The 58,302-nt window shown below is 43.0% G+C and overlaps 1 protein-coding gene across 1 annotated transcript; it reads left to right on the top strand.

Moving 5' to 3' along the window:
* Positions 1 to 1,289: 1,289 nt before the first annotated feature.
* Positions 1,290 to 49,195, top strand: RFX7 (regulatory factor X7). Its single transcript, XM_084213835.1, has 9 exons — positions 1,290 to 1,547; positions 23,217 to 23,250; positions 30,283 to 30,365; positions 31,148 to 31,270; positions 37,265 to 37,381; positions 39,153 to 39,237; positions 39,908 to 40,115; positions 40,689 to 40,984; positions 41,866 to 49,195. Exons 1-9 carry the CDS (start codon positions 1,399 to 1,401, stop codon positions 45,175 to 45,177), a joined length of 4,407 nt encoding a protein of 1,468 aa, XP_084069961.1. The 5' UTR covers positions 1,290 to 1,398; the 3' UTR covers positions 45,178 to 49,195.
* The last annotated feature ends 9,107 nt before the right edge of the window (positions 49,196 to 58,302 follow it).

Here is a 58,302-nt window from a genome sequence, read left to right on the forward strand (position 1 = left end):
GACAAAATGCTCATCTCCTAAATTTAGCAATGGTGTGTCTCCATGTGTATATTTATATTATTAGTCACCTTTAAGCCCACATTTTCTGTGATCAGCACAAGCTAGGGAGGCATTGCATCCTTGTGTCAGAGAGGGTACCTGCATGTCCATGCCCCTGCCAAGTGGGCTGAGCGTGCCAGTTGCGAATTCCAGTGGGATCAGACCAGAACTGGAGTGGCTGGGAAAAGAGGGGCAACGGGGGGCAGTTGAGCAGGTTTTGTTACCATAACCCTAGAGGGAAGAGAAACAATAACCATGGAATATCCAGAGTTGGAAGGGACCCACATGGGTCATCGAGTCCAGCTCCTAATAATGACTTTACTAATGGTCACCTTGTATCATCGTCCTTGAATTCAGGTGTTTACCTCTCCACTATCCCAGGCTGTGCAGTTCCTCTGGCTTTTTTCACTAAAAGCCACAATCCCAAGGAGCAGAAATACGGCTTGTGCCTGTAGCTCAGAGAAAGTAATTGCGGTGCCTGCAAAATTTAAATTTTGGGAAAACGTTTTCACAGAAAGGTTGAGGGTAAAGGCCGGTGGGACTAATGGCAGCCCGGCCCCACTTACGTCTGGGGGACACACACAGGAAGCCTGAGGGCGAGCAGCGGCCCGGCCTAGCGCCGCTCGTGCCGGTGTCTGGCTTCCTCAGCGCCATGTGAGCACGGCGGCACTTGTTATTTTGTTACGAGCCGCGGCGGAGGGCGGGCCGGGCGCGGGGGCTGCGGGGCGCACCCGGCCGCGGTGCCGCAGCTGATGTAATGCTGCTGCCGCCGCAGCGCCTTCACGTGTCTGCGGCGCGCCCGGCCAGCGGGGCAGCAGCGTGTGCCGCACGGTGTGTGCGCCGTGACACACGGGGACACACACGCACGCACACACACACGTGTTATTTGCGCCGCCGGGCCGCTCCGGGCGCACCCCAACCCCTTCCCACCGCGGCCGGGGTCCCGGGGCTGACGGAGGGGCCTCCCCCCCGCTCGGGCTGCGCTCGCCGCCCCCGGCCCCAGTCGTGGCCCCGGCCCCGGCCCCCTCCCCGGCGGCGGCGGCGCGGGGCGGCCCGTGTGTCGGGCACGCCGAGCCTGCGCACTCGGCGGCCGATTGGGCACGGCGGCCGCGGGGCGAGGAGCGGCGCGGGGCGGGCCGGGCCGGGCCAGGTGCTGCTGCGGGGCGGGGGAGCGCGGAGCGACCCTGCGCGGGGGCGGCGGGGGCCGGGCGCCATGCGCCGAGCCGCGGGCCGGGCTCGCCATCCTGCGGCGTAGCGGCGGGACGGGTTCCGCCCGTGATGTCCCCCGGGCAGCGGGGGAAGGCGACTCACTCGAGCGCTGCGGCAGAGGCCTAGTGCGGCCAGCGCCGCTCGCGTCCCATGGCCGAGGAGCAGCAGCCGGAGGGGGGGCAGCCGCCGCGGCGGCTCGCCGGCACCCCCGCGCCCGGCGGGGCCCTGCCGGCCCTGGTGCCGGGGCTGCAGGGCGGCGAGGCCAGCGCGCTGCAGCACAAGATCCGCAGCTCCATCTGGTAAGGGCCGGGCCCCGGGCCGGGGGAGCGGGGGAAGGGCCGGGGGGCTACGCGGGCGCGGGGCGGGGGGGGGGGGGGCGCGGCCCCTTTGTGCGGGCAGCGCGGAGCACACGCGTGTTCGCGGGCGGGGGTCGCGGCCGGGCCGTGCCCGCGGCCGACGCCGCACGGGCAGGACCAGCCCCGTGTGCGGGCGGGCGGCGGCGCTGCCCGGCTGCGGTGGTCGGTGGGCTCGGGTCACCTGCCGCAGGCGCCGCAGCCCGGCGCATCTTGCGCGGCCCGCGGCGCTCCCGGCCGTGTTTGTAGCGCGCACATGAGCGCCCAGCACGGCGCTGGTGCAGCGGGGGATGCGGAGCTGGGCAGGAAGGGTGCGATTGTCCAGCCTCCCGTAAACCTCTGCTCTTCTGAGATCCTAGTCAGGCAGTTCAAATGCAGTTTTGGCTGGAGCTCACGATGGTTTTCAAGTTTCTGCATAGGAATCCAGGTTATTTTTTGTTGATTTTTTTCCCCCGAACATTTAATTTCTTAGTAAACCAGCATTTTATTTAAGAATTTTATTTTATGTGTATTGGGGGAACGAGGTGAACCGAGTTTAGGTTGGTGCAAATAGAGCACTTTGTTGTTGTTCTTTTTTTTTTGGTTTTTTTTTTTTTTTTAGTATCTGCAAGAGGCTGTCACCTGCAGCATTTGTATTTTATGTACATTTTTAAAAGCTGCTTTTGGCTGAGGGCACTGGTAAAGAGTACTGAAAGTTGGGAGTTGTAAATACAGGTTACTCATGTAATGTTTTCCTTTATATACACACACACCATGTGTATTTTATACATAAACTCATCCCAATAAAAACATACTGATCAAGCTTGCATATTACGTCATATTACAGTTAGATTGTGTGGTTTGAATGGATGTCGCTAGAAAATAAAGAGCATCCAAATATAATTTTTTGCCTTCAGATTTTTTTATTGTATGGCATACTGAAATAGCTTTTATCATTGGGATGTTTGTTGTTTTGTTTTTATTTATTTAAACAGTAAATAATAGCTCATTCTCCTTAATCCACACTTGCTACCTTTTGTTTTGGTCTTCTCTGTAATGTGACCTAAAGAAGGAATATGATTTGCAGAATTTTCTGTCTTTTTGGATCATAAAATCTTCACACCCTCCTAATTTATTATAGTATTTAGTGATGGTCTTTTCATGTTTCTTTCTCTTTGCATGAACGTGCTCTTTGGAAATGAGCCTCGGAGAGCATGTTTACATTGCATTCAGATTAGGAGGTATCATGTCCAAGTTGAAGACAAAATGGCTACTAAGTAAAACCTCTGCTTTTATTGTGGCTTTTCTTTTTCAAGGAAAAAGAGCACATATGTTAGCTTCTGAAATGAAAACTGCTTGTTTGATTCAGGTGAACTTGGTGAATAGCCCAAGCCCATGTTTGGTACAAAGGAATGAAGCGTTTTTCCCGGGGTCAGTGGCTTGCCTGGTGCCAAGTGCCTGTGACTGGCAGAGGTTTCCCAGCACCTTGCAGCCCTGTCTCCTGGTACTTCACAGGCGTTCCTCACCTTCAGGGTGTTCCTCCTGGCTACCTGCTTCTGCACGGGCTTCAACTTCCCTGCTGCTCTCAGGCAGCATCCATTCCCTGCAGGTTGTGCTGTTGAAATGCAGTATTTGAAGATAAAGTTATTTTTTACAAGAAAACCTTTTCTTTTGGTGCTTTCAACTCTTACATTTCTCTATTGTGATCAAGCAGTCTTCCTTTGAGGTCGGAGTTTAATGTGAATTTGCATCTTCCTGGACATGTGGTGGTTGTTTGGGCGCAGCAGGGATGAGGAGCACTACCAGGGGCGTTGTGCACGCTGCGCCCCAATAAACAGTGGAAAGTCTCCTCCTGAACTGGCAGCAAACTGGGGCTGGTGATGGATAAACAACAGGGGAGGTTGTGGAAGGCCAGGGTGAAAATGGCAGTGCACTGCTGTTAACAGAATGAGGTGTAATGTACGGAGCAGAGCTTCTTCCTCTTTTCTCCTTCCCTCCTCTTCCTCCCCTCTTCCCGTGCTGTGCAGTTGCATGTGCTGGCAGGTTGGTGCATTCAGTTCCCCCTTTGCTTCCCAGCAGATTTAGCACATCCAGCTCAGTACTCTTCTCTGTTGTGGTCCCCTCACCTCCTTTTTTCCTACACGTGTTTGTACACAGTGGATGGAGGTTTTTAGTTGATTGTGTTTGTTACAGGTTTTGCTTGGTTGGTTTTTTAAAAGGTTTCAGTCTTCAGATTGTATTGTCAGTGAAAATAGTATAGCAAAATATAGCAGCTACGTAAATACTGGACTTGAGGATCACAAACAAGTCTGTGCTTGTCCCTCCACTTCACTGACAAATATAAATATAGAGACTGATGCGGGCCACGAGTGGGACAATGAGCTATTAATTATCTCAACTCGTACTTATTTTACACTGTTTATTAAATTAAAATGTAGTTTGACAAAAACATGTTAAGTAATTGTGTACATGTGGAGTCCCTTAAATTGAAACAATAGTTTAAGCCCTGTTGGTTACATTTTTAGGCATGGTCAGTATAGGTACTGAAGACTTAAAAATACGCTTTTTTGGTGTCCAGTCTGTTGGTGTTTGGGTTTTTTTTTTTTGGTTGGGATGTTTTTTGGCATATAAGGTGACCACTAGTTTGAGCTGAGGAGGGGAAGATAAAAGAGTGCCTTAGCTGTGCTTAAAAACAAATCAGGAAGTATTTATTTGCATTACAACATCATATACAGGTATTTAACTGCTCTTTGGTTACAGTAATTGAAGCTCATCACTGTCTATCTGTATTTGTGTCTTGGCTGCCCCACTGGAGCACATGCAGCAGAGTGGTGTCTGGTTTTGTTCCGTGTGTGAGTTGCTGAGGCGGTTGGATGTGTTCTTACGGTGTGGGTGAAGCGGGCAGAAATAATACTGCATGTCTTTTCCCATTGACGGATTAGAAGTCTAGACAGAGAGAACACGTCTTTGGGAGCCCAGCCTGGCTGATTAGTGTCAGCATGGGCGGGTTTGTAAATTGCCCTGGTCTTCACTGGACACTGGGCCTTAATCTGCCTGTTTTTATTTCTCTTTAGATTGGTTAAAGCTTTCATATTTATTAATAGCTTTTTGTCCAGACGTTGGAGCCCGAGGCGGGAAAACCTCCCTAGTCAGCTGTCTGAGCATATAGACTAATGGGGTTTCACTTATTTCTTTGGGTGAGGGTACTGTATTACCAAATGTGTGTTATTTGTATATGATGTTTCTGTACCCAAACATATGGTGGTGAAGACAGAGTCTACTCAGTATTGCATTGACTTGCCAAGGAATATCTTACAGCTGAAGACAGCCAGTGAAGTAGGGATGTAAAAGCAGCGTGGCACGAGGATTGAGATGCTGAGACGGCCAAGGGAGGATGGTGTCAACTGAGGGTCTGTCATTGCTGGCATAAAAGAAAAAGACCAACAGTTTTAGGCAATTTAATCCCTCTGCTCACTGTAATAATCCAAAATCCGGTAGCTGTGAACATTGAAGGAGCAGACAGGTTTGTTTTCTACTTCACTTTTGCAAATAACTGGTGATGATTCTGCAATGAGCACTTGTTTACCGTTGTAAATAGTAATCTGGTGCTTGCATCTGTGCATGGGTTGGCCCCAGCTTCTTTCACCTTGCCTGCATCTCAGCTCTTTTTGTCCTAAAGGCATCTGTTAGGATTTGAATATGGCAATTCTGCTTGAGAGATTAATTTCTCTCCTTCTCCGCCCTAGTGTCTCATGTGTAAAACAAGCTGAGGACCAGGCAGTGTGGAGTGGCAAAAACAAAGCACTGCATTTGCAGCCATTTCAGGCTGGATGTGGATTTCAGACCCATAATTTTTGTCCTCCAATTGCTCTTCTAGCTACAAGTTGTGCTGGAAAACCACATGAGTGAGTCTGGGTGGTGCTGAAATTGTGTCCTAATGCCCAGTTTGTCTCATGTTGAAGAAGGAGTAGGAGGTGAATTGTGCCCTTGTTACTTTTGGACTCTTGTTATTGTGCTAGAAAACCAGATAAGAATCCATTGGTGTTACAATCAGCTAATCTTTGGAAGGCTCCTTTCTTTTTTATGACTTACAACATTCCTGCTCCCTCCTGCAGTTGCATCCATCACTCCTCATTAGGCATTGTCAGCAAGCGTGGATCGTCACTTAGCTGTTGGCAGAGCAAATGTTCTGCAACTTGGGAAATGCCATTGAGGTTTTTCATAATAGGAATTGCTACTTATTTGTATAGTTAGGTCAGCAGAAAAAATGATTGACTTGATATTTTTAATAAAAATTAATATTGATTGACTTGATATTTTTATTAAAATGCCTGGCAATGAAGAGAGAAGCTTGAGGGGCATGTGTTTCAGGCTTTTAGCAAATGCAGATGGATATACCTTTTTGGTAGTTTTCTTTTGCAGTTGAAATTTCTGTATGTATTTTTTTAAAACAAGTATTTCTTGAGTCAGGTTGGATTAATGTGTAAATCCATCTGCATTTTCTCTCTTTCTTGTAGCTTGGGAGAAGGAGACAGGAAGTAAGAGAAAAAAACTCTAACATAACCTTCAGTATTTTGTTAAGTAGCCTGTCAAAACTGGGAGAACTCCAGATTTCCTCTGATTACAGAATACTTGTGGTTATTCTGTGACCCCAGCCCAAAATGCAGCAGCCATCATTCCCTCCTTCATCCTGGTTAATTCATTGTTGGAGGTGGGAAACACAGGTTATAATTCTTCAGTTGCAGATTTCTGTGAGGAAAATCAAATAATTGTCTTTGACAGGTGTACAGGCTGCACTTATTTCACTTGATCTATGCAACATCAGAAGTGTGTTTACCTGCTTTGAAAAAGTACCTTGAGCCCCTTAGCTGAGAGATTATGAGGGTGTAAAACTGCAAAAATTTCTTGTCACTGACTCAGTTTTCTGTGGCTTCTTGGTTCAAGTGATTCCAAGTGGTGGTAAGGTTTGCCTGTCCTGAATGTGTTTCCTGATATGGTGTATAAGCAGTCAAATACATAGGAAAAAATTGAACCTTGGACCATATTTTAGAGTAGTTCATGGTGATTTCAGGGAAGGTCACTCCTCCTAGGGGCAAAGCATTTAGCAGCTTGTCATTCTCCTTCACACTCTGCTTCCCCAAATGGATAGGAACAGAAAGTGGAATTTGTTTCATTTCACTCCACCTGGTTCTGTACAAGTTCCCATGTAGTTATTGTGGAGGAAAAAAAAGCATTTCTGAGGTGAGGGCTAACTCCTAGGAAAGATGTTTCCATAAAACAGTCCATCCCATCACTTCATGTGCCGAATTTTCTGACTGCAAACAAATTTTAAACCAGGGTGTAACCATCTGTGGTGCAAAACTCTTGAATTGGGCAAAATAAATCCTACATCATTTGTCCCTTTCTCAGCTTCTCCTGGAGATGGCCTCCATGATTTGTTTGGAGACCTTCCACTCCTCTGCACAAGGGCCAGGTACACCCTTTATCTGTTACTACACATTCCTGTGTGCAGGACTCTCCTTTTGTGGGGAAGCCCCCCAGAAGGATTCCTTCTCACCAAGGCAGGGTTCAGGAGCTTTGGCTGTCCCTTCTGCAGTGCGTCCCTGTGCTGTTGGGGAAGCCTCAGTGCCAGGAGCAGGCAGGGCAGCAGTGCCAGCGGCGTGGGAGGAGGAGCAGCTTCCCAAAACGGGGCACGGCCACCACTGTGGTGGAGTTTCTAGGTCAGCAGGTGTGGAGGCCAATTTGGTCTGCAGGCGTTTTTACAAGGTTAGAAAATAAACCTGAGTAAAATGAATGGTGACCTTTATGTAACCTTTGGAGAGCGGAGCTGAGGTTTTATTGAATATTGTGGCTCTGAGTTGGAGGGAATAGCTTTGCAGAAAAAAGGTCTTTATAAACCTGCTTTTAGGAAGAGTGGATTTTTCACTCTTGTTTGTGGGTTTTGTTTGTCTTTGTTTCTTGAAACAATAGAATCTAAAAAAACTATATGGGGAGAAAAGCACTATTCAAGTAATAAAAGATTTGGATAAGTTTTACTGTTGTTCACTTGGAATTCATTGGAGTGCATGCAATTGTTGACTTCACAGCATTAAACATACGCAATTCTTTGTTTCACAAACATTTTAATTTCCACTGCAGGAGTTTCTTCACTGGAGCAAGTCAGATGGTGTGACATTGTGGTTCAGTGCAGCAGTTCTAATGAGTCCTTAATAAGCACAGAATTGCAGGGTTGTCACCCCAGGCCTCTGTAGCTGGGTTGCTTGGAGAGTTCTGCATTATTTACATGTGTCTGTATGCCACTGGCAGGTAGGAATCCAAATCTCTACCTGAAAAGAGCACTAGGAAACTTCCCCTAAAAGTTTCTGAATACAATATAAATTAATCAGAAGAAAACTGTGTAATTGGGGGAGGTGACAGTACTGCTCAGGTTGGGGTGATCAGACTTATCTTGAAGCACTGTTATGTCTTTTAATTAATTGGAGCTTGGGCTGGTTTTGTTAGTCTTTTTCTCTGTATGTGTGTAGTTTTGAGAGCAGGGGTTGAGCTTAATGTTTTTATACAGATCCCATAAGTTATGTATGTTGCCTTCTCTTGTTACTCTACTCAGCTGCTTGCCAAACAGAAGTATTTGGAGAAGGGCCAGAGCTGCAAAATTCAGATCAGGATCCAAATTTGGATTTTTGGTTCAAGCCTTTCTAATATCTAATATTACAAAACCTTATATATAAATAAGGAGCTCTTTACTTTTAAGCTGTGGCAATGAGGACAGGGAGGTAGCTTCCCCTCCCTCTGGAGCAGTCCAGGTAGAATGCTGGACTGTGTGTTACAAAGCTGTCAGCAGGTGATTCAAAAGGTAAATTGAATAGGTGAAAAAGCAGTGATTGCACTGTCACCCAGCAAGAGCCTGAGCAAAAGGCCAGCACAAATTGGTGCTTTCAAGCCAGTGAGAAGAATCCCCTAAATCTAAAAATTCTGGAAGTGGTGGGATATTTCGGGGTGTTTCATTTGTCTTTGGCAATTTTGAGGGTTTGTTTTGTTTTGTTCTAAATGGAGTTAGCCAGTATCTCAATTTTAATGCTTTCTTGATTTAATGGAAAAAGGATTATCTCTCACCAAGTAGGATGCTTGTTATCAGCTGCTGTGCCATCAACAGGCTTTCAGTAAGCTGCCCAGTGTTTTGTGTTTAGTCATTAAGACAGTGAAAAAAAAACATTCAAAACTTCCCAAATATTTTCCTTGTGGCTGCTTTTTAATTGCCTGTGGTTGCTGTGGTGACACTGTACCTGTCAAAGGGTGAGGAGGCCGGGTGTTGCTGCAGGAGTGGGGATGGGGGTGGCTCAGGCTGGGGACCTGCAGCCGGTGAGTGGCGTTGTCCTCATGGCTGTGTGAGCAGCTGTAAGCCACAGCCACCCTGGCCGGGCAGCACCTGGCTGCTCCAGGGCAGGATGTGTGTCCATGGCTCTCTGGGGGTGCACCTGTGTTCCTCCACTGCCGTAAGTCCCACTCAGCTTTTCCCTGGAGCTGGCTGGGAGTGCTATCTCTTGCCCATTGTCAGGTACTTCAAGTTTGGGAAGAAAATCTTGTTCCTGGGGAGAACTTGTTTATAAAATGAGGCATATTTGTATCTCCCTCGAGAGGAAATTTGTGGTTAAATGTCGAGATCCATGATGGATGGCTGTCCTTTCTGATGGATGGCCTCACAGGCATGCAGGCAATCTGTATTTTTCAGTCAGAAATTCCTAAGTGCCATTATAAGGTTGTTGGAACACCTGTGGGTGAAAAAGATTGCACTGGACAGTAGAAATTGCAGTTTGTGGCTTTGCAAATAAAGGAGTGGATTATACTGTTTTTAAAGTGGTCAGCGATACAAACTGTTGGAACTTTTTCTCAATATGAACGAGGTTGCCTTGTAAGTATCAACGCAAGCATCCTTTAGACAAACAAAAATTAGTGTGTAAGAAAAGTGTGCTGGACAATAGGATGGGCAGTTTGTTCTCTTGTGTTTGCCTTGGACTCCTTCTTGCCCTTGTTCGGAAATCGCTTGAAAATACCTGCAGTAGTCTTTGTGACTTCAGTGGAAATATTCCTGGGTGCCTTCTGCCTTCCTCTTAAGAACCACTGCTACATTAAAATACAGACTGGAAAGGCAGTTACTTAGTACCTCAAGTGGTAACTCTTTGAAGGCCTCTAAATTGAAGAGCTTTAACATTTATTTAATATTTTTTGTGGATGGAATTTTAGTCTTGTTTTTTAATCTGCTCTGAAAAAAATGTGACAACTCCTTCTTTCAGAACCATGTTTTATTGCTAGTTCAGTGGAGAAAAGTACTTGAGAGGCTTGGGTGCTTGTTGGATCAGGAGGAGAATTCTGCAGGGGGATTCTGGATGCTGTGTGAATGAGGTGTCTGGAGGCAATCTGAAATTGAGACTCGAGGTGTCTGCTTCAGTGCTGGACATCCTCTGGCAGCAGCAGTTTGTTGTGTGTGCTGGGGGTGTGTGGGCAGCAGTTTCTTGGGAAGAGCACCCAGGGGCCCTGCCCAGGAGAGCTGTGCTCGTGGGTGCTTGGCATCATCTGCTCCGAGCTGGGTTCACATGCTTTGTGCAAGGTCCTGATTGCTCTCTGCTCCTCGTGCTGCATCTGTGGAACTTGGGAGCTGTGTGAGGCCAGCCAGCCCTTGGTGAAAGCTGCAGCTCCTTCTGCTGTGATGGGACTGTCTGAAGAAAAGGCTAAAAATAATTTTGAACTATTTTTGCAGGAGTCAGCCTGTGCCACAGAAACTTTTTATCCAAGCTCTGACAAAGGGTGACAAAATTCCTTTCATTAAGGGTGTATAAAAGGTTGGTCAGTTTTCTTTATGGTTTGATTTTCTTTCTGTTTTAAGCCTTTTGGCATGATAAATGATGAGAGCCTACAGTTGCTATTAGTGGCCATATAAACTAAATTAATTAGTTGATATTTAAAAGACAGTCAAGTTACTCAGTGGCAGTAATTGGAAGGTACACACCTGGAACCACATTTTGCTGAAGAGCTAAGCCTGCTTTTGGCTCTAGGAGCCTGGTCTACAGCATTACCTTCATTATGCTTGATTCCAGTGGTATAGTTCAATCACGGACTCCTAAAAAGTTGTGAAATTAAATGGCAGCTGAATGCCTCTTCCATTCAACAAGTGAGTGAAATGGGAATGGTAGGTATAGTTTTAAAATGCAAGAAATATCCCTGGAAAAGGATATTTTGAGCATAATCTGTTAGTTGTTGGGAGATAGCTTGTTGAATCAAATAAAATATTTGGAAATACTGGTGGTTTGTGTGTGTTTAATTACCTGGACAGAAGTTTGTCTAAATGCAGTTTATAGTGAATCTTCAGTTAAAAATTAATCTTGAGCATCATTTTATCATGGAAAAAAAAGCTAAAATGCTGACCCTTAAGGTGTGGTAACCTGTATAATTAAGTCTGTGATCCATGAAGATATCCAGACACCTCTGCCTTATTGGTTACTTCTGAGTAGAAGCCAGCTGTCTGATTACCCTGTAGATCCATGCCTGAATATACTTGAAGTAGTCAGTTTTTGGTTAATAGCAGCTAAAAAATCATAATAGTCTTGAGCTCTAAGGCTAAGAATAAGCACAAAACAAAATACTTTTGTTTACTACCAGTGAGTTTAGGCAGTCCCCACTTAGCTTTTGTGGAACATGTCTGCATGGACTGCATCTTTCTTGCTAGCAGCTTCCTTCTCTTGGAGGGGGTAGGAATGTGGGTTCATATTCACTATGAATTTGTACAATCAATTTGATGAAACTTGTAACTTAATTGAAAAACACAGTTTAGCTCATGTGTAGCGTGGTTCTGTGTGTGGAAGCCCCTCTGTGAACATTTAGTCACCCATGTATGCCCTGGGATGCTGTTGCTGAGTAGCTCCAGCTGTTCAGGGTGACAATAATTGCAATGGGTAAGTGTTTGCAGTGCAGGACTAATAATTGTTGTTTGTCACTTCACAGTGATTCTTGTCACTTTAGTAAAGTTCTTAGTTACTGCTGAGTACTTTAAATAGTAGTAGTGTAGGCTTTGAGGCCCAGTGTAGGATCTGGAGATAGCTTTGAGTGTGTTGTATTCTCCTGGAATCTGTCAAACCCAGAAAGGTGAGTTGCAGTTTTGGCTTGATTAGTTCAGCTCCTGAGCAAAGGAGTGGCAAAGCAGCATATAGTTCACTGTGAAAATTGAAATCAAACTGTGTTACTAATCAGGAAAGGACATTTTCATTCTCGTAATGTGAACATCTGCTCTCCCGCTGCAATGTTTACGCATGGTGTGATTCACAGGAATGAAAATCCAGACTGATCAATTCTGCAGTGCTCTTAAACAATGTCTGCTTCTGGAAGGACCCCTCAGACAAGCAGTTGTGGGTACCACTAGCATGAAGCTTTTGCAGAAGCATAATTCAGTGGATTCTTAGATGCTGAAAATGTGTGGTAGCCTACAGGTGAATGTCAACAGCTCTGTTACCCTGGAGAGTACTTGTGTAGAACTGTTTACATACATCTGAAATATAATTCTGTGCTGTTATGATTTTTGGAAAGTCAGAAATGTAGTGCAGCTTTTCTGAAATCTGATATAGATTTAATCAAGCACAGCCTTTTCTGATTTTGACTCTTACTAAGTAAGTTGTGGTGTAACTGTGCAGCTCCCTGGGATGGTTAGAATATACATGCTATGAGTAATGAATCCATGCAGGTGTTCTGTAAATTTTCTGAATGGGGTGCTAAACTCAGTGGCATGTGTGGCTGTGGCTTCAGTACTTGGTACTAGGACAGGTTACATGCCCTCTGCTGCATTTTCAAAAGAAAACCATGATAATATGAAAACTTCTGAAATAGGTGTCAAAATACCTGTGGATGATGCTGTGCCTGCAAAGCAGGTGTTTTATGTGAGAAGAAAACAGCTAAGTTGTTGGGTTTTCAGATCCTGTCCCCCTCGTTGCCTGTAGAAGTAGGATGGCAAGGCAACATACTGGCTGCACACATTGTTCCCTGTTCTGAGGACAGAGAACTGAACCCTAAAGTTGTATTAAAGGGGTATTAAATGCTGGTCAGATGCTTGCTGTTCATCAGTTCCATTCATGAGCAGGTTTTAGATTAAGTGTTCTGCTAGACTCACTTGTTCAGCCATCGCCCCTGCAGAGGCAGCCTGGCAGGGAAGGAGGCAGTGTGTGGGGTGGAGTGCTTGGTGTTGGTCTGCCCCACACTGCAGCTTCTGCAGTGCTGCCCTGGAGCTCTGTGCTCTGCTGTGGAGCTGGGCTGGCCTGGTGGGGGCAGCCCCAGAGCTGTAAACAATATCCAGGTGGGAGCAGCCAGTCCTGCCCTGCAAGGCCATGTAAGGTACCTGTTGGACACAGTTAATTTTCCACCTAGGAGTGAGTGCAGTTGTGTTTAAACTTCTTTTCATAAAATCCTTAAGAATTGGGGTAGCATGTGTTTGTAACTCCTCTGAAGATCCTAGTTTAGGGTTTAAAACCATTTTAAAAGGTGCCACATAGATTATTTTTTCTACCCCCTGAAGCAGAGTATGGAAAGCTGATGAGTTTCACTGCTTTAGCATTCAGTGAACTGACCTTTGAGATATGCAAGAGTCTTCTGGCTGCTTGCAGTTCTTTATTTGCAGAGACCAGAGAGCTTCTGTGTCTAGAGTGGGTGGAAGCTGATGAGCAGAGGCGAGTGAGAAGTGCCTCGGTGCAGGTGCAAGGCTGAAGGATGGATGCCTGAAGGAACCTGTGGAAGCTGAACAAGGGGAAGTCCTCTGAGATGGGCGGTTGTATGGTCACCATCAGGCAGCAGTGCCATCTTCATCCTGCATGTGTTCAGCTTTAAATTTTCACCTGATGGTAAAGTCAAGGACAGGTGAGAGTTCTGGGATGTGCCGGTGAGCAACATGGCACAAGTTGGAGAGAAGTTGCCTTTCCTATGGCAGTGAAGCCATGCCCATCTAGCAGGAAAGAAGTGAGTGACCCTTTTAGTAGGCAGATGCTTGGAGAGTGCCTGTAGATACTCAGGGCATTACTCAGCACAGGGAAACCTAAGAGGTTGCAAGAATTGCATTCCATGGGAGTCAGCAATCGGGTACAGGTTCCTCAAGTGGAAAAAAGGGTGTGGAGGAGCTGGGTAGTGGGCAGCCATGAGAGAAAAGGGAGCAAGGAGAAGGAGGAGTGCACGTGTGCAGAAATCAGGGCAGAAGCAGGGCTAATAGGGTGTTGCAAGCAGCCTTGGGAGGAGAGGGCTGGATAAAAGCTGAATTTGTTTGCAAAAAGGCTGATACCTACGGGGGGAGCTGTTCAATGTGGAAGGGGAGAGAAGGATGTCTGTGGCATGGAGAAGGGACAAAGAGTGTGCCAGGGAAACCCTGCAGGTTAAGCCGGGCCTCCTCAGTGCAGTGTCTGTGCAAGGCCTCGGGCAGCCCCTGGATTGCTCCTCTGCTTCCCAGTGGGAGCCAGGCCCAGGGGGCATCGAGATGTCAGCGCCTTGGGAAGGCATTTCCAGGCTGGCAGTGGGACACCTGCAGCTGTTGGCCCTGCAGGTTTTGGGGAGGGAATGGCTTTGTGCACTGTCTGCGTGCTGGCTTTCGTGTGGGGCTCTGCAGGGCAGGGGGGTCTCATCTGCTCCCTCAGGATAAAGCCACAGAAGAGCTTGGATGGGACTGGGTTGTGGCACTACAAGCCAGATGACAGCCCCTGGGTATCAAATGAATAGGGGAATAAAGAGGTACAACCAGTAGCGGCAAATTTATTCTGTTAAGAGAACATAACTAGGATAGGTGTAGGTCTTGAAAATGTTGAAGGAAATAATGTGAAATAAAGAAGAAGAAACCCAGTTTTTTTGAGCAGGCTTAAATCTGCCATCGGGGCACCTGTGCCAGCACTGGGAAACACGTGTGGTGGGAAAGCCTTGCTGCAGAGCTGCTGACACTGGGAGCTGTTCTGCTGCATTCAGCTGAGCTCTGAGCTGTGTGCAGTAAACACAGCACTGTGCAGATTTGTGCATTTCTGGGTGTGTGTTACATGTAAGCAGAGTGTAGAACTCTTCCTGTTTTCTCACATGGATATTATTTTGCTTTGCCATCAGCTGTCTATAGCCACCATTTCCCAAGGGAAAGGCAGCAGAGGACCAGGTGTGTGACCTGTGCCAGGCTGTGAGGCACAGCAAGGTGCTGCCTTCCTCCTCCTCCTCAGCTAGTTGGCTCTGCAGGCATGGAAGAGAAACGATTTTGTGCATGTGTTTTATAGATGCACTGAATTTCCTGTTTGGTTTTTAAGTTCTGCTGAGGAGTGTCACCCCCTTAGTTTTGCTAGGCATCCTTTCTTAGAGCCATGTGGGACAAAGGCTGGTGTAAAATCCCAGTGCCTCATAGTTGTCTTTCCAGTGCCTCCAGTTCAGACCCTTAAGTAATAATGTTGTGATGGGGCTTCTGATGACCTCGGCTGAAAATAGCACAGCAGACCTCTCAGCTATCTATAGCGTGGATTGTGAAGCAACCAAAGGTTGATTAATTAGTTTCAAAACCCAGCAGTTTTCATTGTGGAATATGTGAGTTGTTGCAATGGATGATTTGCTCTGTAGCCACAACCTGTGTGTCTGGTGACTGTTTCCATCTCTATGCTTTCAGTGGGATATTCCTGAGATTAAATTTCTACTGAAATAATCTTTTTTAGTTATGTTTTTTTGAGATTGTAGATCATGAGTAATAAATACAGGATGCATCTCCTCTGAAGTCAAGTTATCTTCCCACATCCTGTACAGAGGGCACTGCATCCTTGGAACAGAACCTCCTGCCTGAATGTAACAATATGCACTGATTTTAATTCAGAGCAGTGCTGAAAGAACCAGGGTGAGAGCTGTGTAAAAGCATTTTCTTTGTCTCTTCTCAGAGTTCATTACAGTAACTTAAGGCATTATAATGAATTTAAATAAATGTAAAAAAAAAAACCCCAACACCAGAAACTTAAATGACTGTCCTTTTGGAATAGAGCACCTGGCAGCGTGTGGTTGTTGCAAGTTCTTCCCAGTTATTTTAAGAATAGTGGAACAGGCCTTTAGCATTGAATACAACCAGATTTCTTCAGAGAGCTGAAAGAGATGTTTATAGACCTACGTTTCAGACATAGGTACTCTGATGTCTGCTGCCTAATTATTTCTTGGCAGTTCATTACAATGGGCTGCATTTGAGACTTGGGCATTTCATTAGCGGCCTCATCTTCCTTCTTTGTTCAGCAGTTTGTATAGTTGGCATTATTTATACTCATAAAATGATCATAGTGTCAGAAATGGTGAAGGGACTAAATTTTTATTCTCTATGAACTATTTTAACTGCATTTATTTTAGTAACAAGTGTTGAAGTCACATGTTTGACACACTTTAACCTTCATTAACTTCAAGGTGTGCTGAACCACTGTTTTTCAGCACTGTGATATAGCATTGCTCCTTCTTATGTCTGATGGAAAACTGGTTTAGCTTATTCTCTCTGGTGAGTGGAAGGAGTGGATTAGGTTACAGGGAGGATGAAGTAGTTGCAGCTCACCCTTCTTGTTGCACAGTTTTATTGGCTTGCTGAGCGTTTGCCTCCTGATTTTGCTGAGAAGGGTGGTTTGCCTGGGATTGAGGAGGAATCTGCTTTCAGACCGAAAGAGACAATATTTACCAGTTGGTGAATTCTCTCTTTGTTTACTTTTTGAGCCCTGAGAGTTGGACACTTTTCTGCATTTCCTCTATTTTTATACTTCAGGGAAATGGTGATACTTCATGTGCTTTTAGGATGCAATTGTGGTCCCTGTGGCTTTTATATGGAATAAAAATATATCTGCATTTGAATCCTGAAAGACCTAATTTGTCTTGCATTAAATGTTTTGCCACTGTTTGCCTGTGTTTGTGGGAGGCTCGAGTGCCTGGTGTCAGGGGCACGACACTGGATTCTCCCGGGGGAGGGAGCAGTGCAGGCAGGGACAGAGCCCCTAGGTGGCATCAGAAGCCACCTGATTTTTGCCTGCTGCATGCCCGGGGGTGGGAGGTGAGGATGGGAGGGGGTTCCTGGCTCTGGGGTGCAGGGCTATGCTTGGGGGGTGCTTTCCTTTCCCGGTGCCCTGTGCTAGAGCTCTTACGGCTTTAGCTGAGCAGTATGGATAGTCGTCATTTTGCTAATTCAAACAAGTTTCAACCTTGTGCAGCTTTGCTTTCTAAATATTTAATTGAAATGCTTTTACAGCCATTTTACTTCTTTATCACAGTGAGCCAAGCCAGACAATGTAACATGGCATATGTTAAGATGTTGAGTAGCAGCACACATAGGCGGCTGTTTCATAATTTTCTCCTTAGATGATCCTTGGCTCCAGTTTAACATTTCTTTGTGCTTCTGAGTGGAAGGTTATATAAAGATATATTTAGAGCTGTTAGTCTAAGAAAGAGAAGCATTAATTCAGTAAGATTAAGAATTAAGGGCTGATTGCTGCAGGCACTGCTGGGACACAGTGCTTGTCGTGGTAAGGATGTGATAATAGTACCTTTCTGATAGTACCACTTACTGTAATGGGCTTGGTAATCCTTTTATTGAGTGGTTCCTCACAGCACACAGAGTAAATAGAGGTATTTTTTTTTAAATGTCACCTGATGTCATCAGAGTAGTGGAATTCAGACTGAATCTTTCCAAAAGGGTATATGGTCAGTTTAATTATGACCCTCCCTATTTTAACAAGGTTTTCAGAAAGACGACTTTGCCAAAGCTGTCGCTGTTGGTACGTTGTAGTGGACTCTGACTTGTTTTCCTTGGGAGCTGAAGTGGGTTTTTGCAAGAGGGAAAGGGGCAGCAGGACACAGCACAGGAGGAGGAGTTCCTGGGTGCTGTCAACACCCAAGTGCCTCCTGTGCCTGGGAGACACGTGCCTGGCAGTGCTGCTCGTGTGCTCCTGCTGCCGACAGGAGCAGCCCTTGCAGAGTACCCCTGTGCCCTTTGCTGGGCAGTTGGACAAACAGCCTGTGGGGATGGTATGGGGGAACGGCTGGTGCGGTGGGAAGTGGAGGCTTTTCAGATCGCAGTAGTTTTTGAAAGGATGTGTGGCCAAGACACTCCTCCTTTGACAGACAGTTCAAAGTGTTGTCTTGGGTATTCTTCTCTTATGGAAGGCTTGTTTTCAGGTGTGAGTAAAATACCAGGGCAGCAGTGTCACCAAGCTCTGCCAGGCTTGTGTGCACTGCACATGAGCCACTCAGAACTGTGTCCCGTGGCCTGAACAGTCCCTGTGGGTTTTTGGTTTTCCCGTTTTTCCAAAGGATGTTTACTTTATAACTTTGTAAACATTTTCTCTCTCAGATGGCTGAGAGGATGGTTTGCAGTCTGAGGTGAATAACTAGGTAACTGTGCTCCTGGTAAGTAACTGCACGCTGGGCTTTTCCATTTTAGTTGCAACTTTTTGCTGTGAGTCCTCCATGTTGGGTAATAATGTAACTTAATCCTCTAGTACTGGAAACTGGGACCCTGCAGAGGGGAGCCCTTGCTGTCTGGTCAGGAGTTAAGCCCTGCCTTCCTGATGCAAGGCTCAGTTAGGAGCAGTGATGGAAAGTGGTTTCTTTTCATCAATTGCATTATGGTCTGGCAGTTAATTAATGTTTTTGCTAGGCTGTCCAATAAGTGCCGTGCACATGAAACACAGCTGTACAGAGGCTGTTTTCTGGAGGATGTTTCAGTTCATGCAAATATTTGCAGTCTTGGGCTGAATGGGATACAGAGTATCTGTGGCAATTTCACAGCATGCCCCAAACTTTTGATGAACAAAATCACTCTGGGCTTTCCACATGTGACCACCTGCTCAAACCATTATTAAATTCTGCACAACAAATTGTAGTTTCACTTGTCTGCTGAGTTTGGTTGAACTGGCTCTGTTGTTGACATCCTCCTCCATTTGAGGGATGAGTCCTCTGCCAGTGTCGGAATGGTAAGAGCCATGTCCTGTGTGGCTTTTGGGGCTGGGTGGTTTCTCCTGGTGGAGCAGAACAGCGATGTCCTAGAGGTCCTGCTGTCCCCCTTCTGCCAGGGACTCAGCCCAGGAGCCCCTGTGACGGTGTCAGGCTCTGGATGTGTGTCCCTGGAGAGCAGCTGTGCTGCAGGGGGGGTGTTCACTGTGCTCCCACAGCGTTGGTTCTGCTGCTGCCTTTCATGGGGGCTGAATGCTCTCGGCTGCAAAGCTACTCAGGGTTAGTTCAGTGCTGTGCAGGCTTTGGAAAGGCTCAGGGTTAACCAGGCAGTAGCTGATAAATTCAAGGGCTTTCTTTTATTACTCCCAGCCACCTCCCTTTTTCTGGTCTCACAAACATAAGGATTCTCTTATCCCTTGTGGTTATATGGCTTCTCTTATTTGCAACATTAAGGAGGTACTCGTGCTCAGAGCAACTGAATTCTGCCACTTCTGGTGATACAATAGTCCCATATTGCTCAGTACAATTCAGCTGCCTCTTCCTGATAGTAAAGTATTGCTTAATTAGAGGAAGGTTGGCAGCATCTGGTTTTATGCCACTTAGAAAAAAGAATTGCATCTCCTTGCCTTATTCTTCTGCTTTTTTCCCCTCTCTCTCCCTCAGTGCAAAGTAAACTCAGCTGCTCACCTGGGAAGAGAACACGCCTCATTCTGCCCATGCCAAGTCAGGGCTGTTCTGAGCAGAAATACATAAATAGGGCAGGGAAAACAGAAATGCACACTTTGGCAGAAGATAGAAGAGTTTGAGGAAATACTTTCATCTGATTTCTCCTGAACTCATTCTCCCAGAGATAATTTCAGGAGTTTGTCTTCAGCCTTTAGTAGTTTCAATCACTGCAGCCTTTGAAACTTACCTTCAAGAATCCTTCAGAGGTCTTGGCCCTTCCTGTAAGGCTCTTTGCTGCAGACCCAAAACAGCCAACACATGGTTCTCTGGGAAGTTGTAGGGTCTGGGGTTCTCCATGAGACACAGCAGCTTTTTCAGGGAGCTGCCCTGTGCTGCTTCTCCAAGCACAGCCTAGGCAAACTTCCTTTCTCTGCTGTTTTATTAATTAGTAGAAGCTGGGTGCATGTTTTTGACTGGCTGGTGGGTGAGTGACCAGAAGTAGCCAGGTTGATCTGCACTGGTGGTGTTCAGAGCAGAGCTGACATTTTTCAGCACTGCTTTAGGCGGTACAACAGGGTCGTCCCTCTTGAGTCACTTGTGTGCCTTAACTTTGAAACAGTCAATAGGATGGCTGTTTCTGTTATTCTGTTATTCTGTTACTGTTATTCAGTATTACCCACTGAATAAATGCCTCCTTGGTGGTTGGGATAGTGTCTGTATTTTTTGATTGGAGAGGAGCACATACAAGGTTTTGATATAAAATTTTATGCTCCATGGTTCTTGTGTTGGATCATTGTGCACAAGTTGGCAAATCCAAGGCAGCTGTAAAAGCAGCCACATTTATTGTTGCTCTCAAGACACACCTATTCCCCAGAATCATGAATCTTGTCCTGGATAAAACTGCATGAAGTAGCCTGAATTAATTTTTTTATCGAGTAAGTGAACTAGTTGAACTTGAGGGAGACTGTCATCCTGAAGAGCTGTGAAAGAGAGAGTAACACCAGCTGTGCTTCTAGGTGGGGGTGAATCACAGTGAGCCTCCAGGAGGGGCAGTGCTGGCTGTGGGCCTTAGGTGCAGTTTCTGAGTTTCCAATGGGCTTAGGTTCCAAATAGATTCAAATGGTTATTTTCATTAGAAAGAACATAATTCCTGCTGCTCTCCTGCAGCTGCTCACGGGTAGCAAAAATATGTGGGTAATGGCCTCCAGATGTTAGAAATGGCTCTGTGTAGGGCCTGATTCAGCCTGGTTGTTGGGATTGCTGGTTGCAGGCACTGTAATTGCAGTAGTAATTAGGTAAGGGATGCATTTGACAGGGACAGAAGCAGACTGACTTACTTGTAAATGAAACTTCAGCTTTCAAAGCATGTATGTCCTGCTAGAGAAGTGGGGCAAAATAAATGAAGGTGGCAGGTGTAACTGGGATGTCTCTCGCTTTGCCACCTTTGTCACTTGTCCTTCTGTCTCCTGATGTGCTGGGGGTGTATCCTGCAGTGTCACCAAATGGAGTGTTTCTGTGCAGTGCTCAGGACCATGAGAAGGCCGTGCCAGTCAAAGGGCTCATTTTTCCTCAGGGTTGCCATTGCTTGAACTGGATTGCCTCTACTGGAAGGGAAATAAGCATTTTTGTCATTAGGCACAAGCTTTATAAAATGAAGCAACATTTACCTGTGCTCTGGTTAGGAAGAAAGAAACCTCAGTTTACCATTAACAAATTTTAAAGATGTCCTCCCAGTATACTCAAGAGCATGGAGCAGGAGATGGAAAAATTGTTTATTAAATAGAGATCACACTTATCCCTGCTGCAGCAGTGGGACCTTTGCCTTTTAAAATGTCACAACATCTGCTTGCAGATTGGAGGACGTGAACTTGACTGTCCTTTTTGTGCCACCAGTTTACAAAAAGGAAACACAGTGAGGCTGTATTTCCTGGCCCTGCTATTGCTTCTCTGCTGCAGCTTCTCAGCACTGTGATCAGTGCTGTAGGAGCAGAGGTCACAACTGGAAGAGCCTGAACTAAATTTGAGAGTTTACATTTCCTGACTCAGACTGATATTTGGAGATAAAAGGACAGCTCTAGGGATCTCCTGCCCAGCTGCCTCCTGGCAACTTGCCTCTTTCTCTTTGCAAGAAGAAGATGTTAATGCAGATGGGCATGCTGATGCTCAGGTTGGCAGAAGGGAAGCTGTGCTGGCTGGAGTGTGCTCTCCTGAAAAGCCAGTGCATGGTGTTGTCTGTAGAGGCTGTGTTTGGGCTGTTTCCTATGTCTGTACCCTGCCTCCCCTTGCCCTCTAAGAACCCTTTCTACATGAGCTGTCATATGGAGCCGTACAGGAGGTTTGGCTACAGGAATGGGTCCAGATGCCTGATTGCTGTTGCCTGCTGCTCTGTAGGAGAGGCTGTTGATCTGTAGCAGCACAGGGACTGTGAGATCTTGCTCAGGGTTGGAGGCAGTGGTGGAGTCCGGGGTGGAGAAGTGCTGCTGGAGCAGCTGTGTCCCCATCAATTTGCTCAGCTTTGGGTCAGATGCACTGGCAACATGCAGCAGCAGCAGGTTTCCATGATTGGTGTCCTTTGACTTTTCTGGTAAGATGGTGATTTTTGATGAGTGAGATGACATTTAGGTTCCCTTCTTCAGTTGCTGCAGTATATGTGAGCATCTTACCCAAGCAAGGCAAAACTTCCGTATTACCATCCTTAGCACTCCCTGTTCTTCTAAATGCCCAGCAGCTCTGCTCCTGTCTCCTTGGTGTTCCTGTATAGCCACCTGAAGGCTTCTCCTACACAAAGTCAGCTGAAATGGATGTCTGCTGATGGATCTGTTTCAGTGAACTTGTCAGACGTTCTTACCTGTTGAAAGCTTTTATTGTATTCTGTCACTGTAACCTGAGTGGTTCTTGTATGGGAAGGGGCATCAGTGTTAGCAGCCTCTACAAAACAGATTTTTAGACTGTCGTGTTCCAAAGTGGAGGTGGTGTAACAAGCAAGGCAACCAAACTCCTGCCTCTGGGCATCTGATGGAACATAAATGCTGGTTCCTATCACCACCAGACACTAGAGCCATTTGTTTTGCTTGTTTCTTACTTAGAGTTTTAGAAGATCCATCAGCTGCCTGACAGTCTAGCTTTTTTAGCATCTGTACAAAAGTAAAATAGCTTCCATGAGATGTTTTTTTGTTTAAGGAGATTGAATTATGTGTTTTTTACTAAGAAAATAATTGCTCTCTGAACTTAAAAAAATAATTGTTTGATGCTTGTTCAGTACGTGCTCAGGCTAGGGTTTTCTGTATGGGAAACCTGCTCCTCTTCAGAGCAGTGATAAAATGCCTTCAACTAATACTGTCAGAGGAAGCATGTGTAGTACAGCACCCTTAAAAACACAAGAGCTGCTCATGGGTGTGTTTATAGGAAGTATAATAAGTTCCATACTGTTTGCCCGCCTTGGCACATGCACTGAGGTCATTCCTGGCATATTTCTATTGAATCCCCACCCAGTCGAGTCTTAATAAGCCAGCTGGGAGGTAGAGAGACTAACTTAGAAAAGTCCAGAGTTGCCAGTGGAATAACAGCTGTGTGCCTTGTAGCAGCTCTTTGGAAAGCTGGAAATCCATGCCTTGAAGTGGTGGGATTTACTGAAGCATGGGGAGAAGGGGGTGTTAATTGTGTTTACAGATAAACAAGTCAAATGCATTTGAATTGTGTAAGAGCTACAATAAAAGTAGTGACATCTATCCTGGCTGCACTGCAGCTTGGGATAATAGCTTGGGATAATAGTTCCAATGGTATTTCATTTAAAAAATGCATTTCTTATGTAAAAGAACCAGCAGCAAGAGTTCTAGCGAGCAGTTGAGTTTGGGTGACTTTCTGTAGAAAAATAGCTGACTGTTATTCCATAGATAGCAGGATTTTTCAGAGTAAGATATCAAGCCTGTAGTGCAGTGATAGAAATTCTAATATGTAATGTTTTTGTCATTGATTTTAGACTAATTCAGTATTTCTCTTCTCTCTTTCTTCCCTCACATCTAGCAAAACTGTACAATCTAAAGTGGACTGCATTTTGGTAAGTACAACTCCAGAATGCTTTTCAATATTTAATGAGCTGCAAGACCAAAATAGATGGCTCTGGAGACTGACAGCTATTATGAAGCCTTTTCTTAGCAGTACTTGAAGGTACTACCACTAAATGTGATCAAAATTAGTTACCATCTCAGGTACCTTCCCAGAAATGTGCAACACACAGGTCCTGTTAGCTCTGCTGTGCTGATTAGGGCTGAGGGATCGTTTTTTGGAGCGGGAAAGGCTCTTGAATTGCAAAATCTTCATTTGTGCATTAAAATAACAGATCTAGGCAGTGATAAGAGATTATTTTTGGGAAGCACTCGTTCAGAAAGAGGTTTTATTTGTTTTTTAGTAGTGAGTGGGTTGCAAGTTTTTTTAAATCAGAGTCTTGAGTTCATAAATCTTAGGATGGGATTGCTTATCCTGACTTGCTGCCTTCAGCACTTCATCCAGAGGTACCAGTGGATAAGACAAAAAAGTGTCACAGACAGCCATCTGGATCCTGTCAAATAGTATGGCTGAGCTAACAAAGAATACTCCTTGAAGTCACATTATCAAAGGCTAACTCAGGTGGTGCTGAATTGTCTTGCCATAAAATGTTTTAATTTATTATTGTATAAGATTTAAAGCTTTACCTGTGTTTCAAACAAACTTTGGACCACATTTAACCTCTGTTTAAAAGTTCTTGGATGCACCCAGTGGGAATAGGGATACAGAATGTAATTTTGGTCCCCTTTATTCCTTACTGACGTTTGTGAACACCAAGCAGGTACCTTAAGATCTTAATTTTGTATGTGAGTCTTCAGTGGTAAAAGGACAGTTTGCAAAACTGCATTTGTAAAACTCTCTTAGCATCAGGTATTTCTGTAGAAAAAAAATGGGAGTTGGGGTAGGTGTTTCTAAGAAGCATTGGAGAGGGAGTAAATAAGTAGGAGGCTAACCAGTCATCTACTTTTGGCAGTCTGTTTTAAGAAAATGGAATTATGCTAGGACTATTTTTGCATTAAAGTCTGCAGATTTATGGACCTTGTCTACTGAAGTAGGGTTTGTATTGAGGGTATTGGGTAGGTCTCATCCATTGGATTGGCAGAGAAGTCTTGGACACAAAGTAGTCTCCATGGCTTGACCTGGAATGGAACAGCAGTGTCCTGATGGTCTAATTTTCTGTTCCAGATGCCTCCTTGTCTGTCCTGCTGATGAGTTCAGAGGAGTTGTGTCAACAGTGGAAAAGCCACTCTAGGTTAGCAAAGGTAGATCTAATGCTGTTCAGGTTTTAAAAAGAAAAATCCAAGATCAGAATAGCTTGAGGAAATCAAAATTTAGCTGAATTCTGGCAAAATTGTTTCAGTGGTTTTAAGTGCTTTGGAAAGCTGTGAGCTGCAAGAGAGAATCTGAAAGCACGTTAAACTGAAAGGCTGTGGCTGTGTAGCTCTGAATCCCTCCTTTGGTAGCATCAGTCACAGCCCCTGTGTGCAGAGCTGCACACAAATGTTCCTAGGCTGCCAAGTTCACCCAGTTCAGCAGGGAGAGCTCTAGGAAGAGGCAGAGGTGATGGCAGAGGGCTGTGGGAAGCAGGCAGTGTAAGGGCTCTGAGACTGCAACTGCTCATAGGAGAGTCCAGAGTTACCTGCCTTCAACTTGGTACACTGCACCCCTCACATCCAGACATACTGTCACTTTCTGGGAGATCATAAGAAAATCATTGTGTGCTGTGCAATCCAAAAAAGATAATTAGCAAGAATTGTGTAAACAGTCATTAAAAATTCATTATAACAGCTTTTTAACTGTAGTAAACATGTCTAGCAGTAGATTCTCTTATGATTTCACTTGTTATATTTGTAGCCACATACGAAGTGAACTTTTGAACCCGATTTTTAAAACTGTTTGCTCCATATAATCACTCAGCAAGAAGGCCAAGGTTTCTTTCCTTAGTGCTCTGAAAAGAGGTCAGTGCTAGTGAGAGAGTGCTGGATTGATGGAAAGCAGAGCTGCTGTGGGGTGTGCCGAGGCAGTGTCTGTTGGTCCCGTGGCAGCAAAGGTGCCACTTGTATCTTGGGCCCTGGAGGAGACAGGCAGAAGCTCCAGGAGGCCTTGGCAGCTGTGCTTGGGCACTGTCAGAACAAAGCTGCCATGTGTTTTTGGGGCTTGTTTAGCACATTAAATATGTTCCTGCTTCTGCTCAGATAAAGCATATCACATGTATTTATTAGCTGCTTTCTAGAATTAAAATGGTGTTTTTAGTATTAGTTGTTTTCTGTCTTGGTGATATTTCCAACAAACCATCTGACCTAGAGTAATTCACTTTTGCTTTTTGTTTCTCTATTCATAGAATGGGGAGATGCTATTTTTGCTATTTTTAGTTCTGATTGCTAAATAATAGATATTTGTTCTGCTGAAGTATGACAAATTTTAGGGCCTTTGTGCCAGCAGGTGCAGGTTACATTGCCATTGGCACAGCCTTTTTCACTTTGATTATAGTTGTCTATAAATACTCAAAATGTGGAAAGAAATATTAAGAGCAGTCCATGCTCTCTAAAACAGTAGTTCTTGCATAAAGCTTGCAGAGTACCCCTGGCCTTCAGCTCCCCTTATCCAAACTCGAGGACAGAAATAACCTGTGATTCTGCTTTCATTGTGGAAATTTAAAATAGTTCAAATTTGAATTACTTTTGCACTGTGTACATTACAGAAGTCGCAGCTCTTCTGATTGTTCTTACTATATTATTCTTCTATCTTATTTAAAGTTTGGCCTGACTAGGTAAACAATCCAGAAAAGGCACATGGTTTTTTTGCTTGGAGTTTTCCTATGGTAATCCCCTTTGACAACTTTGAAATGAAGTTTGACTAATGTTTGTGACCTGATAGTAGATCAGCAGTCAGAGAAAACCAGGAGAGAACCAACCCACCAAGGTCAGGAACCCCAAAAGATAGTCTTTGATTTTGGGGATTCATGTTCAAATCTCTAGATTCTCTGCTTCAAGCAGAAACATGAATAAACTCTGTTTCCTATAGCCCAGATTAAGTCCTTAACCTCATTTTATGCTGAATAAATCTTTGTCTCTTTATGCTGCAGAAACTTGCAGTGGCAAGTTAGTGTCTCCCAGAATGGAAATGGATATCAAAACCTGCTATTTTCATTTTTAAAAAATCCTACCCCACATAATTTTGGTCATACTGGTTTTATTTCACAGGTGTTTGCTTAATCAAAATGCTTGTTAAAATGATAAAGAAAGTTGCATCTGTTTCAATGAAAATTTTGTTCTAGGTCTATCTTAGGCAGCAAAAGGACAGATTTGTTTGGAGCAGATCTGTGTGGTTTATTTTGTTTGCTACTTATTTTGTGCATTTCTGTAGTTACCTATCTGTATTTGGTTACTGTCAAAACAGAAATAGCAGAGATGTCTGTTCCTTTATGTGTTACTGAAAGTCTTTGCTTAGCTGTGACTTGAGGTTTTTAATCTTTGTCCTTAGTTTGTCTGTCTCAGAATATAAGATCATGGAGGCATTTTGAGTGCTTGATAGATTTTTGGCTAAATTGAAGCCAGGTTGTAAAAATTAGTATGAACACTGCCTGCTCCCCATCTTTGAATCTTCCTTTGTTTTATGTGGTTCCAGTGGCAGGGAATAAAGGTAATGTATGAAGAGCAGAGTACCAGAGGCAATGCTTTGTGCTGCCTTTACACCTCAGTCCTGCAAGCAGTTTAGCATGCTTGTGCATTTTTGTAATGCAACTTCAAGAAATATGATTTATAAATAGCCTTTGGAGAATGAGACCATCTTCATCTGATGTGATAGAACCAGTCAGTCAAGGTCAGGATCCTTCAAGCAGGATTTTTACTTAGATCCTTTTAAGTAGCAGAAAAGGATTCCCCAGATGTTGCTCAGGCTCTGTGGTTTTTAGAACAACAGTAACAGGCTGCACAAAGGGGAGTTTGTCCAAGATGGTGCGAGCATCATGTTCTTCCTTTTGATGCCACTCAAATGGCATCATTCCTTTTCTCTTCCACTCTAATGACCTATTTTTTTCCACACTGTTGACCTATTTGGTGATTGGGGTGGGAATCTGTAGAATATTTTGTGTTCTTTTTTCTTTTTATTTATTTCCATATGCATCCAACCTAACACAATGACTAACACAGAATGAATGAACCTTTTCTTGGTCAGTCAGTAGAGCAGCTGAAGTGCTCCTCCAATTTCCCAAATTCTGTTTTTCTGACTGCATTGAAAAATTGTAAATTCTTGATGCTTTGAACGATTGCAGTAACAGCAACTGCAGTTATTCACCAGCCCTTTAGCATTGAGAACTGGTGGATGTCAGCTGAGATTGAAGAAGAGATTGTATTTACCAAGACTGTAACCGAGTTTTGAGGGTTTCAGAAATGTGTAGAGAAAACAGCCTAAACAAAACATTGTTTAACAAATTTTAACTGAGCAAAATGCAGTTTTTTTCCAAATCTACTTGCACTGACTGTCACACTCCATCTCCTTGCTGTCACTTCTTCAGTTTTAAGATGATTTTCTCTAAATAGATTCAGTCTCATCTAATAAGCTTAGGTTTATCTAATTATCAGCCAGGTAGGATTACCTCTGTGAACTGCCTGTGACTTCTTTTAACTCTCCCGTTCTGAGGAGGTCCTGCCTTTCAGGGCTTCCCTGCTACTGTTGCTGGAAGCTGAAGGAGTAGTGCAGAAAGTGCTGCCTAGGGCCAGGCATGGAGAGGAGGGGGGTTTGAGTGCAGACAGTGAGATAACATCACTCTCCAGCTGTCTCTGCCAGGATGAGAGGCAGCTGTAATCCTCAGCCACCTCAGATGTAGGGATGCGGTTTTGCTCATGGGAGAGTGACCAGCTCACTCACATCCTTTGGAGAAGGTTCTGCTAACACAGTCTCACTTATATTTTTTTCCTTTGTTGTTGGGTTTTTTGTTTTGTTTTTCTTTAATTAGGGGGGTTGGCAGGTGGGACCTGTGTAGCAGAGTGGCTCAGACAGGGCCCTTCCACACAGCCCCTTCCTCCTACCATGACACAGAAATGGCTTCAGCTGCAGTGGGCACTGAGACTACTGCAGTGTATTTTGATGAAAGGTTTAATATTTCTTCTAAAGCCTTGCTTCCTGTGTTGCACTTGGGCATAGATTTGGAAGGGAGAACTTGTCTTTCACTTCAGTGTCAGACTCATGGGCAGAGGAGGGGGAGATTTATTTTGCCTGGGATGCTTTTGTCTCATGGATTAGTGCTTACCATGCAAGCTAATCCCACCCTGACAGTGCCCTTTGGTGTGCTGCTTGGGCTTTTGCCTGCTAAAACAAAAAGAGCTAAGTTCCTTGGACAAGAGGATGTCTAATAATGAAGTACAAATTTTCTTGTTAAGTTTCTGTCTTCTCAAAAATTACTAATTTTCTGTAAATTATTTATTTGGAGAACGTTGACTTTGCAATAATGAGCTTGCTAAAGGAAAACCCCCCAATTTAAATGCTGTGATTCATACAGGAAAGGCAGAACAGAGAATTTGACAAAATGCACCTATTATTAAGAAATACCTCTCTGGATACTTGGTGGTCTGAGCACCAACTACTGCTGTGTAAGCTGCTGTAGAGCCACACAGAAATTGGTGTCAGCAAATTTCAGGAGTTTGTCAGAGGAAAAAAAAAAACAACCAAATGTTGTGGTTTGCTGCAGCTTATAAAAGCAGCACATGCAGTGTCTGTTACCTGTGTGCTGCTGGAAGTGTTTCTCTTGTCTCTGGGCAGGTCTGTGGCATGGCTGGGGGCCCTGTTGTGTGCAGCCCTCCTGGAGTAGGGTTTGCTGGCTGGGATTATTGGGACCCCCTGCTCTCCCAGCACCCTTCCCTGCACACCCTGTCCCACCAGTCCTTGTGCAGGGTCTGGGTCAGGAAGGAGGAAGTGGAACCTCCTCCTCCGTGTGCTGCTGTCAGTTTTGTGCCCACAAGGTTGGTCTGGACATGGCTGGGTCTGGCAGGAAGCCCCAGTTTGAAGTGAAGTTCAGATTTTTTGTTTCCCCACTCCCCATTCTGCTCACTGCTGAAGTGAGCCCGGTCTCACTCCATGTTGGTTCCTCCTCTTTTCTCTTCCTTCTGGAAGATGTTACATTGGCAGTAGGACATGAGTAAAGATGAAGAGAATTAGCAGTAATCCAGAAGCTGTATTCTGACTTCAAAAGGATCATGTGAGTCTCCAGCTCTGTACTAATGGTGCACCAGCTCAGGCAGTGCTTCTGTAGCATCTTCCCAAAGGAAACCCCCTGTGCTTTCTGCTGTGTGGCTTTCCTTGCATTGCTGCTGAGAAGGCCCTGAGCATCTTACACAGTTGATTTTCCTTCTATTGCTAAGTCCATGTACTGGTTTCAGATGACCAAAAGTCTGTGTAGCATTCACTGGCTGCATACACCAGGTAAAACTCCTTGTGTCTGATCCTCAGCTGGTATCTCTGGAGGAGGAGTCTGGCATAACTGAGATGGATGTTCACTGAAGGGCTTGTGTGCAGTAACAGTTTCAATAAGGAAACAAAAAAATACATATGTAAATAAATAGGTTTTTAAATTGCTTCATGAAAGTCTATGACACTTAACTATTACTGAATAGAGTGGATTGCAGGATCACATCTGGCATTCTATGCTGTTACAGCAAAGCTGGTTTTGATTCTTGATTCTCAGAGGTGCTTCTTGTGTGCTCTGTCTGACAAGACCGAGTTTTCATGTTACATGTCTGGTTACATTAGCAATCCATTGTTAACATTTTTCCAGATTCTGCTTTTATTGCGTGTGAATTTTGTAATTGTAACAACTGCTTTCTGTGGGTGAGGATGTGCAAATAAAATAGGAAATCACATTTCTAGTCACATAGTGCTCACAATTATGTTCTTTATAATTAAATATATTGTTGTTTGAAATTATATTATTTAGGAATACACTGTCAGAGAACCTTTTTTAGCTGTCAAGCTCAACTATTCTTACTTGCCTCCTCTTCTCATACCTCTCTCCATTTTTTTTTTTCCCAAACCAAAACACCTTATTTAGCAAGAAGTTGAGAAGTTTACAGACCTAGAGAAACTCTACCTCTACCTTCAGCTGCCTTCGGGTCCCAACAATGGAGACAAAAGGTATGTGTGTGAGTGTAAAGGTGAGCAGCTGGTACTGAAAACTTGCTTTACTTCCTGTGGCACTTAACTGCTGAGGAATCATTCACATGATGTTGGTAGCGGAAGCAACCTTTATTAAACATTAAGTACTCTTTTTTCCCTGAAGATCAGATGTTGGGGTTTTTTTTTAAACTTTAGAATCTCTTATTGCGTGAAAAGCTTGTGATTATAAATATCCTGAAATGAAAGAGTCATCAGAGAAAGTGTTTCACAGTCTGTATAATTGTTCCTACACTGTTTATGTATGAAGTCATAAAATAGCAACACCAATGTGATGGTGGGTGAAACAAAAAACTGATGGTATTTCTGGTAACACTCGTTTGACTAAAGGAAGTTCTAGAAAACCAGCCCGCAGATCAGTGTCACAAAATAAACCTCTTCCCAGCAGGATGGTTAGAGACAGGCAGATGCCTATAGGAAGCACACTGAGTATCCCCTGGGAAAACTGGGTGTTCCCAAAGGACAGCTGGCAAACTCAGTGGGCAAAAGCTTAGAGGTGGTCAGTAAGGAATAATAAATTTAAGAGTCACTGTGTACTCACACCTGTGTATTAGTCAAGAACTGGAGTGTGGAGTCTGTTAAATTGTGGATGAGAGAGAAACTGCTGCCCAAGGCTCAAGGAGTAGGTAAATCCATGAGGTGCAGGCCCTCCGTCTGTGGTGTCTCTCCCCCTGCACAGGCAGGCAGTTCTGAAGCCCTCCATAGAGCCATGTCCTGATGAGCCCTGCTGGTTGTCTCCGCAGCGATCAGCTGTCCATGTCGTCCAGCCGTGCCCAGCAGATGCACGCCTTCTCGTGGATACGCAACACCCTGGAGGAGCACCCCGAGACGTCCCTGCCCAAGCAGGAGGTGTATGACGAGTACAAGTGAGTGCCCTGTGTGCTGCTTTAGCCAGTGCAGTGCCCTGTGGCGCTGCCTCTGCAGGTACCCCACTGGTGTGTGCAGACGCGTGATGGACCATGCTGCTGTACCTGAGAATGCAGTAGCTGCTCTGTGGCAAGCTGTATTCTTTACTACTGCCTCTGGAGATAAGACTGTGATGTTTAAATTGTGCATTACACCTACAGTTGCTGAAGGAAAGGTACAAGTATTTCTTAACAAGTGAATATCAGTATCAGGTGAATGAATGAATATTGGGTTTGTTTTGTGCAGTGGCACAGGTAAAAAACATCAGTAACTATCTTACACTATGTGTTGGTCTGCTTGTTTACATACCTATATGACTGCCTTAACAAGGGTGAGGGGTTGAATTGTTCCCCATAGATGCAGCTGTTTTGCACATATGATGTTGCCCATCGCACCTTTCTTTCTAGAATGTTGCGTAAATATTGGACCTTCCTACAGCAAACCTGATTTCTACAGAGGCACAATATATCTGAATATGTATGAAACCAGTAACCAAGGCCACTGTGAGTCTGTGTTGTCAAGTCTCAAAGCTGCCGTGTAATGAGAAAGCGATTAGAAGCAAGGGAGAGGGAGCTGTCTGATGAAAGTTGGATTTGAATTCATTTACAGAACATACCCCATGGGGGAGGGGGAAAGAAATAATCATCCTCAGCCCAGTTGCCTGAAGATGAATAACAGATTTATGATCTAGTATGAATATTTCCATAATCTGAACGATTACTGTAATTTGCAGGGAGCTGAATCCCTTCACCTCCTAAGTGCCTACAGGATTCACCCCATAGTAATTGTTACTGCAGAGCTCCCTTCTGCAAATACCTCCTTTTAATTAACTCTCTCTGCTGAAGTGTTTTACTCTGATTGAGCTGAAGCACGATGGCATTGGCCTGCCTGGGGTTGACAAACACGCACACACCTATTTGTGAGCTGCTGCAGGGCCGGGCGCGGTGACGCAGCCTGGCAGTGCAGCCAATGGCACCGACACGCGGCGGCGGCCAATCCCCGTGCAGCAGCGCCCGCGCAGACACAGCAACAGCGGCAGCTGCTGTGCGGGAGAGAGATGGGAGCCTTATTCTTAAATATATTTCTTATTTAATAATTTATGGCCTGCTTCAGCAACAAATCTGCTTGGCTTCCATGCTGTGCCAAGCTGCAGATGCCCGGAAATATCATCATCTACAGATTGTGGAGTGTGAAATTTGGATGGCTTTGTATGTAGCTGCATCAAGTATTTGTGTATTGTATTTTTTTTTCCCTAACAAAATAAGGGTGGTAAGCAAATATTCAGGAAAATATCAAATGTTTGGAATCTGTTCTCCTTTGAAAGCTTCTGTTCTGTTTTTAAAACATTCAGTTTCTTTGAATATTTTCATGAGCTATTCTTACATACAAAAGGAGAAGTAGTCTTGGAGTGGGACGTGGGGAACAGGCATATAAATATGTGAGTTAGTTTTGATATATTCTTTTTCTTTACATAATGGTGCTAAGACCTCACAATACTCAGTTCTGTTATATTAACCAGTTACCATATCTCTCTTCTGTGTGCAGAGATGGATCTTGCATGAGCTCACATAAGCAAGCTTATGCGCTCTGCATGTGTAAATCAAAGGTGCCAGGCTTCAGAAGACTGCTGCATCATACCAGCATCTTCGTTCCTGCCATAAATTTTGGTCAAAATAAATCTTGCAAAACTACCAGCCTTCTGCATCACCTTCCATATTTTTTTCTATGAAGAGAGAAAGACAGAAGCTTGCACTCCACACAAGTTCACCATCAGCAAGTGCTGATAGTGTTTTCAGGTCCTCCACATTTCAGTAGCCCCTTCTCACTGGGCTTATTCAATACAATGACTCTTCTTTCTGTTTTGTTACTGTTCAATTTAAGTGTGAATTCATGTTTCTAACTGGATAAAAGTGAGTGGATTCATCTTGCTTTTGAAAGGGATAAAATAAATTAAAAATGCATCACAATATAAGGCAGTAGCACTTGGGAAGGCTGAGAGCTTGCAGCTGAATTTTAGAAAGGAGGTAGATGGCAGCTGGTTCACCTCTTGTTGGTGCTGTGATCCTCCTTGTACGGTTAGAATATGTTGAGCTGTAGGAGGCTGAGTTTCTGTTGGGTGCTCAAAGTTCTGCCATCTTCCTCTGGGAGTTATGTGGGAATACAGGCTGGAAAGTGTGGGAGCTCAAGGGGAGGTGCCCAGCACGTTATCCAGCATGCTGTGAATGGATGCTGCTTCCCATTAGATCCTTTCAGTGTTTCCGTGTAAGTCAATTTTACTTGGGCATCTTGTTGCTATTAGAAAACATCCTTCTACACATGGCCATGTGTAGATTTAGCTGAGTGTAGAGAATTAGGATTTCAAATCTAAATGCAGTTGTGCAGTTCTTATGCAGGCAAAATCCTTACTTGCCCACAAAATGATTTGTTGAGCCTTCAGTAAACACTTGAGTCCTCTTATCTTACTTCTACTGCCGTGACGCAAGGGACGAAAGTCATTCATATTTAAGTTTGTTGTCCTGAAGATTCACTTGATACGCTTAATATGGATTAGGAGGTCTTTGTGTCATCCTGTATCTCTTTCCTTTAGTCTGTAAATCATTAATCCTTGCTTTGCTGGCTGCTAGGCCACTGGGCACCACCTGATGCATAGATTATATGCACTATGTGTTAAGAATATTAACCAACAAGCTAGAAGAATATTCAGAAGCTAACACAGAAGAAGGATGTAGGTATAGGTATACCATGACTGTTGAACACATAAAGGACACAAGGTACATACTAATCTTGTTGGGTAGTGCTTAGCCAGGGTTTTTATATAAAATTCCCTGATAGGAATAGGATGGGACCTATTGTGTTGCAAAGTCTAGTCCCATGTCATAAGCAACCACCCATATAATTCCTTTGAAAGCCAATCAAACTCCACTTAAAGCAGTTGTTTCTCACTTCTGCTGCTGCTCCTGGGAGTCTGACCTGCAATTTCATTTCTCTAGTGGTTTTCAGACATCTGGTTTCCATCCCACCTGATTATAAGGACTCATTTATGTGCCAGCATTATTTGTCAGCCTAATGAGAGTCTATGTCTTTCTGAGGTTCTTGACTCTAACCCATTTTTGGAGACCAGTTGTTTTGGGGGTTGAATAATCCAATAACTCTATTTTGTTTCATTCAATAGGTTCTTTATCATTTGATATTCATGCTGGTTTTTTTTCTGCCCAGGAAGCTGTGTAAGCTGGGCTACACAGACTCTCTTCATCAGCTTTTTGGTTAATTTTTTTGTGTGTTTTAATTCAGGTGCACTGCCAGTGTATTTTATGTCTGGCATACATTCAATTCGAAGATCTTACCCCCCCCCCAAAAAAAAAGCTTTTTCTGCTTATCATGTAGGGGAGCTCTGTACAAAGGAACAAAGCAACCGCGTGTCCGTTGTCATTCCTGTCTCTGCTCAGACCTTCCCTTCCCCCCTGTCTGTTTCCCACCCACCCTTCAAAGAGCAAAACAGCTCCTGGGCTCAGCCATGTGCCAAGAGTGCAAGTAGCAGAGAGAAGAGCTTCAGGGGAGAGACTCCTGCTATGTCCTGTCAAGTCAATGAGAGACCACAGATGGACGTGGAGGGTTCTCCGCCAAGCCAGGAGAGGGAGGGGCCATGGAGGATGATCTGTCTGAAGGCTGAAATTTTGTGATAATGCTGATAGCTCAGAATTTACAGGCTTGCAGGAGCTTCCACTGTGGATGTGAGGGGACCATTTAGACTGTATGTTCTTGCTGCCAGGAGGTGATTGTCTTACAGCGAATGTACTAGACTTGAGGAATGGATAATTTTATTTCCTTTTAATTTATGTAGTTTATCTTAAGGGGGAAATCATTTTAACTTTGAAGTTAATAGTAGGTCTCTAATCCTGGTGGGTTTTGCTAGCCTGTTTTTTTGGGGGTTTTTTATTTTGCTGTCATTGTTGAGTTTCAATCAAAGATACTGCTGTCTATGGCAGAGAAATTTGGAGAGTCCTCCTTTGAATGGTATTTGAGATTTAAAATCTTGTAATCAGCATCAGTAAGCAACAAGGACCCTCCATTCAGGAATTTTCAGACTAAAGTTTGAATCCATGGGGTCTGGGAAGATGCTAGGGACAAAAAACACACAGAGATCTATTTATTAAACATGGAGCAATGTCTGATTCCTATGAGGGTACAGTGAGGGAGCAAAGAATTCCTTTGTAATAACTTCAAAGGGACATATCTAGAAACTAGCCTCTGTGAGTGACATATGTTGAAATGAAATGTATTGGTATATAAATTGGATATAAAGCTTCTTGATGTTCCACATAGAAGCTAGACTGATGCCTGGCTGTGTACCAGTTGTAGGCCGTGTCTCCTGGTTTGGATGTGGTGGGGAGGCTCTGCAGGGGAGTGTCAACACCAAAGAGCGTAAATGTTGCTGTTTGTCTTCATCTAAATAATTAAATCTGTGGTGGCACTCTCCAAGTGGAGGATGCCAGCATACAGCCAGGGTAAAAGCAGCAGATACTTGCTTTGTAGTAGCCAATATTTTTACTGAGGAAGTAAAGGTAGTGGAAGTATCTCAAGAAATACATACAGCTTTCTACAGAGCTACAACTTGGAGAGAAGACATTTTGACTGACTCACTTGGATGCAGATTGTTACTAGGTGATGCTGGGGGTGAAGCATCTGTTTCACACTGCTGCCTTTTCTTTGCATCTGCCTGAGTTTCTGGGGTTGGTGTGTGTGTGTGTACCTGATTAGAGTAGAGGCAACCATGGGGTCTGAAATCATTGTTTCTCTGCGCTCTTGCTGATAATCACACTGATCATGTCCCCCTTTTCAGAGGCAGGTTGGTTTTTGCTGATAACTTCTCATGGGAAAGGAGGTTGTTGCTATCTCGGGTTGATGCTGTGGCTGTTGGCAATCTCAGTGAGTAGGTTTTACACTGGTGCATTTTAGGCCGCAGCTCGTCTGTGCAACAGTGCAGGGAGTTGCTCTCTTCCTACAGCCTTACGCGCTTCCAGAGCAGGTCCTGGTTTTTTCCTTTGCTTTATGTTTCTGATTTTCCAGAACATTCACCTTTTGCAGCAAAATCAACAATTCTTGTTCTCTACCTGAAGAACATATTTTTTAAATGTCTCATATGCCGAAACAGAATTCCTTTTGCTGTTTTTGAGAACTGAAGACCGGTAACAGTGCCCATTTTACTAGAACAAGTAAAGATGGCTAAATAATTTCATTTTCTTTCTTTATTCCCCTATACCATCAGGTTGTATGCTGAGCTGTAATGATGATCTTCATTTGCAGCAGCAGTTGGAATCTCTGTTAATTTAGGACTGTTAAATAGGGTTGTCTATAATCAAACAGCTCTCATAGTTCAATAGAGCCACAGTGGTAGGAGAACTGGGTCCTCAGTATATGCTTATGTTACACCTATAAAGCTGGTTCCCTGGGAAGGCATCTTTAAAGTTTAGTTCTGTTGAGGTCCATTAAATAGAAGTTGTATATGCAAAATCTTTCTCTGGACACTGACACATCTCTTACCTACTGCTTTTCAAATATTTCTGCAGGCCTTACCACACTCAAGCTGTGCTTCTGGCTCGAACAGGGTCTCTGCTTTATTATGTCCTGAAATATGTGAATCGAAATATAGGCTTCAAACTGAGACGTGGAGTAAATCTCAACTGAGCTCTATATAGTGCCACTGCTTGTTATGTCTCCACATGACTTGTCTTTGAACTCAGTAGAGAACAAGGCAAAAACTATGATATTAATAGCTCTGTTTATACATTTTTAATGCATTCAGTTCGTTGTGGATAGCTTCATTAATGTTAAATGTGGTTCTAAATATGGACGGGGATTAGTGTTTTCTTTTGAAAACCTTTGGAGTCTAGCATGTAGGCTGGCCTCTTGCATTAACTACGATTCCATTCACGCTTTCTTTCTCTTTGTTGCAGGAGCTATTGTGACAATCTTGGCTACCACCCATTAAGTGCTGCTGACTTTGGAAAGATCATGAAAAATGTCTTTCCAAATATGAAGGCCCGTCGTCTAGGCACAAGAGGCAAATCAAAATATCCTTTGCTAGAACGCTTCTCAGTAACTTGTTCTGCTCTTGCCTGGAGAACATCTGTCGTTGTGGCTTAACCACTAGCTAAATGTAGAAGTAATGTTGAATAAAAAATGCCAACACTTTTCCAACGTTCCTTAAAAATTATTAGTTGCAGTAGTGTTAGGTTGCAAAATATAACTTTGGAAACAAGTATTTAAATTTAGGTTCTGACACTTAGTTGTCACAGCAGCAAGGCATCAAAAAAGTTTTATAATTTAGTGCAAAGAGAGATATTGGAATAAAGGAACCAAAACTGTTAGTGATTTTCAAACCAGTTTTTTCATCAGTCAGAATTTTTTCTTTTCTGAGATGAGAATTGTACCTTCCCATGAGAGCCCTTAGAAGCCGTGGTGAAGGAATGTCCTACCTGCTGCATTCCCCAGGGCTGGCTCTTGCTGCATCCTGACGTGCTGGGTGGGCAAAGCCCTGCAGTGAGCAGGAGGGAGAGCATGAAAAGGCTAAAAGGCATTGAGGTGCTCCTAGGCCCTAATTAAAAACCACTCAAAAGAAGGAACAGTAATGATAGGGATGTGCTGTGATACTGGCCTTTGCCAGGTCTCACTTGAAGCATGCACTTAGACAATTAAATGCTAGCAGGTAGCCCAGAATTGCTTGTCTTCCACTGAGGGAAAGAACCTTCCATGCTGTAGTAAATGGAGAAGTTAAACTGTTTCATAAAATACAGTGTTGGATTATCTAGCAGTGAAATCTGAAACTTAGTGCTCATGTTTGGATAGAGCTAGAGAAGTGTTAAGGAAGAGCTCATACGATGTAATTGTAGCTTGGCCCAGGGGATCTCTTTAAGTTCTATTTCCAATGTTTCTAATTCAGAATGATTAAAATGTGACCTTGTCTCACACCTACCGTAATTCCCAGGCTCCTTAGATTTCTTTTACTGTAATTATGCTCCATCCAGGTTAATGCAAGCAATTGCAAACTACATGGCCTAGGAAAGAATATAGACATGTTTACAGAATGTGAAAAATCAGTGATCCTGGAAAGGATTTTTGTATCATGGAGAAAAGACACTGTGTGTGAACTCCCAGACTGATGCTGTGGAGAGGGAAAAAAAAGGCTGATTTGATTTTTAGACCTATTTAGAACCATATACCGGGAACATATTTTTGTGTACTGATTTGATGGGGTCAGTGTAGGAAAAGGTCTGGGTCTTTTTATTTTCACAGAAAAATTATCATGGATGAAGAGAGAGTGCCTCAAAAATAGTGGGAAATTTTAGGAAGAAATGCGCTCATCAGGCACTTTCTTGTCCTGGAAAACGTCAGTTTGAGGAAGTCCTTCAGGAGAAGGAAGCAAAGTAGAACCTAAGTTTAAGAATGCATTTTTTAATAGTGATTAACTTTTTTTTTCTTTTTATTAAATCTCCCATCTTGTTTTAGAAAGAGAGTTTAGTCAAAATTTATGTTAATGATTTGAATATTGAATAACTAATTGAAGCTTCCTGGAATGGTTTAGTGCTTGTTCTAAGTCATCAAGTGAAATTAATCATACCCAGCATCCCTGCATGGATTGAGAAACCCAATGACCTGGCCAAGAATGCAGCCATTGATGGACTTTTGATTCTGACTGGCTGTGAGATCATCCTAATGACAGGAATTCTTAGTTCTGTGTTGAGTTTGCTTTTGAAGCTTATGAGGGTTATCAGTGGAATTACTGCTCTTCTCCCCTATCCCCCAGCTAACAAGCAGACAATATAGACCTTAATTGTTGTTCACATATTGCTACAGTGGACTGAGGAAGAAGGCTTTTGTGCATATGCCAACACTGCCCAACCTTGACTTTCATAAAACTGGAGATGGGGTATGATATATATTTGCTTATTTGTATATATTTCTGCAAGTTAGCATTTATTATGCTGTTTTTCTGTGAGAACTTTTCAAAACAAAGTGAAGATCTTTGCAGCTTTTAAGATTTTTCTTTATGATTCTTATAATCTGAATCGTTGTTAAATGTTTTTTTCTGTAAAGTTCATGATGAATTGCAATACTCTTAAGCTAATTTAGGAGGGGAGGTAGACATCCACAGTGTTCCAATCTACCATATACATATTTTAAACTCTTGATTCTGTTTTGCTTTTACTGTATTTTTGTAAGTCAATACTAGTGAAGAGATACCCCAGTGAAAGAAGCAGTTCCTGGGTAATAGTGATTACTGAGTTGACAAGACTCTGGATACAGGGGAAGTGAATTGTTGGTGCTCCAAATATTAGGATTCTGTCTGTGATGTTCTTCCAGAAATGTCAATTCTGTACAATGCCTTTGGGAGCACCCCACAGATTATCATTAAGACATTTAATTTTGAAAGATACTGATGTTGTGATCTCATTCTCATAAATTCATGTAAAACTGTGAACACGCTACTCCAGCTTCTGGTGTGATTTGGATAATAATTTGCTTTCTATTTTTGTTTTCATGCCTTAATGACCCTTATTAGTGTAAGTAACCTTTCCTCCTTTGTTTGTTTGGTTTAGTTGGATGGAGCAGAGCCATCGGGGCAGCTGCAAAGTGCCGATGAGGAAGTCGTGTCTGCAGCCTGTCGGCTTGTTTGTGAATGGGCCCAGAAAGTGCTGAGCCAGCCCTTTGATACAGTCTTGGAATTGGCTCGTTTCCTTGTGAAAAGTCACTATATTGGTACCAAGTCAATGGCAGCTTTAACAGTAATGGCAGGGGCACCAGCAGGTAATGAGATAGCACTTGTTCTTTTGCCATTTTCCCCCTGATCACACAGAGGTTTTGATCCATTCTGATATTAGATCACCGTATTTAATGCCTTGGCCATTAGATAATGTCATACACTCAAAGCTGCTCCTCTGTGACACAGACCCACAGCTTTCTGGAAACATTTTTCATTTAAAGCTGCCTTAGAACAGGTAACAAAACCACAGCTGGTGCTGGATTTTAAAGGCTCATCTGAAACGTTCCCGCCGCCCTCTGTTGCCGGTTCAGTGAAGTGCACCGGGCTGGGATTGTGCTGACACAAGATGCCATTTCACAAGAAACAAGAGGCTCATACAGAATATTTTAGCAGCTAATGCCCAGCTTGTCTAAAAGACAGAGATTTTGCCACAAATGTGGGAATAAACTGAAGCTGAACAGATTTAAACATGAAGTGGATGGGAGCAGCTCATGGAGGAGGTGTTCCCAGAAAGATTTTGGAGATGCCTGCCAGATATTCTCTGTTAAATGTAGAAGTGGCACCACAGCAGACAGGATATATTTGGTTGTAATTCGTTCTCCTTCTTTTGTTTTCAGGAATAAAAGGGATCCCCCAGCCCTCAGCTTTTATACCTACTGCTGAAAGTAATTCTTTTCAACCACAAGTGAAAACTCTGCCATCTCCTGTTGATGCTAAGCAGCAGCTACAGCGTAAGATCCAGAAGAAGCAGCAAGAACAGAAACTGCAGTCTCCTTTGCCAGGAGAGTCTCCAGTAAAGAAAACAGAAGGCGCTGCAACCAACGGTGTGACCAGTATATCTAATGGAAGTCCTGCCATTCTGTCCCCTCCACCTATTGGCATTGTTGTGGCTGCTGTCCCCAGCCCCATACCGGTAATGCTCTCCAGCAATTCTCTAGAGAATCCGCCCTAGGAAAAGGTTGTACATTGCCAGTAACTAAGCAGTGGGGTCAGTGGATTAGAACAGTTTCCATTCAAAGGCTTGGGTGCCTCGATGCTTTTCTGTCTGGGTTACGCTATAGCACATTAGTTATGGGGTTGATACAGAGGCAGCAGAATTCTGATCAAGTAACGTAGGCCAAGTTCGTATTTGAAGTCATTAAAGTGAGCCTTGGTGTGAAGCTTAACCAGATGAGAGGGCTGACACCAGGTGTGTGGGTCACTGAGGCCCTAATATGGAATCTAAATTGCTTTTCATTGGCCCAGTGCATTTTGTGACAGGTACAATTTTATTTTTAATGAGTGTTTGTAGTACAGAACATTTTTGTCTTTCAGCCTTGTAAAATTGGGCTAGGGAGTACAGGAAGGTTGTTTGGTGTTAAGACGTTCACTGTGCTGTTCATTTTGATAGGAAAGCCATTTTTTATGCCTGATAGTGAGTTTGTATTTAACTCACTTTTGAAACCTTAACAATGAGCAGTATTTTGAACACATCCTCTCCTCTTTAGCCTTTGTATGTCAGTCTTTTTGTCCCAGGTGGTGAAGGATTGTATGAGAATAACCCTTTCATTAGCAGAAGAGCACACTAGTGTATACACCAGTGCCTCAAGCATTAAAAATAGGAGATGTATGTCTGTCTACCAATCCTTAGGCAGAGAAATAGAAATTGTCTTGGACAAGTAGAAGAGCTTATTTTGTTTCAAACTGATATTCAGTAACTTTGGTGTATTGAGCGATGTTGTCTTTCACCTTTGAAATGCTTGGGGCTGAGGTCGTGTGGCTTCATTACCACCTTTTCTTTTTCTCTCTTTCCAGGTGCCAAGAACCAGGCAGTTGGTGACTTCTCCAAGTCCTATGGGATCGTCTGATAGCAAGGTCCTGCCGCTCAATGTTCAGGTGGTCACTCAGCACATGCAATCAGTCAAGCAGCCACCAAAGACTCCCCAGAACGTTCCCGCTAGCCCCGTTGGTGACCGCTCTGCCCGGCATCGCTACCCGCAGATTTTACCCAAGCCAGCAAACACCAGTGCTCTCACCATCCGCTCTCCCACGACGGTGCTATTTACCAGTAGCCCAATCAAGACTGTTGTGCCAGCTCCACATGTGAATTCCTTAAACGTGGTAAAAATGACAGCAATATCTCTTGCCCCGAGCAGCAGTAGTGTGCCCGTCAAACAGACGCCTTCAGTTAGCACTAGTGCAGGAGCAGTGGAAGAAGGGCGGACTGGTCCACAGATCAAAAATGGATCTGTTGTTTCACTTCAGTCTCCAGGATCCAAGCCTAGCGCTGCTGCAGCTACACCTGCAGTCAAGATCAAAACAGAACCAGAAGCATTGCTGGATGAGAACTCTGCACAGGGCCAAGAGAGTTCTGACGTGTCTAAATCCATAAAGGCAACCCCTGACCTGCCTCCTGCACAGCTAATTAATTTTGAGGTTGCAGCCTTGAAGGTTTCAACGGATGATGTCATGGAGCTAAAACCAGGTAAGGGCTGTGATCAGGAAGCTGAAGAAGCAGGGACCAAATATAAGACACAGTCTGATGAAATCACACCAGTTTCTTCAGCAGGCAATAATCAAAGCACTCTTAAGCTCACAGTTGCCAGTCAAAACTTGTCCACCACCAGCATCAATTCACCTCCTACTGGTGAGTCTATGATTAAAGACAAAACATGCACTAAAAGTCCAAGAAAGCGACAACCTTCCACACTTCAGGATTCCCAGTTACCACCTGTAAAGAAACCACTAGTGGAGCAGTTTACAACTGGCAATGCTGCGGAGGGTCAGAAAGCTAACAATGTTAAGAAGTCTCTGAAGGTTGGATCAATAGCTAACAGTGACAATACAGCAACACTTGCTCAAGTTCCCATCAAGGTACCTGTGACAGTACCTGTACCTCCTACAGCTGCTGCGAACTTAGCAACAGACCTTTCTTTGAGCACCAATTTAAATACCTGTGATCCTGCTTTAGAACAGCAGCTTGCATCAGCCTCATCTCCAGATATAAAAGTAAAATTGGAAGGAAACTTGTTTATCATAGAAAATGATTCAAAATCTGATGGCAGCTTTAACCCAAATACATGGCACCATATCACCAAAACCTCTGATTTTGCATCTGTGAATTGTGATCAGCAGCAAGATATCAGTGTTATGACTATTGCTGGGCACTCTGGCTCTAGTGACTTACAGGAATCGGCGTGGGAGCCAGTGCATTGCGAAGGTATACAGCAGGATGTGTACAGCCAGCAGTTACAGAGCCAGATCCAGGACTCCTTGGATCAAATACAAGCACAGTCTTCAAGTCAGTTACCTCTGCAGTCTGAGCTGAAAGAGTTTGAGCATACAGTCCCTCAGTCAAATGAAAACTTCTTTTCATTTGATGACGACCTTACCCAGGACAGCATTGTGGAGGAGCTGGTGCTCATGGAGGAGCAAATGTCCATGAATAATTCCCATCCTTATAGTGGTTGTCTAGGAATGGCACTTCAGAGTCAGGCTGCAGCTCAAGGAGCTCCCGTATCATCTCATCCAAGCAGCACGCACTTTTACCATTCGATCCATAACAACAGCACTCCAATTCACACTCCCACCCCCACTCCCACCCCGACTCCCACTCCCACCCCAACTCCAACACCCACCTCCGAAATGATTGCTGGATCTCAGAACATGTCTCGAGAGAGCCCTTGTTCAAGGCTGGCTCAGACGACTCCGGTAGACAGTGCCCTAGGAAGCAGCCGGCACACGCCCATTGGCACACCCCATTCCAACTGCAGCAGCAGTGTCCCTCCGAGTCCTGTGGAATGCCGAAACCCATTTGCATTTACTCCCATCAGCTCTAGCATGGCTTACCATGATGCCAGCATCATATCAAGTAGCCCTGTGAAGCCAATGCAGCGGCCTATGGCTACCCATCCTGACAAAACCAAGCTCGAGTGGATGAATAACGGCTACAGTGGGGTTGGTAATTCCTCGGTTGCAAACCATGGCATCCTCACAAGCTACCAGGAGCTGGTGGAAGATCGCTTCAGGAAACCTCACGCTTTTGCAGTTCCCGGCCAGTCATACCAGTCTCAGCCGCGCCACCACGACACTCACTTTGGTCGTGTGACTCCTGTTTCACCTGTGCAGCACCAGGCAGCCCCTGTCAGTAGCACTACCAAGCAGGAGGGCTTTGCTGTTCCTGCTCCTTTGGACAACAAAGGAACTGGTTCATCTCTCAACAACAGTCTGAGATGCCGGAGCGTGAGCCCTGCTGTCCATCGGCAGCGTAATCTCAGTGGAAGCACTGTTTACCCTGTGTCAAATATACCACGTTCTAATCTGACACCTTTTGGAAGTCCAGTGACTCCCGAAGTTCACAATGTATTTGCTAATATCCATGCAGACACCAGTGCCAATAACATAGCACAGAGAAGCCAGTCAGTCCCGTTGACTGTGATGATGCAGACGGCCTTCCCGTCTCTTCAGAAACAAACAAACACTAAAAAAATAACCAGTGTGTTGTTAAACAAACTTGATTCTGATAGTGATGATGCAGTGAGAGGTTTGGGAATGAACAACATGCCCTCAAATTACACAGCCAGGATGAATCTCACTCAGATTTTGGAGACATCCACTGCTTTTCCTAGTGCCAACCCACAAAGTATGATCAATTCCAGCACTTCAGTTTATGAATTCCAAACACCAAATTACCTCACAAAAAATAGCAGCACCGATCAGATCAGTTTTTCTTCTGGAGATAACCAAGCACAATCAGACATCGGAGAGCAGCAATTAGATTTTAGCAGCACTGTAAAAGACCTTTTAGGGGAGGACAGTCTGCCAACAAACCAGCAGCTGGTGAATCAGGTGGCATCAGATCTCAATAACGTTGCATCTGTCTTTCCCAGCGACATCAGGTTGTCTTCCGAGCTCTCAGGCAGCATTAACGATCTGAACACTTTAGACACAAATCTACTGTTTGATCCAGGTCGTCAGCAGGGACAAGATGATGATGCTACACTGGAGGAATTAAAAAATGACCCCTTGTTTCAACAAATCTGCAATGAATCCATTAACTCAATGACTGCATCAGGTTTTGAGTGGATGGAGAGTAAGGATCATCCTGCTGTTGAAATGTTGGGTTAATCTTGTTTTATAATATGTATGTAGCACACTGTATCTAAAAGACAGACGTATTGTATTTGTCTTAATGGAAGTGCCTCCCGCAGCAGAAACACTTGCTATGTATTGTGGCATTTTTCAAAAGTTTGCTGTACCTGTTGCTCATTCTTCAGTAAGGAAAAGGCAGTCTTACCAATTTTAAACAAATCTCTGAAGGTGATGGGCTAACAAAGAGCCAGTATTAAAATTTGAATTTTGGAGTGTTTCCCATTCAACATTTCTTGTTTTAGCAAATAAAGAAGTGGTTAATGGCAGCCAGTGATGACAGCTATGGTTGATGCTTTGGGAGGGTTTTAATTCAAGCTTGTTAGTAGGCTTTCCATACTTTGTATTGGTTGTTACTTCTTAGTAGATGATCTTTACTGACCTTTGTCATCCAGGTTTGAAATGCAGGGTGCCTGCAGGTAGGTAAGGTGGTGGGGAGTGGGTACAAGTGGACCAGGTGACATGCAGATGCCTGATAATTGTGTAGCTGTCTGGAGCACTGCTCGATGGTGAACTTCGGGAAATCTCTGTAGCACTTGGTGCCACTGGCATCTCCAGTAAAACACAGAGATGGGAAAAACTAACAGGAATGATCAAGGAAAAAGATGCACTAAATTTTTTTATTTAAGAGAAATAAATCTATGTAGTTATTTTATCCATTAATATTCATGACATACTTGATATTTTAGTTCTAATGTCAATGTTTTTATATTAGGTAAAATTAATGCAAAAAGATTTTGAGCACTGAGATTTAATCTAGGCATAACCCCCATATTTTAAAGTGATAGGTACTGTGTATCAATTCTAGAGAAGGAACATGGTATTTTCCCTCTTTTTTCCATTTGTGGTTTTTTTTTTTTTTAGTAGAGGGCTGCTGGAGCTCATTAAAGTAGTGTTTCTAAAAGCTCATTTTTGTTAAGTTTGCTCTTTCCTAACCTAGTAGAGGGCATAGGAAGATGTTATTTTTTCTCTATTTCAGTAGGTTGAGCCTTTCTGTCTTTCTTGCTTGCCCTCTTTCTCTCAAACAAAAGATTTTTAAAATATTAGAAAATGTGGTTAATCTAAAAATATTTCATATAGAGCCATAATACTGCCAGGCACTTTACAGATAAACAGTAAGACGTGATCATTCTTTTGGTAAAGAGAAAGAAATCTTTTAAAAGTCCTTACTGTTTTAGAAGCCTGAATTCAGTTTTCAAAAGTGATTTGACAGGGTTGATGAATCTATTTTTTTTTAAAGGAAAAAAAATGCTGCCCCTCTGGAAAATGAGAATTAGACTCCTGTCTCATTGGTTCACTAAAACTAAAAAGACCTTTTATTTTATCAGCATGGCATAGATGGATCTCTGATGGTCAAAAGAGAGAGATATTTACCCAGCTATGACCTTGATGCTAGAAAGAGGACTTGCAGAGGCAGATTGTTACAAAAGAAGTGGTGCACTGAGTATGCTACAATACTATCCCTTAAGTCTAATATAAAATGGATTACTTTTCCTGTGACCTGACACAAAGCAGAAAATAGAGCAGGAAAAAATTTCTTCTTTTGCATTTCTTTGATGAGTGGTCATAAATTTACAAAGGGGGAGGTTCAATAAACCCCCCCTAGATTCTCTAAGGGGAAGATGCTCAGATTTTTCATGTGATTAGTGTTTTTCTTTAAGTGACTTGGTGGTCTTCTGTTTCTTCAGTTTTTGTAAATGACTTGAGATCCCAGTACTGGTCAATTTTTTTGGCAGTGCTGATTCAACTTGTGCTGCTGCATTGGCACTGGAGATGCTGGTGTATCATGGCTTCTCTTGCCCTTGCCCCAGTTCATCACCAGTTTATGGCTTCTTCTGCAAGGACAAACAGATGTGCCAAGTTATAGCACCTTGTGGTTTCACTGTGCTTGCATCAGAAGTTTTGCCACTTCATCAGGAGCGAACCTGGGGAGTTCTGATCCCTCCTTGAAGCACAAGGATGTTGGTTTGCTTTAAGACCAAGAGACTCTTCCAAGGCGATGGGGAGGAGACTAAAAGCTGCATAGTAACCTTCTCCTTGTTGTCCTGCCAGGTGTCTGTGAGTAAGACGTGAACCATTTTTCTTGTAGACTAAACTTGCTGAAGGCAGGGCTTGAATCCTGTACTTGCCCACGGCCTTTTGAGAGGATGTGTTGAACATCCTCTCACCCTGGTAGGAGGATGGGTCTGAGAGACACTCAGCACCTTTTTGTTTCTATTTCCTGACCCTGTGTGAAGTGCCAGCACTACTGTGAATAGGTGAAACCTGCTTCGATGAAGGGGGAGGGTCTCTTCCAGCTCAGTTCTTGTGTGACTTGGACTCAGTGCCAGCTGCGGGGGGAGCTGCCCGGGTGCTGCAGCAACCCTTGTTCCATGGTGGGCTGGCCTCACCTCGGGAGGCACACACTGACACTGAGGGGTGCCTGGGGGAAGGAAGGTTTAGCCTAACTCCTAATCTCCGTAAGAAGATTTCTCACAAAAGCAAAAGTAGATTTAAAGTTGATGCATTCTAAATTATGCAGCCATCACCAAAGGTTTTTAAAAGTGCATTTAAAATTCTCTTTAAATGCAAGCATTACATTGGGCCTAACATGTGATTTAATTAGCAGAAATATTCTATAATCAGTGGGTTTAAAGCAAATATATGTTTAATTTTAAAAGTATTAAATTTGATAAGAATTGTTTCAAGTAAAATCCAAGGCACAGGCACAGCTTTGTACATTGGTATGTATCATTCTAGAGATGTTTGTGTGTTGGTGTTATAATTAATGTTAGGTCCCTGTACTTAGTGCTAGTTAGTTCTTTATGATACATTGAGACAGAGCACTACTGCACACCAAAGTATGCAATACCCAAAGGAAAATTCTGTGATCCTAACAAATGGAAGCCTGTCTTTGTCAGATACTCCAAAACTTTGAATTTGAGACAGTTCTGACCCCTTGTTTACATTATTGGCTTCCTACTAACATAAGAAATAAATTATTTTGATAGCAGTTTTTGCTAAAGTATACAAACTAGTGAATTTGTACCCTGTGTACAGTATTGCAGCAAACACTTTAAATTTGATTGCTTGGTTAGTCCAGCAAACTTTCTGGGTTCATATATTGCACTAAAATTCTGTTGAACCTGTGGCAGGCACATTCCTTAGGATAAATGCAACAAATACGGCCCACAGATTTAAAAAAAAAGGCAAAATGAAAAAAAAAAAAACTTTTTAATGTGTTTCATTATTAAAAGGCAAAATGTCATTAAAAGTGACAGGTGAAATTGTCTTATGTAGCAATGTGCATTGATCTCAATGAGATATTTCTATTTTTGATTCTCTTACATGAGAATATTGCAGCAGGAAAAATTAAGTTTAGTTTGCTTCACCATGTTAATACATGATCACAAAACGTGCATGAGTGTTAATGACTTAATCTTGTACAGTACTAGATATATTCCTGTAACCACTTTTATTTTTTTTATTCTTTTGCTGTATTGAAGCTGGTTCAGTGTTAACCAGGTGAGCATAGTTATTCACAAGTTATTTACTTTTTTATGTTAACTAATTCAGCTTAGTTATTGTTGAATATGTTCCTTTCTTGGATTATTTTTTATTGTTCTGGTGTTGAAAAACATTTTTGCATCATTTTATCATGATAAGAATTCATGAAGTAAATAATTTGCAAATAATTGCAATAAGCACTGACTTCTGAACTGAAAAGAAGGAAAGCGTTTCTTGTGCAGTGCATCTGAGGATCATATAATAGTCTTGTACTATACTGTGCTTTATTTACTGCACCATAAGGAAAGAAAAATCCCTGTTCCACATTTTCATTTAGTGCAGGAAATCCAGTTTCTCCCCTCTTCCCCAGTGTTTTGTTGTCTGTTGTACTGCTGAAACTACAGTAGTTGAATATTGCAGTAGCATTTCAGTTATTTTTTTTATTGAAAGTGCTCAAAAATTGTTTTTTAAATGTTTTCAAAAACAATAAAAACATTTTGTATTAAAATTATTTCTGGAGTTTTTTCTTTATATGGAAAATGTGCTTTAGGGCTGGCCTAAAATACAGAACTTTGTGCGATGGCAGAGGAGAGCTGCCCAGTTGACCCTTGCTGCAATTGCTGAGCCCAGTGAAGCTGAATCTTCCTCACTGGGGTGCCTTGGTCAGACTTAGTGTGAGTGTTGGTTTTATGCCTGGGTGCTAGCTCTGTTGTGACATACAAGATCCCATTGCTGGTGTTGCCATCCCACTGTATTGGTGCTTGCCTGGTTTTGCTTTCCATATTCATAAGGCACTCTTACAAGATAGTGTTAGTGTGGCTTGAGTTGCTGACATAAAGGGGAAATGTGTGCTTTGATCTCTGGAGTCTTGTATTTGGATTGTAAAATTGCAGGTAAACCCATCAGTGTACCTAGCACAGTCTGTGTGAACAGGATGGAAAGGCATTGCCACAGAGCAGCAACTGGCTACAGAAAAATGAGAAAACCTGAATATTTATCCTTTCATGCCAAAGAGATAGCACTTGTTCAGACTTAGACCACATCCCAGACTATAGAGGTGCTGAGATGAGCTGGCAGGTGGCAAGATTCGATGTTTGCAGAAAATCCCTTAGGCTCTTCAACAAAGAAAAAGAATTCTCACAGAGACATAAGACAACATAAATGGAAGAGAAATCAGAAAGATATGAATTTAACATATCATGGGAGGAGATACTATTAATATATCTCACTGCATTCTAAACATGCTTTACAAAGAGTTCTCAACAAACAATTGACAGACACCCTTTATGTTCCACAGTCATAAAAAATGCAATTTAAAAGCTCCCAAGGTATGAGATGGAATATAATGTAGGATAGAATAGAAGGATATTTTAGAAATTGCTGATTCACCTGAAGTGACAATGGGTTTTAATTGGAACCTCTCAGCTGTAAATTTGAAAGAATTTGTCTTAATGGTTAGTAAAAAGGATCAGAAGAACGAACAATCTGTAAATAGAAATGTCCTAACAGGAAAGATATAAGAGGTAGCAATCTTGGAACTGAAGTCATGAGCTTGTAGATTTAAAATTATTAGATGCTTATGTGCTTAATAAAGATATCCAGAGCAAGTCCTAAACAATTGCTTTGAAATATTTTTAAGTCTCCAGAAATACCAATCTGTATGTGTGAATGCAGCTGGTATTCCAGTAAACAGAATTCCACCTCTGGGGTTAGGGATTGCTGTGTCAAATGAGGCAGTGGTTCATGTAGTCCATACAGTGTCTCTGGCAACTGACATCTCTTCTCTAGAGCAGACCTGCATTATTATGTGGTTGCAGAATAAATGGCTATTTGGAAACTGTTCTAGACTCAAGAGACAGAAGCTCCATCTGAAGCCAGTCAGAGTTAACCAGTGCTTGGATCTTGCTGCTCTCCTCCCTCTCTTAAAAATGGTCCAAGTTAAGCTTGGATGAGGAGACAAAATTGAAGAAAAATATATAGTAAGGCTTACAAATTGGAGCAACACTGGGAAGTTATTCCAAACTTAAGGGAGGAGCAGGGACTTGACTGTATGCTTAAGATGTTTCTGAGTTGGGACCCACAGAATAGTTAACAATTAACCGGAATGTGCCCAGGCCTGGGCTATGCTGTCCTTGTGCTGTGCTGTGTTTGTCCTCTGGCTGCAGGGAAACCTTGGCCAGGTAGCCATAACAGAGGAGCCTGCAGGCAACTCCCACTCAGAGCTGGCAATGATGCCACTTGTGTGTCCTTGCCTTTTATCTGAAAGTGCAGCTGGAAGTTCTCATGTGAACATCCTTTCTGCTTGACCTTTGAAGTAGTGAACAGAGTTGTTTTGTGGTAGGAAAATCCTGTAAAAACTCAAATAAGGTGGCCTTCCGTGGGCAAGATGTGCGTGTGGCTTGGAGGCCCATTCTGTGCTGCACAGTTAGGGGATCTGAAGGGCTGTGAGACTGTACTGTCCTCTCTTTGTAGTGCTCACTCCAGCAAATGGCATTTTAAGCATTACTTCGCAGGATCTGAGTGCCTTTGTTACTGCTTTTGTAACAAACCAACACCACCTAGTGCATAGTTAACATTACCTGATGAAATTGCAAATCTTTCTGTTTCTTTTGTTTTTCCTACCCAGCTTGTTAAAAAAAGAGAAAGGGGTGACATACAAACTCAGGAAAGCCACATTAATTAAGTCAGAAGTGAACTGAGGACATGGAAAAAATTGTTTAGAAAGTATTTAGTGCTAAAAAGACAGCTGTTTCTTGCAGATTACAGTGTTTAAATACCCCAAATAAGAGACTGTCTTGATATAATGCAGAATACATAACTGAATGATTATAGTTCGTGATAGGTCATAACATTTCTGCCATGTGCTTTGGATATGGAGGAAATATCTCACTAGTGATGTAAATACTTGAAATGTGTTGGAACATTTGCATATCTATTCTCCAATGGCTTTGTCGTGCCTCCTCCTGAGTCTGTTCTTCCTGGGCCTGCCTACCCATTTTCTATATCTGGTAATACCTCAGTTCTGAAATCATTAAAAGGCTCCATTTTTGTCCCTGTGGCTCATCTTTTCTCTGCTGTCAGCTTCCTTTTAAATAAACTGCTTTTATATGGATGTATGGTAAGTTATGTATCATTGGAACTTTGCCTATCCACACTACCTAATGAGATGATGCCTATTAGAATAAAATTTCAGTGGATCTCAAGCTGCTGGTTCAAGTAATGTTAGCAGTGTGCTACTGATCCAAAGCATATGCTGCTGTTTGTGTAGGGGGGTTTTGAGTCAAATGTTAAAATGGTACTTGAAAAATTGGCCCAAGGACTGAAATGAGCCTCAGCAGCTTGTGAGCTTCATTTTAACCTATCTATGCATACAAGGGGCCACTTTTTGATGGAACTTTTTTTAAAGTTGTGTATATATTATACCAAATAAACTAAATGTGCTTTTAAAGCCTTCATATGTGGTGAAGGTAGGAAGAAGATACATAGGAAGTTGAAAATATTATTTTATTTCTTCAGGGGTTGATAACCTTATGTTCACTTATTAACTTGTTGGTAGTGGATTTTTGTGATGACTAAACAGAACAGGGCATTACCTGACTGCGGCTGGAGCTGGTCCATCTGTAGCTTCAGGTTTTTGAAGCACTGTGTGGAGGAGGTAGCTAGTGGGAATCAAGAGAAGCTGCTGTTCCTGCAGCCTTCCTCAGGTAGCCAACCTACCTATGGCTTTCAATCAGTACTTCTCAACATACTTACTTTAGAGAGCTATTGGGCTCTCTTTTTGCCCATATTCTTCTTTTGTTTCTAGTATGGATGGGAAAATACAGCACTGTAACTTATCCCACATTATAAATTAACTGATAAGGACTTGGTCATCTCCTTTCTCCTATCAAGAATACTCTTGAGTGTTCTATTTGCCTGGTCTCTATCAGTACTTCAAAAGGACACTTATTCCAAGGGCTATGATAATCATTTCCCAGAGGGATCATGCCCAAATCCTCCTTGCTCTGAGACAAGAGGCATTTTGAAATGTGTTGTTTAAAAAGCTCTGTATAAACAATGATTAATTCTAACTGGAAAAAAAATCTCCTTGATTCTATTTCAAATTGCTTTGAAAAATTAAAACCATCTTTCATGCTACATATGTATAGATGAGAATGATGAAGTGCCTGTGTCTAAGAGGCCTTGCTCAAAGGTTCTTGGTTCTTGCCCCAAAACTATAACTAAAATCTGCTCTGACAAGGATTACTTGTGGACAGCAAAACTGACACAGGGGCCTAAAATGGCTGTCTCTGAAAAAGCAAAATAGCAGATCTCAGTGCTTACTAATAAGGAATTGTTGGAGACCTGTTATGAATTATCTGAAGTTAGCTTTTTATCAAAAACAGTAGCTGTATAATAATACGAGGATATTTACATTTCCCTTGGCTTTTGGCAGAGGTAATACTCTAATCATTAATAAATATCATTTTACAGCATGCACAAAGCTCTACATTCTTGGCAGTCAGCCTGGTTTTTAGGAGTACCTTCTTGTGGGTTTACTTTCTATGCCAGCCAGACCTGAAGATATGTTGACATTTCTTGGATGGTGTGCTATTAAGGTAGTTTGGTATTATCGTAATTAATTCCCAGTGACAAAACTTTCAAGATCATTGGAAGCCAATCAGTGGACCAAGGATAACACACTGAAAATCTGTGTACTCAAAAGTTATTTGAACATTAAAACCACCTCAGAAGTAATTCAAACCAACTAATAACAGCAATTATTTACTATTCCCATTTTCCTAATGAAATAACACAGAAACACTATAAGAAGGAGCATCTTGTGTGAAACTGAGATGTGGGAAGATGGGAGTGCATTAGTGATGTTTAGTCACACACCATATCAGAACACAGCTTCTCCTGGTCTTAGCAATGTTTTAGGCACTGGCAAAGAGGATACAGCACATACTACTTCATACACATATGGAGAAGGATACTCTCAAGGTATTTAAAGAAGAAAAGCCCAAATATGTAATCCCTGGAAAGTTCTTACTTTTCTAACATTGCGATGGGTTGAGCTGTTAGCAAAATATCCATAAGTAGTGTGTTAAACATGGGATCACTGGTGGATAATTAATCTGGGAGCAGTTGACTGGAGCTCATCACTTCAGGGTTTCTGTTCTGGCAGCTCTCCTCCCCCTCAAGCTGAAAATAGAGAGAAAAAGATGACATCTGAGTGGTGGTGATTCAGACATGTGTTTACCATTTCATTCAAATGCATATGCGCAAAATAAGTATGACATTCCCCCTCCACTAGAGTTGCTCTTCCTACTATACAGGTTTGCTCATCAAGACAGATATTTCCAAAAGAAATTGGTTGTAAACTGTTATACAAGTCACAAAAATTAGGAAAAACATTTTTTGTATCTTTCTCTTCTACCCTATGAGAGTTGGAGAGCTCTGCATCTTTCCTGGGAGGCAGGGAAGAAGGGAGCTAGCCCAGAGCAGGTGTTGGTGCCTGGGAAACACAGGCCCACGCTTGGAGAGCAGTGTTAAATTTTGTCTGTAGGTTGTCCTGGAAAAGAGCTACTTGAGCAGAGATTTTCTGGTTCACATCTGGTCTGTCCCTGGGTGATGGTCACACCTCGCTGTCATCCTGCAGGAGCAAGTAGAGCTGCAGAGCTTGAGACTGTTGGAGGCAGTGGTTTGGCTTCAGGCAAAGCACATGGATCCAAACAAGGATATGTTGCTTTTAATGGAAAGAAGAAAAGCTAAGGGAAACAGAACCTGTGACTTTGGAGAACTGAGAGTGAAAAGGAGTAGGAAGGGGGCTGATGAAAACCTGCAAATGAGCTAAAAGAAGCCCAGTTGCAATGCAATGCAGAGACAGCTGCCAGCCTGGAGCGACTACCAGACTGAAGTCCTTGCTTACAAAATATAAGCCTTCATGTTTGGATCAGTCTTGCATCTCGTTGTCATGGTGTTTGAAATCAGTATTAATTGCCAGGATCTAGCCTGCATTTAACAGCAAAGCCAACAAGAGTGTTAAGTCTCGGGCTCTTAACTACATCTCTGCATTAGTCCTTTTACTGAGACATTGCCTTAATAGTAAAGAAATTGAGATTATTAGGATACCAATATGTGTTTACTTCTCTTAGTCATAGCAATGACTCATGACCAATATAATATTTTTCTATTCATTCCCTGTTGTACACAGTTTTCCATTTACCTATCACTGTGACATTGTGAGTGGTTCATAACATTTTCTATTGTATGACTCAGTAGAACAAAAGACAATAGGACAAAAATCTCTTTCTGCCATTTGCATGTGTTTTTTTGGTTTTGTTTTGATTTTGATTTTTTTGTTGCTGTTGTTGTTTTTGGGGGTGATTTGTTGGGGGTTGTTTTTGTTGGTTTGTTTGGGGTTTTTGTTTTGTTTTGTTCTGTTTAGTTGCAGTCAAAATTGCTTCTATTCCTTTTGTTTAAAGGAAGACCAGCAAAGATAATGTATCCAGTTTGATTAAAAATCCTCTGTAGCAAAAGTGTATCCTACATTTAATAAGTCAAAACATACTTTGCTGTTACTTGATGTCTTAGCTTTTATCACTTAACCATCACTATAGTTAACATATATTCTCAAATCAAAGGCTATTGTGATAATCCTTTAGAATTCTGCACAAATGTCCTTTATCCATATAATTTCCTCCTTTAAAAGCAAACACTGCTTTGCTGTTTTTTTTCAAAGTAATTCAGTATTATGGTGTACAGATTCTCTTTGGCCTAGGAAAAGCATTTATGATAAAGAAAGACACAAACCATATTAGCATAAATGTATACAAAATTCAAACCACAAACTGGGTCTATCAGGATGAATGCCTTCAGCTTAGAGATGGAATTTTTAAAAAACTTTGTAAATTTTTGATCTTTCATGGGACTGAAGGTTAATTTAGATGGCAAGAGAAGTCATATTTGTTACCAGATAGGAATTCACTATTGGGATTGGCTAATGAGGTAAAATATTAACAGATTTTTAATGGTATGGATATACAAAGTGTTCCATTGCACTTAGATGATCCAAATTAAGGTTATTCTCTGCAACTGAAAATCGATTATTTGCTTTCAGAATAGCTCTCTTCCACTAAGAGTTTGTAACAGCATACCACCATAAAATATTAAATGCTGGAGATATATATCTAACATAAGTACCAAATGTTTGTTAACATACTGTGGTTTATGTTCCCCCATTTTTAAGTAAAAAGAAGAATTTGGGTGAAGTGATAGATATCTTGCTGGAATATTGGAGATAACTATTGATCCCATTGATAATGCACATGGACCTTACCTTAATATATGGATGCCTCTGAGTATCAAACCCAGAAACACGAGTTCTGTGTTTCAGACCTGTTCATAGCAGGTCATCTGCTTATGGATTTGGGCATTGACTAACTAATGCCTATTCTCAGTCAGTAGTCTTTCCACACAAAAAATGAGTCAGTGCTGTGTTACTCTGCCATTTAAAAAATGTAATATAACAAAATGAGTTTGTTAATGTCCTGTTGTAAGTTTCAAAAGGACATTATTTTAAATTTAAAATTTATTGAAATGACACATTTCTTAAAATTTAATGTCTGAGTTTTGATGTCCTACAGAAAAGCCCAACAAATAATGCACTAATAAAATATTCCCAGTAAAACCTTTATTAAACAGGACTTTGGGATGCTTCTTCTTATAACCATTACTGTACAGAAGAGCTGAGACTGAGACTCCAGAAAGGCAGGCAGAGTTCTGGCTAGTGGCAGTAATGTGTAGTAAGATATTTATAGGGAGAAATAAAAGAGTATCCTTTAATAGACTACAATTATGAAAAAACATTAACAAAAAACCCCATCTGTGAGCTTTTGGGGCTCTGATGCTTTTTCTTTGACTTGGTTTGTACACTCTAGCAGAGTATGAGACAGCACTGCAAAACCCCGTGTTTGTGTTTGACAGCCACAAACCCACTTTTTCTAGCAAGTTGTAACAACAATTTACTAAATAATGTTATACTCAATCCCCGAAAAAAATGGACCTGGAAGTCATGCCTGTTGTAACTTAGGCAGATTTTCCTTCCTTGGCTGTTACCCAGAAATTTCAGTTTGGACACACCTCTAAACTTGTGGTGGAAGACTGATGTAGGCAAAGAATGAGCCAAAAGAATTGGAAACTTTGGGTGTCCAGAGAGTCTATTCAGAAACAGAAGAGGGCTGTTTATTTTGAAATAAACACCCAAAATCCAAAAACTTTTCTGGGTCTTATTTTCCAAACTGTCTTGGTTGGTCTTACAACAGACATTGTTTTCCCGAGTAAATCTACCAATTCACATGAAGCCACTTGCCCAAATGCCACTTTGTTTGTAAGACACTCACCCTATTTTCATAGCTAATACCCTACACTGATTTTGGGACATGCACAAGCTGATGTTGATATTGAGACTGTGTGTGTGTGTGCGTGCTAACGGGCACAGGTTTGCCTGAGTCTTTCTGAGGAGGTGTTACCTGCGTGTTCTGTGGTCTGCTTGGGGCACAGTCCAAAGAGCTGAGCCTGGGTCTGTGTTTGTTTTGGAAAGGAAAGAGTTTCTCATCAGATGATGGTGGCAGAAATAGGTCACCCAGGGCATGAGGGGCCAGGTTGGATCAGTTGAAATGTGGGAAAAGACCCTGGTTCCTTGCCAGTACAGGTGCTGCTACATTTGTTAGTTGTTAGCGACCAGTGATTTTCAGCATTTTCATCCTAAGAGGGAGGTATGTTCTCTGCATTCCCAGACTGTGCAATGCCTGGAGAAGTTTGGCCTAATCTTGTAGTAAGGCTTATGGTTACAAAGCTCAGACTAAACCATTCTATCTACAGCTGTTTTAGCACAGCTCTTGCTGTTGTCCTCTGCCTGCTGGAAAGATGGATGGTCAGGGAGGGATTCCTGAGGGATTGAGTCACAGGCTTGCATGGGGGGCAAGCAGATTTTTTTCTTGAGAAAAGTCTTGACAACTTCATTGTTTTGATTTCAGACATAGCTTTTACAGTTTATTTTTTTCTGTGTTCTGCCATTCTCCTTGCTTGGATGTTATGTCAGGTCATCTCCTCACACCGCTGGGACTTCCTTCCTCCTCAGAGCACCCTGGAAGGCAGCACTGCCTCATCCTGGCAGGTAAAGTCCTTTTTTCCTCTCAGTTTTCCCTAAATTTTTGCTATTTCAGGTTCCCTGAGTACGAGGGGTTAGGCAAGAGCTCCATAGCTTGGGCCTGGCCTCAGAGGTGCAAAAATAATCTCAAGCTGCAGCAGGAGAGGTTTAAGTTAGACATTCGGAAGAATCATAAAAAGGGTGATTAGATACTGCCCAGGGAGGTTGGTAGAGTCACCGTCCCTGGAGGTGTTAAAGGAAAGACTTGTCACTTAGCGCCATGGTCTAGTTGACACGATGGTGTTCGGTCGTAGGTTGTACCCCATGATCTTAGGGTCTTTCTCAACATAATCGATTCTATGGTTCTGTAAAGAAAGACCTCGACAGCGTAAACCACCAGGAAAAAATTTTAGAAAGGCGGCGTTATCCCGCCGCGGCCCTGGGTAGGGCTGCCGAGGAAGGCAGGGCGGAGCACGGCGCAGCTC

This window comes from Fringilla coelebs (assembly GCF_963513975.1).
Source record: "Fringilla coelebs genome assembly, chromosome: 12".
Taxonomy (NCBI): Eukaryota; Metazoa; Chordata; class Aves; order Passeriformes; family Fringillidae; genus Fringilla; species Fringilla coelebs.

Excerpts from the sequence above, each read along its gene's own strand:
- RFX7 (XM_084213835.1), top strand. The coding sequence starts at position 1,399 with ATGGCCGAGGAGCAGCAGCCGGAGGGGGGGCAGCCGCCGCGGCGGCTC. Across the intron at positions 30,366-31,147 it reads CCCAACAATGGAGACAAAAG|CGATCAGCTGTCCATGTCGT; the intron begins GTATGTGTGTGA and ends TTGTCTCCGCAG. Across the intron at positions 40,116-40,688 it reads AATGGCAGGGGCACCAGCAG|GAATAAAAGGGATCCCCCAG; the intron begins GTAATGAGATAG and ends TTTTGTTTTCAG.